Source organism: Lolium perenne, chromosome 4 (genome assembly GCF_019359855.2).
Source record: "Lolium perenne isolate Kyuss_39 chromosome 4, Kyuss_2.0, whole genome shotgun sequence".
NCBI lineage: Eukaryota > Viridiplantae > Streptophyta > Magnoliopsida > Poales > Poaceae > Lolium > Lolium perenne.
This window is the reverse complement of record NC_067247.2, coordinates 43,969,090-44,028,228: the sequence shown is the minus strand read 5'-3', so window position 1 is coordinate 44,028,228 and position 59,139 is coordinate 43,969,090. Positions and strand designations below refer to the sequence as shown.

Below are 59,139 nucleotides of genomic sequence, written 5' to 3'. Positions count from 1 at the left end.
TGCACGTTTCCAAACATACAGACGGAAATAAGATACTGAGACCTTCTCCCGATTGTGGAGCTATCTTACCCGTAAAATTTCCAGATAATAAACTGAGATAGCATACAAAATGTTAAAATGACCGCAGTGGTCACTTTATACAGTGTTGTAGCCATTCGCTGTTGTAGACTGAAGCCTAACCAAGACCACCCGTCCTTTCATGGGGCGTCCTTGCCTCTTGCACTCCTTCGCGTCTATTGATGCTCTGCCGCCATCCTTTATTCGGCTCGCCGCAGGCTCGGACGGGATCTTACCTGGGCGGGTACTACAAGCGCCAAGGCACCAGTCGGATCCGCACATCCCCGATTCCCAGCATATCAGTGCTTCCCGGATCCCTTCTCTGCCTCCTTTGAATTTACATCCCACGATCTCGATCTGCTCCACCGTCCTGGACCTCCCAGGTCCCTCAGCTCCAGCGCTGGGCTGTGCTCTCTCTTCCATCGCCATCGGTCCATCAGCTCATGCAATTGCTCGCTGATGATTGGAATTTCCGAGCGTATATAAACAGGATGAAGCTGCTATAAAAAATCGATGTGGGACTATTCAGCCGAAAACATCAATACACCACTTCTGTTACTACGTTCTTAGGCCGGGAACCACCCTCGTTATTTTTAAAGCCCAAGTTTAGCAGCCAAATTAAAGCCCAAGGGCGCTTCCTCGTTTGTGGTGGACTGGTGGGCAACCCAGGCTGCCTTTTCTTGTTCACGATGGACCGGAGCAGCCCGTCAAGGGCGCCAGCGACGGGAGCGCGAGGTGTTCTCCTCTCGATACGCTGCTATACAACAAACCGTTTCGTTGACTTACCGGTGGCAGTGCTTGTAATTTGCACTCAAACTTAAGGGCAATTTAAAAACGGACGAAAAAAGTGGGAGAAACCTTACTTCTTTTATTAGTAGGTAAAGATAAGGACATATATAATGGGGTGACGTCAGCATTTCCTTAGACTAGTCACAATGCATAGTATCATATAGAAGTATCATGCGTATGATACTACTACATGTTACTATCTCCACAATGCATGATATCATATACTAGTATCATAGTCTCTATATATTAATTGTTTTGTAGAATATCAATGCAAATATATGTACAAGATTTACTTGACATTAATTTTTTTAGTAGTATGTGCTATGATACAGTATCTACCTATGATACTAGTACTACCCTCTCTCTCATCCTTAATTGCACTACCACATCAGCATTTTGCATGCATGGAATGCATGATACTACCTATGATACTCCCATTGTGGGTAGTCTTACGAATGCTACACCAGATTTTTGCTTAGTTGGAGGAGAGATCGAAGAAAGAGAAGATTATCTTCTCTTACCTAAGGGATGATCCCTTATGAAATAAGATAAGACTAGTTTCTCCATTGTACCATTTGTCTTCTCTTAGCAACCCAATTTTCTTCTAAAATTTAATTGGTTTTCAATTACTGCTAGGGGTGACAATACGAGATAATACATTGTACTACTTATATTTAGTGTTTTTTCTAGATGGCGTGAACTGCTAAGAGAAGGCGTGTCTTCCCTATCATTGTACATGCCCTAAGACTAAAAAATAGCTCATTGTACATCATGTTTTATTGTCATGTCTAGATTACCTGGCGTGTTAAGATAAGATGGGCCTTATCAACCATTGCACATGCCCTAAGGCCATCTCCAACGCCCCTGCAAAATTTACCATTTCCATCGTCCTCCTCGAGTCCTTCCATAGGGCGTGGAGCGCGTTCTTAAAGGACACGAGGAGCCAATCAATATCACCATCGTCGAGCTCTTATTTACGTCGGTGGCCTTGAAGGAGCGCAGTTGCTAGTTCATGGCGAAAGAGTGGCATCCGCGGTACGAGATGGAGGAGAAGCGGACGGGGGACAAGGTCATCGAGCTGGCGGCCAACGAAGAGACCGCTCGATGGGAGGCTGCCCTCGCAGCTACGCTGGAGGCGGAAGAGGCCGCCCGCACGCAGGCAACCTGTGTCGTCGTGTAGACGGCGGCTGAGCGTCTCTAGCAGGACACTATGCACCGAGGCGATGCGTGCCGGCGACGAGGGCCAAGGCTGCTCTAGTGGTGATGCGGGGGGCGCGGAGGTCGGCGACCATCAAGGCAGGGAGGGCAAGCTAGCTACACGGACGGGTGGAGCGGGCCCAAAGTAATTTAGCTTAATTGACTTTTAATTATTGTTAAAATGCACTAAAGATGTTCCCTATCTAGTCTTTATGAGAAAACATAACATATTCCTCACTGAACTATGGCACATCGGCGACCGCGTGCCCAGCCGACGTGATGTAGGCGCTGCCGTAAACTTAGCCCAAATTTAGCCGAGTTTGCTTCAGAACGGACGGGCGTATGCGGCACACGGTCAGCGGTTGGGCCTCGTCTTCGGTCGCGATGCACACGACAGGATGGGGGGTTGGAGATTGCCTGAATCATCATGGTTTTTTTATAGATGTGGGCATACAATTTCAGGAGACCCCAAACAAAACAAAAATTACAATACAGTCCTTTTCTTTTACAATCAACACCCCATATAAAATCGCAGAAATGTGATAGAGTTCAGAGGCGTTGCCAATGACCGTTGACCTGCAAACGCGGCTTCCCCCGCCTTCGTTGGGGACAAAACAACTTGGGGAAGCAGTGGCGATAACCGCCACTCCACGGTCGGAGAAGATCCTCCATTCTGAGGAGGAAAAAGGGTCATCCTCGTGGCCAAAGATAGCAGCCACGAAAACACATCGTCGCTTGGGAGATACTGCCGAGGTCACAAACTCCACCGACCCCCCATTACTTCCTCCATACCGCCGCAGCAACACAACCACCACCACCATCTCCCTTGCCACCGAGGTCGGTCAAGAGCGTAAGCTGAGGTGTAAGGCAATCGTGGAGAAGGTGGCTGCACTTATTGAGGAGGGGTCTAGAGAACTCAGACTTCTTCCTTCATGGAAGCTTGACGAGGAGATCTGCTGGCAACCGTCCAACACCGTGCCGCTTCGCCGAACGAAAGAATACACCCGCCACCCTTTAGATTTGCTAGTGTCGCCGCTACTCCTCCCCTTCCCCTCGCCACCACAACCGGCCAGCAAGAGGAACAATAACAGAGCAACACCCTAGATTGAAGGGTGGAAACGCTTGACCTTATTAACGGAGATCGCTGCAATAGCGGTGCAATGGATGTGTGACCACACGAGGAAGGACCGAGTCCGAAATGATAATATACGATATAGAGTTGGAGTAGCACCGATTGCAGAGAAGCTTGTCCAACATCGTCTAAGATGATTTGGGCATATTCAGCGCAGGCCTCTAGAAGCTCCAGCATAGTGGACGGCTAAAGCGTGCTGATAATGCCAAGAGAGGACGGGGTAGACCACACTTGATATGAGAGGAGTATGTAAAGAGAGATCTGAATGACTGGAGTATCACCAAAAAACTAGCCATGAAAAGAGCCGCGTGGAAGCTTGCTATCTATGTGCCAGAACCATAAGTTGGTTACGAGATCTTATGGGTTTCACCTCTAGCCTACCCCAACTTGTTTGGGAATAAAGACTTTGTTGTTGCTGCTGCATTAGCGGTGCCCATCAGCGGCTCCGTCCATTGGAGGTCAACCGTCACCGACTTCGTCCATCAGAGCTCGATGACAAGAGCCACGCCAAACGACACCATCTCTTGTCAACAAAGATTGGTGACCTACTTCAAACTACTCCCTCCCTACATAAGATGTTTTAGACATCTCTAAGTGAACTAGATACACACCACTCTGAGTGAACCTACACACTAAAGGTAGACTAGATATGTACCAAAATAGTGGCTATACATTGTTAGGTAGAATGGAGACTCTCCCCGCGGATGGACGCTAGGATGATAACCCGATTAAAGTTCACCCCTTCCCGCGAAATTACCGCGAGATGGGGATTCGAACCCGGGTGGGCTGGCTGCACACTCGCCTTGCCTTGCCACTGAGCTGGAACGACCTATCAGGGGCGGCGCCAGGGGTATTCTTGCGTATGCAGCTGAATACCCAAGATTTTAACAAAACATTAGAATTTTCTCATAAATCAGGGAAAATTTTGGCAAATACATGAGGATTTTGGCAAAATGAATACACAGGTTGAAAATGAATACCCAGCACTTCATCTCTGGCGCCACCACTGCGACCTATTGCTGCAGTTTGTACCATACATGGATTCCTTTTTTTTTTGAAACGGAGGCAAAAGCTTTGCCCCGATCGATTAATTAAGAAGAAGAGTTTTGACAAGATAGTCGGAACAAGTACAACAACAACAAGGGACTACTCTCCCGGCATGATTTTGCCCAGGTTCTTAGCACCGGCGGTAACCCACAAGCGGGCTTCATTCTTAATTTTTTCTAAGATAACGGCGACGGTGGCGTGCTTGTTGTTGAAGACCCTAGCGTTGCGCTCATTCCATAGCTCCCAAGTGACAAGGAGAGCAAGCGAGGACAAGGCTTTGCGGTTGGGCATTTGAGAGTTCGTCATGTTGCGCCACCAAAGCTCAATGGAGAGACCCACCCAATCCCCCGGTTGAATGACGGAGTTATGCAACCATTCGGCCACCTTTTCCCAAAGCCGGGTGGAGAATCTACAATGAATGAAGAGGTGGTTGGCCGTCTCCATGGTTTGCTTGCAAAGGGGGCATAAGCCGCAATTTGGCCACCCTCGTTTTTGTAGACGGTCGGCGGTCCATATGCGGTTTTGGGTGAGAAGCCAAGCGAAGAATTTAGCTTTGGGAGGGGCCCAAGCCTTCCAAACCGATTTGTGAAGGAAGGAGGTGACGGACCCCAAAAATTGCACCTCATAGGCCGACTTGGCGGAGTAAATGCCACTTGCCGTGAGGTTCCAAGTAATGTCATCATCCACCACCGCAACAAGGTGCATATCTTGGCAAAGGACCCAAAGATCGATGAATTGCGCGAAGTGGTCCATGGAGAAGTCGTCACCCAATTTAATGTTGCTAACCCAAGCATTTGCATTTAAGGCTTGGTTGACGTTCCACTTTTTGCGCCTAGAGGTATCGAAGATGAGCGGTGCAATGTCCTTGGGCTTTCTACCCCCTAACCAAGGGGCCTCCCAAAAAGGGGTCTTCTTCCCATTACCAACGGTGATGGTGGTCGAGGCATAAAAAATGTCCATGTCGTAGTCGGTGCACGGGTTGCCATACCCCACCCAAATCTTTGAAGGGTCCTTCCACTCGTGCCAAGGCCACCTAAGACGGAGAGCCGTGGCGAACTTGTCCAAATCTTTCACCCCAAGACCACCAAGTTTAGTGGGTCGACAAGTTGTCTTCCAATTAACTTTGCATTTGGCCCCGGTGGTTGTTTCCTTAGCCGACCATAGGAAAGCTCTTTGTAGCTTGTTGATGAACTTGATTGTACCGGGAGGGATGGCAAGGGTAGTGAGGTAGTAGGTTGCTTGGGAGGTGATGACTGATGGCGTGTATTTCACACGTTCGTTGGGCAACCCCAAGAGGAAGATATGATGCGCACAGCAGCAAGTTTTCCCTCAGAAAGAAACCAAGGTTTATCGAACCAGGAGGAGCCAAGAAGCACGTTGAAGGTTGATGGCGGCGGGATGTAGTGCGGCGCAACACCAGGGATTCCGGCGCCAACGTGGAACCTGCACAACACAACCAAAGTACTTTGCCCCAACGAAACAGTGAGGTTGTCAATCTCACCGGCTTGCTGTAACAAAGGATTAACCGTATTGTGTGGAAGATGATTGTTTGCGAAACAAGAGAACAAGTATTGCAGTAGATTGTATTTCAGTAAAGAGAATTGGACCGGGGTCCACAGTTCACTAGAGGTGTCTCTCCCATAAGACGAACAGCATGTTGGGTGAACAAATTACAGTTGGGCAATTGACAAATAAAGAGAGCATGACCATGCACATACATATCATGATGAGTATAGTGAGATTTAATTGGGCATTACGACAAAGTACATAGACCGTCATCCAACTGCATCTATGCCTAAAAAGTCCACCTTCAGGTTATCATCCGAACCCCCTCCAGTATTAAGTTGCAAACAATGCACAATTGCATTAAGTATGGTGCGTAATGTAACTAGTGACTACATCCTTGAACATAGCACTAATGTTTTATCCCTAGTGGCAACAAAGACAACACAACCTTAGAACTTTCTCACATCGTCCTGTGTCAATGCGAGCATGAACCCACTATCGAGCATAAGTACTCCCTCTTGGAGTTACAAGCATCTACTTGGCCAGAGCATCTACTAGTAACGGAGAGCATGCAAGATCATAAACAACACATAAGCATAACTTTGATAATCGACATAACAAGTATTCTCTATTCATCGGATCCCAACAAACGCAACATATAGAATTACAGATAGATGATCTTGATCATGTTAGGCAGCTCACAAGATCCGACAATGATAGCACAATGGGGAGAAGACAACCATCTAGCTACTGCTATGGACCCATAGTCCAGGGGTAGACTACTCACACATCACACCGGAGGCGACCATGGCGGCGTAGAGTCCTCCGGGAGATGATTCCCCTCTCGGCAGGGTGCCGAGGCGATCTCCTGGATCCCCCGAGATGGGATCGGCGGCGGCGGCGTCTCTGGAAGGTTTTCCGTATCGTGGCTCTCGGTACTGGGGGTTTCGTCACGGAGATTTTTTATAGGCGGAAGGGCAGGTCAAGAGGCGGCACGAGGGCCCCCACACTACAGGCCGGCGCGGCCAAGGGGGGGGCGCGCCGCCCTATGGTGTGGCCCCTCCGTGGCCCCTCTTCGTCTCTCCTTCGGACTTCTGGAAGCTTCGTGAGAAAATAGGCCCCTGGGCTTTGATTTCGTCCAATTCCGAGAATATTTCCTTACTAGGATTTCTGAAACCAAAAACAGCTGAAAACAAAGAATCGGCACTTCGGCATCTTGTTAATAGGTTAGTTCCGTAAAATGCACGAATATGACATAAAGTGTGCATAAAACATGTAGATAACATCAATAATGTGGCATGGAACATAAGAAATTATCGATACGTCGGAGACGTATCAGCATCCCCAAGCTTAGTTCTGCTCGTCCCGAGCAGGTAAAACGATAACACGAGATAATTTACGGAGTGACATGCCATCATAATCTTGATCATACTATTTGTAAAGCATATGTAGTGAATGCAGCGATCAAAACAATGTATATGACATGAGTAAACAAGTGAATCATATAGCAAAGACTTTTCATGAATAGCACTTCAAGACAAGCATCAATAAGTCTTGCATAAGAGTTAACTCATAAAGCAATAATTCAAAGTAGAGATATTGAAGCAACACAAAAGAAGATTAAGTTTCAGCGGTTGCTTTCAACTTGTAACATGTATATCTCATGGATATTGTCAACATAGAGTAATATAATAAGTGCAATAAGCAAGTATGTAGGAATCAATGCACAGTTCACACAAGTGTTTGCTTCTTGAGGTGGAGAGAAATAGGTGAACTGACTCAACATTGAAAGTAAAAGAATGGTCCTCCATAGAGGAAAAGCATCGATTGCTATATTTGTGCTAGAGCTTTGATTTTGAAAACATGAAACAATTTTGTCAACGGTAGTAATAAAGCATATGCATCATGTAAATTATATCTTATAAGTTGCAAGCCTCATGCATAGTGTACTAATAGTGCCCGCACCTTGTCCTAATTAGTTTGGACTACCGGATCATCACAATGCATTGTTTTTACCAAGTGTCACAAAGGGGTACCTCTATGCCGCCTGTACAAAGGTCTAAGGAGAAAGCTCGCATTGGATTTCTCGCTATTGATTATTCTTCAACTTAGACATCCATACCGGGACAACATAGACAACAGATAATGGACTCCTCTTTTATGCATAAGCATATACCAACAATTAATAATTTTCTCATTTGAGATTTGAGGATTGTTGTCCAAAACTGAAACTTCCACCATGGAGCATGGCTTTAGTTAGCGGCCCGATGTTCTTCTCTAACATATGCATGCTTAACCATATGGTGGTAGATCTCTCTTGCTTCAGACAAGACGAACATGCATAGCAACTCACATGAAATTCAACAATGAAAAGTTGATGGCGTTCCCAGTGAACATGGTTATCGCACAACAAGCAACTTAATAAGAGATAAAGTGCATAATTACATATTCAATACCACAATAGTTTTTAAGCTATTTGTCCCATGAGCTATATATTACAAAGGTGAATGATGGAATTTTAAAGGTAGCACTCAAGCAATTTACTTTGGAATGGCGGAAAAATACCATGTAGTATAGGTAGGTATGGTGGACACAAATGGCATAGTGGTTGGCTCAAGTATTTTGGATGCATGAGAAGTATTCCCTCTCGATACAAGGTTTAGGCTAGCAAGGCTTATTTGAAACAAACACAAGGATGAACCGGTGCAGCAAAACTCACATAAAAGACATATTGAAAACATTATAAGACTCTACACCGTCTTCCTTGTTGTTCAAACTCAAAACTAGAAATTATCTAGACCTTAGAGAAACCAAATATGCAAACCAAATTTTAGCATGCTCTATGTATTTCTTCATTAATGGGTGCAAAGCATATGATGCAAGAGCTTAATCATGAGCACAACAATTGCCAAGTATCACATTACCCAAGACATTTATAGCAATTACTACATGTATCATTTTCCAATTCCAACCATATAACAATTTAACGAAGGAGAAACTTCGCCATGAATACTATGAGTAGAAACCAAGGACATACTTGTCCATATGCTACAGCGGAGCGTGTCTCTCTCCCATAAAGTGAATGCTAGGATCCATTTTATTCAAACAAAACAAAAAACAAAAACAAACCGACGCTCCAAGAAAAAGCACATAAGATGTGATGGAATAAAAATATAGTTTCAGGAGGAACCTGATAATGTTGTCGATGAAGAAGGGGATGCCTTGGGCATCCCCAAGCTTAGACGCTTGAGTCTTCTTGATATATGCAGGGGTGAACCACCGGGTGCATCCCCAAGCTTAGAGCTTTCACTCTCCTTGATCATGTTGCATCATACTCCTCTCTTGATCCTTGAAAACTTCCTCCACACCAAACTCGAAACAACTCATTAGAGGGTTAGTGCACAATATAAATTGACATATTCAGAGGTGACACAATCATTCTTAACACTTCTGGACATTGCATAATGCTACTGGACATTAGTGGATCAAAGAAATTCATCCAACATAGCGAAAGAGGCAATGCGAAATAAAAGGCAGAATCTGTCAAAACAGAACAGTTCGTATTGACGAATTTTAAAATGGCACCAGACTTGCTCAAATGAAAATGCTCAAATTGAATGAAAGTTGCGTACATATCTGAGGATCATGCACGTAAATTTGCTTAATTTTCTGAGCTACCTACAGGGAGGTGGACCCAGATTCGTGACAGCAAAGAAATCTGGAACTGTGCAGTAATCCAAATCTAGTACTTACTTTTCTATCAACGGCTTAACTTGGCACAACAAAACACAAAACTAAGATAAGGAGAGGTTGCTACAGTAGTAAACAACTTCCAAGACACAAAATAAAAACAAAGTACTGTAGGTAAAAACATGGGTTGTCTCCCATAAGCGCTTTTCTTTAACGCCTTTCAGCTAGGCGCAGAAAGTGTGTATCAAGTATTATCAAGAGATGGTGCATCGTTATCATGAGCTCCCCCATCCATAATGGTACTAAGGGCTTTGTCAATTTTAGGCCTATAATAATACTTCTTTGGTCTAGGCACTTTAGAGACATACATAAACTTTTGCTCCTTACCCACATAAGCTTTCTCCTTATATTTAAGAGAAGAAAATGTTGAACCCAAGGTTCCCATAGCTTTTTCAAGTTCGTCAATCCTATTGATTTGATCATCATGGACAGCATTAGTTCCTAGGACACTAATTCTTTCATCAATTCCTCCTAAGGATTTATCAAGTTCATCAGTTTTATCAAGTAATATTTCCAATTTAGCTTCAATACTTGGAAAAATTTTCTCTATGGTTTCCAATTTTTTCATAACATCTTCAAGAGAGATTTCAGTTTTAACTTTATCAACAGGGGGTATTCCAAATAAGCTCTCAATAATGCAACTAGCTTCTAATGCAGGAGTACTTAGGAAGTCACCTTTTGCGAGACTATCAAGAACATATCTATTCCAGCTAGAGATACCAACATAGAAATTCCTGAGTAAAATAATGGTGGAGTGCTTCTTAGTGCATCTATTATGAGCATCGCTAATTCTATACCAAGCATCTCTCAAACATTCTCCCCCTCGTTGCTTAAACGTGCGAACTTCAACTTCAGGATTACTCATTTTAGTAGTAGTAAATAAAGCAAACTAGATAAAGTAAATGCAAGTAAACTAATTTTTTTGTGTTTTCGATATAGCAAACAAGATAGCAAATAAAGTAAAACTAGCAACTAATTTTTTTGTATTTTGATTTAGTGCAGCAAACAAAGTAGTAAATAAAACTAAGCAAGACAAAAACAAAGTAAAGAGATTGAGAAGTGGAGACTCCCCTTGCAGCGTGTCTTGATCTCCCCGGCAACGGCGCCAGAAAATGTGCTGTTGCCGTGGGAGGCAATTCTCTGTGGTGTAGCTTTTCTTCAGTTCCCCGGCAACAGCGCCAGAAAATGTGCTTGATGGCGTGTATTTCACACGTTCGTTGGGCAACCCCAAGAGGAAGATATGATGCGCACAGCAGCAAGTTTTCCCTCAGAAAGAAACCAAGGTTTATCGAACCAGGAGGATCCAAGAAGCACGTTGAAGGTTGATGGCGGCGGGATGTAGTGCGGCGCAACACCAGGGATTCCGGCGCCAACGTGGAACCTGCACAACACAACCAAAGTACTTTGCCCCAACGAAACAGTGAGGTTGTCAATCTCACCGGCTTGCTGTAACAAAGGATTAACCGTATTGTGTGGAAGATGATTGTTTGCAGAAAACAGTAGAACAAGTATTGCAGTAGATTGTATTTCAGTAAAGAGAATTGGACCGGGGTCCACAGTTCACTAGAGGTGTCTCTCCCATAAGACGAACAGCATGTTGGGTGAACAAATTACAGTTGGGCAATTGACAAATAAAGAGAGCATGACCATGCACATACATATCATGATGAGTATAGTGAGATTTAATTGGGCATTACGACAAAGTACATAGACCGTCATCCAACTGCATCTATGCCTAAAAAGTCCACCTTCAGGTTATCATCCGAACCCCCTCCAGTATTAAGTTGCAAACAACAGACAATTGCATTAAGTATGGTGCGTAATGTAACTAGTGACTACATCCTTGAACATAGCACTAATGTTTTATCCCTAGTGGCAACAAAGACAACACAACCTTAGAACTTTCTCACATCGTCCTGTGTCAATGCAGGCATGAACCCACTATCGAGCATAAGTACTCCCTCTTGGAGTTACAAGCATCTACTTGGCCAGAGCATCTACTAGTAACGGAGAGCATGCAAGATCATAAACAACACATAAGCATAACTTTGATAATCGACATAACAAGTATTCTCTATTCATCGGATCCCAACAAACGCAACATATAGAATTACAGATAGATGATCTTGATCATGTTAGGCAGCTCACAAGATCCAACAATGATAGCACAATGGGGAGAAGACAACCATCTAGCTACTGCTATGGACCCATAGTCCAGGGGTAGACTACTCACACATCACACCGGAGGCGACCATGGCGGCGTAGAGTCCTCCGGGGAGATGATTCCCCTCTCGGCAGGTGCCGGAGGCGATCTCTGGATCCCCCGAGATGGGATCGGCGGCGGCGGCGTCTCTCGGAAGGTTTTCCGTATCGTGGCTCTCGGTGCGGGGGTTTCGTCACGGAGACTTTTTATAGGCGGAAGGGCAGGTCAAGAGGCGGCACGGGGCCCCACACTACAGGCCGGCGCGGCCAAGGGGGGCCGCGCCGCCCTATGGTGTGGCCCCTCCGTGGCCCCTCTTCGTCTCTCCTTCGGACTTGGAAGCTTCGTGAGAAAATAGGCCCCCGGGCTTTGATTTCGTCCAATTCCGAGAATATTTCCTTACTAGGATTTACGAAACCAAAAACAGCAGAAAACAGAATCGGCACTTCGGCATCTTGTTAATAGGTTAGTTCCAGAAAATGCACGAATATGACATAAAGTGTGCATAAAACATGTAGATAACATCAATAATGTGGCATGGAACATAAGAAATTATCGATACGTCGGAGACGTATCAATGACCGACTTCACAAGAGCCGTGCGCCCGGCCATGGTGATGAATTTTCCGCTCCAAGTGGGGATTTTGCCGGCGCATTTGTCTTCAAGGTGTTGGAAATCCACGCGCTTGAGTTGCCAAACCGATAGAGGTAGACCAAGGTATCTCATGGGGAAGGTGGTCCGAGCCGCCGGAATGCCCTCAAGGATGTCATCAAGATTAATGTCCCCGCAACGAATGGGAACCACGGAACTCTTAAGAAAGTTTGTGCAAAGGCCGGTGACTTCACCAAAGCTATGAAGGATGGACGCCAAATTTTGAATGTCCTCCTTGATGGGGGCAACAAAGATAGCGGCATCATCCGCATAAAGCGAGGTGCGGAGAATGCTTATGCGTCCCCTAATTTTGTGAAGGAGCCCATGGTTAGTGGCGGCATCTAGGATTTGGGCATGAGGATCAATGGCGAGCACAAAGAGGAGCGGCGAGAGGGGGTCCCCCTGCCTAAGACCTCTGCCATGCTTTATGGGCGAGCCCGCGACGCCATTGAGGAGCACCCGAGAGGAGGCGGTGGTTAAGAGAGCGGTGATCCAATTGCGGAAATGGCTAGGGAACCCGCGCCGTTGGAGAAGGTCGACGATGTACTCCCAACGGATGGAGTCAAAGGCTTTCCTAATGTCAAGCTTGAAGAGGAGCGCGGGCGTCTTGGACTTGTGTAAGCGTTTGGCGAGATTTTTGACATAGAGGAAGTTGTCGTGTATGCTTCGCTTTTTGATGAAGGCACTTTGGGCATTGGAGACGAGGTCGTCCATGAGTGGTCCCAAGCGAAGGGCAAGCACTTTCGCAATAATCTTGGCGATCCCATGAATGAGGCTAATAGGCCTAAAGTCTGAAATGTCCTCTGCCCCGTCCTTTTTAGGAAGAAGGGCAATGTTGGCGGTATTTAGCCAATGGAAATTGGCGGCATGGAAGTTCCCAAATTGGTGGATCACCCGCATCACATCGTATTTGATAATGGCCCAACATTTCTTGAAGAAAGCGCCCGTGAACCCATCCGGGCCGGGCGCCTTGTCGGTCGGCATGAGGTTGATGGCTTTGAGGACCTCCTCCTCCGTGATTGGGTCACCAAGAGCCCCCAAGTCCGGGTTGATGAACTGAAGCTCGTCCCACATGAAATCTTGCCTTCTAGGTTCTCCACGGCCAATGACATCACTAAAGTGGGCATGGGCAAGTTCCTCCTTTTCCGCATGGTCGGTGACCCAACCAAGGTTGCGCTTTAACCGGTAAATGTGGTTTTTCCTTCTTCTAGCATTGACTCGAAGGTGGAAGAATTTTGTATTTGCGTCGCCCTCCTTAATGTTTGTGATCCGGGCGCACTGCTTCCTTCTCGCCCTTTCCACAACCGCCAGAGCAATGACTTTCTTCTTCAGGCGCGCATGGAGGTCCCTCTCTCCCAAGGACAGATCCCTGATTTCCTGAGCCATATCGAAGTGCAGGATAACAAGCAGGGCGGCATGCAACATAACCTTGGTGTTGGAGAAGAGGCCTCTACCCCAACGCCGAAGCTTGTTGGCGGTGCAACGAAGCTTGTGAACAAGAACATGGCAAGGTTCATCGTGGTTAGTAGGCTCATCCCAAGCACCCTTGACAACATCGCTGAAACCCGGAATGCGGGTCCAGAAGTTCTCGAACTTGAAGCTACGAGGCCGTCGTGGCCCACAATCATCCGCCAAAAGGAGAGGGCAGTGGTCGGAAAGCGAGGATGAAAGGGCGTGGAGGACGTGTGTGTCGAAACGAAGATCCCAGTCCGCATTACAGAAGAAGGCGTCCAGCTTGCACAAAGTGGGACTTGCCCGCCCGTTGGTCCAGGTGAAACGCCTATTTTGAAGGTGAATCTCATTCAGCTCGCAAGTATGCAGCGCATTGCGGAAGCGGTTGATTCGACTCGTATTAACATTTCGCTTGTTTTTGTCGCTAGCGCGCCAGATTTGGTTGAAGTCACCAAGAGCCAGCTGATGGCGTGTAACTCACACGCTCGTTGGGAACCCCAAGAGGAAGGTATGATGCGCACAGCAGCAAGTTTTCCCTCAGAAAGAAACCAAGGTTTATCGAACCAGGAGGAGCCAAGAAGCACGTTGAAGGTTGATGGCGGCGGGATGTAGTGCGGCGCAACACCAGGGATTCCGGCGCCAACGTGGAACCTGCACAACACAACCAAAGTACTTTGCCCCAACGAAACAGTGAGGTTGTCAATCTCACCGGCTTGCTGTAACAAAGGATTAACCGTATTGTGTGGAAGATGATTGTTTGCAGAAAATAGTAGAACAAGTATTGCAGTAGATTGTATTTCAGTAAAGAGAATTGGACCGGGGTCCACAGTTCACTAGAGGTGTCTCTCCCATAAGACAAACAGCATGTTGGGTGAACAAATTACAGTTGGGCAATTGACAAATAAAGAGGGCATGACCATGCACATACATATCATGATGAGTATAGTGAGATTTAATTGGGCATTACGACAAAGTACATAGACCGCCATCCAACTGCATCTATGCCTAAAAAGTCCACCTTCAGGTTATCATCCGAACCCCCTCCAGTATTAAGTTGCAAAGCAACAGACAATTGCATTAAGTATGGTGCGTAATGTAATCAACAACTACATCCTTAGACATAGCATCAATGTTTTATCTCTAGTGGCAACAGCACAACACAACCTTAGAACTTTTTGTCACTGTCCCAGGTGTCAATGCAGGCATGAACCCACTATCGAGCATAAGTACTCCCTCTTGGAGTTACAAGCATCTACTTGGCCAGAGCATCTACTAGTAACGGAAAGCATGCAAGATCATAAACAACACGTAGATATAACTTTGATAATCAACATAACAAGTATTCTCTATTCATCGGATCCCAACAAACGCAACATATAGAATTACAGATAGATGATCTTGATCATGTTAGGCAGCTCACAAGATCCGACAATGATAGCACAATGGGGAGAAGACAACCATCTAGCTACAGCTATGGACCCATAGTCCAGGGGTAGACTACTCACACATCACTCCGGAGGCGACCATGGCGGTGTAGGAGTCCTCCCAGGAGATGAATCCCCTCTCCGGCAGGTGCGGAGGCGATCTCTGGATCCCCCGAGATGGGATCGGCGGTGGCGGCGTCTCAGTAAGGTTTTCCGTATCGTGGCTCTCGGTACTGGGGGTTTCGTCACGGAGGCTTTAAGTAGGCGGAAGGGCAAGTCAAGAGGCGGCACGGGGGGCCCAAACCACAGGCCGGCGCGGCCAGGGGTGGGGCCGCGCCGCCCTAGGGTTTGGCCACCCCGTGGCCCCTCTTCGTTTCGTCTTCGGACTTCTGGAAGCTTCGTGGAAAAATAGGCCCCTGGGCGTTGATTTCGTCCAATTCCGAGAATATTTCGTTACTAGGATTTCTGAAACCAAAAACAGCAGAAACAAAGAATCGGCACTTTGGCATCTTGTTAATAGGTTAGTTCCAGAAAATGCACGAATATGACATAAAGTGTGCATAAAACATGTAGATAACATCAATAATGTGGCATGGAACATAAGAAATTATCGATACGTTGGAGACGTATCAGCATCCCCAAGCTTAGTTCTGCTCGTCCCGAGCAGGTAAAACGATAACACAGATAATTTCTGGAGTGACATGCCATCATAATCTTGATCATACTATTTGTAAAGCATATGTAGTGAATGCAGCGATCAAAACAATGTATATGACATGAGTAAACAAGTGAATCATAAAGCAAAGACTTTTCATGAATAGCACTTCAAGACAAGCATCAATAAGTCTTGCATAAGAGTTAACTCATAAAGCAATATATCAAAGTAAAGGCATTGAAGCAACACAAAAGAAGATTAAGTTTCAGCGGTTGCTTTCAACTTGTAACATGTATATCTCATGGATATTGTCAACATAGAGTAATATAATAAGTGCAATAAGCAAATATGTAGGAATCAATGCACAGTTCACACAAGTGTTTGCTTCTTGAGGTGGAGAGAAATAGGTGAACTGACTCAACATTGAAAGTAAAAGAATGGTCCTCCATAGAGGAAAAGCATCGATTGCTATATTTGTGCTAGAGCTTTGATTTTGAAAACATGAAACAATTTTGTCAACGGTAGTAATAAAGCATATGCATCATGTAAATTATATCTTATAAGTTGCAAGCCTCATGCATAGTGTACTAATAGTGCCCGCACCTTGTCCTAATTAGCTTGGACTACCGGATCATCACAATGCACTGTTTTAACCAAGTGTCACAAAGGGGTACCTCTATGCCGCCTGTACAAAGGTCTAAGGAGAAAGCTCACATTGGATTTCTCGCTATTGATTATTCTTCAACTTAGACATCCATACCGGGACAACATAGACAACAGATAATGGACTCCTCTTTTATGCATAAGCATGTAACAACAATTAATAATTTTCTCATTTGAGATTTGAGGATATATGTCCAAAACTGAAACTTCCACCATGGATCATGGCTTTAGTTAGCGGCCCAATGTTCTTCTCTAACAATATGCATGCTTAACCATAAGGTGGTAGATCTCTCTTACTTCAGACAAGACGGACATGCATAGCAACTCACATGAAATTCAACAATGAATAGTTGATGGCGTCCCCAGTAAACATGGTTATCGCACAACAAGCAACTTAATAAGAGATAAAGTGCATAATTACATATTTAATACCACAATAGTTTTTAAGCTATTTGTCCAATGAGCTATATATTGCAAAGGTGAATGATGGAATTTTAAAGGTAGCACTCAAGCAATTTACTTTGGAATGGCGGAAAATACCATGTAGTAGGTAGGTATGGTGGACACAAATGGCATAGTGGTTGGCTCAAGTATTTTGGATGCATGAGAAGTATTCCCTCTCGATACAAGGTTTAGCCTAGCAAGGCTTATTTGAAACAAACACAAGGATGAACCGGTGCAGCAAAACTCACATAAAAGACATATTGAAAACATTATAAGACTCTACACCGTCTTCCTTGTTGTTCAAACTCAATACTAGAAATTATCTAGACCTTCGAGAAACCAAATATGCAAACCAAATTTTAGCATGCTCTATGTATTTCTTCATTAATGAGTGCAAAGCATATGATGCAAGAGCTTAAATATGAGCACAACAATTGCCAAGTATCACATTACCCAAGACATTTATAGCAATTACTACATGTATCATTTTTCAATTCCAACCATATAACAATTTAACGAAGGAGAAACTTCGCCATGAATACTATGAGTAGAAACCAAGGACATACTTGTCCATATGCTACACCGGAGCGTGTCTCTCTCCCATAAAGTGAATGCTAGGATCCATTTTATTCAAACAAAACAAAAAACAAAAACAAACCGACGCTCCAAGAAAAAGCACATAAGATGTGATGGAATAAAAATATAGTTTCAGGGGAGGAACCTGATAATGTTGTCGATGAAGAAGGGGATGCCTTGGGCATCCCCAAGCTTAGACGCTTGAGTCTTCTTAATATATGCAGGGGTGAACCACCGGGGCATCCCCAAGCTTAGAGCTTTCACTCTCCTTGATCATGTTGCATCATACTCCTCTCTTGATCCTTGAAAACTTCCTCCACACCAAACTCGAAACAACTCATTAGAGGGTTAGTGCACAATATAAATTGACATATTCAGAGGTGACACAATCATTCTTAACACTTCTGGACATTGCATAATGCTACTGGACATTAGTGGATCAAAGAAATTCATCTAACATAGCAAAAGAGGCAATGCGAAATAAAAGGCAGAATCTGTCAAAACAGAACAGTTCGTATTGACGAATTTTAAAATGGCACCAGACTTGCTCAAATAAAAACACTCAAATTTAATGAAAGTTGCGTACATATCTGAGGATCATGCACGTAAATTGGCTTAATTTTCTGAGCTACCTACAGGGAGGTAGACCCAGATTCGTGACAGCAAAGAAATCTGGAACTGCGCAGTAATCCAAATCTAGTACTTACTTTTCTATCAACGGCTTAACTTGGCACAACAAAACACAAAACTAAGATAATGAGAGGTTGCTACAGTAGTAAACAACTTCCAAGACACAAAATAAAAACAAAGTACTGTAGGTAAAAACATGGGTTGTCTCCCATAAGCGCTTTTCTTTAACGCCTTTATTAGGCGCAGAAAGTGTGTATCAAGTATTATCTAGAGACGAAGTGTCAACATCATAATTTGTTCTCATAATAGAATCAAAAGGTAACTTCATTCTCTTTCTAGGGAAGTGTTCCATACCTTTCTTGAGAGGAAATTGATATTTTATATTACCTTCCTTCATATCAATAATAGCACCAACAGTTCGAAGAAAAGGTCTTCCCAATATAATGGGACAAGATGCATTGCATTCAATATCCAAAACAACAAAATCAACGGGAACAAGGTTATTGTTAACGGTAATACGAACATTATCAACTTTACCCAAAGGTTTCTTTGTAGAATGATCAGCAAGATTAACATCCAAATAACAATTTTTCAGCGGTGGCAAGTCAAGCATATTATAAATTTTCTTAGGCATAACAGAAATACTTGCACCAAGATCACATAAAGTATTACAATCAAAATCTTTAACCTTCATCTTAATGATGGGCTCCCAACCATCCTCTAGCTTTTTAGGAATAGAGGCTTCGCGCTCTAGTTTCTCTTCTCTAGCTTTTATGAGAGCATTTGTAATATGATGCGTGAAAGCCAAATTTATAGCACTAGCATTAGGGCTTTTAGCAAGTTTTTGCAAGAACTTAATAACTTCAGAGATGTGGCAATCATCAAAATTCAAACCATTATAATCTAAAGCAATGGGATCATCATCCCCAATATTGGAAAAAATTTCAGCAGCTTTATCACAGGCAGTTTCAATGATTTTAGCGATTTCGAGTTTCTCGCTTTGCATTAGAAGTGGAAACATTGCTAACACCAATTCTTTTATTAGTATTAGTAGGAGGTGCAGCAACATGTGTAGCATTAACATTACTAGTGGTGGTAATAGTCCAAACTTTAGCTACATTCTTCTCTTTAGCTAGTTTTTCATTTTCTTCTCTATCCCACCTAGCACGCAGTTCAGCCATTAATCTTATATTCTCATTAATTCTAACTTGAATGGCATTTGCTGTAGTAGTAATTTTATCATCTAAATCCTCAGGTTTAGCAGCCATTTTATTAATTAAAGAAGATTGTGATGCAGACATGTATGAGATTCGGGTTTCAGCATTAGCAAGTTTAGTTTGCAACCCCGAGATCTCCCTATTCAGATTTTCAAGTTGATTCCCTATATTCTTCAACAAGGTAGATTGCTCATTCATAGTTTTAGTAAACAATTTATTTTGCTCATATTGTGATTGCATAAAGCTCTTGGTGGATCTTTCAATTTCTAGCATCTTTTCTTCATTAGGTGAAGCATATCTACCATAAGAATTACCATTAGCAGGGTATGGCCTAGAATCATTGTGATTGTTATTTTTAATGAAATTCACATCAACATATTCTTTTTGAGCAACTAATAACGCTAACGGAACATTATTAGAATTAATATTAGGCCTACCATTCACAAGCATAGACATAATAGCATCAATCTTATCACTCAAGGAAGAGGTTTCTTCGACAGAATTTACCTTCTTACCTTGTGGAGCTCTTTCCGTGTGCCATTCAGAGTAGTTGATCATCATATTATCAAGAAGCTTTGTTGCTTCACCAAGAGTGATGGACATAAAGGTACCTCCAGCAGCTGAATCCAATAAATTCCGTGAAGAAAAATTTAGTCCTGCATAGAAGGTTTGGATGATCATCCAAGTAGTCAGTCCATGGGTTGGGCAATTTTTAACCAGAGATTTCATTCTTTCCCAAGCTTGAGCAACATGTTCAGTATCTAATTGTTTAAAATTCATTATACTACTCCTCAAAGATATAATTTTAGCAGGGGGATAATATCTACCAATAAAAGCATCCTTGCATTTAGTCCATGAATCAATACTATTCTTAGGCAGAGATAGCAACCAATCTTTAGCTCTTCCTCTTAATGAGAAAGGGAACAATTTTAGTTTAATAATATCACCATCTACATCTTTATATTTTTGCATTTCACATAGTTCAACAAAATTATTAAGATGGGCAGCAGCATCATCGAACTAACACCCAGGAAAATTGCTCTCGCATAACAAGATTCAGTAAAGCAGGTTTAATTTCAAAGAATTCTGCTGTAGTAGCAGGTGGAGCAATAGGTGTGCATAAGAAATCATTATTATTTGTGGTTGTGAAGTCACACAACTTAGTATTTTCAGCGTTGGCCATTTTAGCAACAGTAAATAAAGAAAACTAGATAAAGTAAATGCAAGTAAACTAATTTTTTTGTGTTTTTGATATAGCAAACAAGATAGCAAATAAAGTAAAACTAGCAACTAATTTTTTTGTATTTTGATTTAGTGCAGCAAACAAAGTAGTAAATAAAACTAAGCAAGACAAAAACAAAGTAAAGAGATTGAGAAGTGGAGACTCCCCTTGCAGCGTGTCTTGATCTCCCCGGCAACGGCGCCAGAAAATATGCTTGATGGCGTGTAACTCACACGCTCGTTGGGAACCCCAAGAGGAAGGTATGATGCGCACAGCAGCAAGTTTTCCCTCAGAAAGAAACCAAGGTTTATCGAACCAGGAGGAGCCAAGAAGCACGTTGAAGGTTGATGGCGGCGGGATGTAGTGCGGCGCAACACCAGGGATTCCGGCGCCAACGTGGAACCTGCACAACACAACCAAAGTACTTTGCCCCAACGAGACAGTGAGGTTGTCAATCTCACCGGCTTGCTGTAACAAAGGATTAACCGTATTGTGTGGAAGATGATTGTTTGCAGAAAACAGTAGAACAAGTATTGCAGTAGATTATATTTCAGTAAAGAGAATTGGACCGGGGTCCACAGTTCACTAGAGGTGTCTCTCCCATAAGACAAACAGCATGTTGGGTGAACAAATTACAGTTGGGCAATTGACAAATAAAGAGGGCATGACCATGCACATACATATCATGATGAGTATAGTGAGATTTAATTGGGCATTACGACAAAGTACATAGACCGCCATCCAACTGCATCTATGCCTAAAAAGTCCACCTTCAGGTTATCATCCGAACCCCCTCCGGTATTAAGTTGCAAAGCAACAGACAATTGCATTAAGTATGGTGCGTAATGTAATCAACAACTACATCCTTAGACATAGCATCAATGTTTTATCCCTAGTGGCAACAGCACAACACAACCTTAGAACTTTACATCCTTTGTCCCGGTGTCAATGCAGGCATGAACCCACTATCGAGCATAAGTACTCCCTCTTGGAGTTACAAGCATCTACTTGGCCAGAGCATCTACTAGTAACGGAAAGCATGCAAGATCATAAACAACACGTAGATATAACTTTGATAATCAACATAACAAGTATTCTCTATTCATCGGATCCCAACAAATGCAACATATAGAATTACAGATAGATGATCTTGATCATGTTAGGCAGCTCACAAGATCCGACAATGATAGCACAATGGGGAGAAGACAACCATCTAGCTACAGTTATGGACCCATAGTCCAGGGGTAGACTACTCACACATCACTCCGGAGGCGACCATGGCGGTGTAGAGTCCTCCGGGAGATGAATCCCCTCTCCGGCAGGGTGCCGGAGGCGATCTCCTGGATCCCCCGAGATGGGATCGGCGGTGGCGGCGTCTCAGTAAGGTTTTCCGTATCGTGGCTCTCGGTACTGGGGGTTTCGTCACAGAGGCTTTAAGTAGGCGGAAGGGCAAGTCAAGAGGTGGCACGGGGGGCCCAAACCACAGGCCGGCGCGGCCAGGGGTGGGGCCGCGCCGCCCTAGGGTTTGGCCACCCCGTTGAAAGGATACGGATGTCGCCTAGAGGGGGGGGGGGGTGAATAGGCGATTTAAAACTTTTACGAGATGGGCTTAACAAATGCGGAATAAAACTAGCGTTTACTTTGTCAAGCCCAAAGCCTATATACTATTGTTCACCTATGTGCACCAACAACTTATGCTAAGCAATAGAAGCAAGCATGTGATAGCAAGATATATATAACTTCAAGCACGATGGCTATCACAAGGTAAAGTGCATAAGTAAAGAGCTCGGGTATAGAGATAACCGAGGCACGCGGGAGACGATGATTTATCCCGGAGTTCACACTCTTGCGAGTGCTAATCTCCGGTGGAGAGGTGCGGTTGCTTAGTGCTCCCGAACGCCACAAGAGGCTCACCTTGAGGTGTGGTTGCTCGATGCACACCAACGCCACAAAGGCCTCACCCCAAGATGCGGTACTCACACCACACACCGAACGCCACGAAGGCGCCTCACCTAAATCTCCGGTGACCCTCGCCACAAAGGCCTAGGTCACGGTTCCACTAAGGGATTTCCTTCGAGGCGGAAACCGGGCCTTACACAAAGATTGGGGCACACATCCACAACTTAATTGGAGGCTCCCAACAAACCGCCACAAAGGCCTAGAGTCCGTCTAGGGTTCCAAGAACCCAAGAGTAACAACTTCCTTGCTTTCACCTCCACGAATCACCGTGAAGAACTCAAACCGATGCACCAAATGCAATGGCAAGAACACCACAAAGATGCTCAAGTCCTTCTCTCTCAAATTCCAACAAAGCTACAAAAGCTATTGGGGGAATAAGAGAGGAAGAACAAAGGAATTCACAAAGAACACCAAGATCAAGATCTAGAGGATTCCACTCACAAAGAGATGGATTTGATTGGTAGAAAAGTAGATCTAGATCTCCTCTCTCTTTTCCCTCAAATGGGGGCAAGAATCATGGAGGGATTGAGAGATAGTGCAAGCTTCTCTAGTTCAACAATGGAGGAGAGAGAGAGTGAGAGAAGCACACCCCAAGGAGGAAGAAGGGGGGTATTTATACCCCCCAAGAAAATCGAGCCGTTTGGGCAAAAACAGGGCCGGATATTCCGGCCCAAGTTGGGGCCGGATTATCCGGGGGCCGGATAATCCGGCCTCAGGGACAAAACCTGGACAAAATCCGGCCAAAAATCCGGCCCCTATCCAGAGCTGCTTTTCTTCCGGTCCTTAGACGATTTCGGGGGGGCCGGATATTTCCGAAATATCCGGCCCGGATAATCCGGCCCGGATATTTCTGAAAAATCCGGCCTGGCAAAACTGCAGAAACACCAAAACTAAAACGGGCATAACTTTAGCATCCGGACTCCGATTTTGATGATCTTGGGCTTGTTTTGAAGCTAGGAACAAGCTCTACAAGATCATGCAGGAAACCATCATAGTCCAACAAGGTAGGATAGAAACAAATGATGAAAGGTTTGACCTATCTAAAAAAGACATACCGGTAAAACCTCCAATCTCGAAAATGCAACAAGTTGCCCATGGAAAAACCATTCTCAATGAACTAGAGCTTGTCATGAGAATAAGCACAAGCTCTAAAACATCACATGGATAAGATTCAAATAACAACCAAGAAAGATGATGAACCAAACTTGAAAACGCAACAAGTGATCTATGCGAAATCCGTTTTCGATGAACTAGAGCTTGTCATGAGAATAACCACAAGCTCTAAAACATCACATGGATAAGGTCCAAATAACAACCAAGAAAGATGATGCAAGGATGCAAAGGTTTGAGCTCTCTCCGAACGATACGATCGAGTTACTCACTCGAGAGCCCTCTTGATAGTACGGCAACTAAACTACAAACCGGTCTCCAACAACACTATGAGACCGGTGAGAAAGAAACCCTATCAAGAGCAAACCTTAAACTTGCGCATTCCACTTGAGCTCGATGACGACGATCTTGACCTCAACAAGATGGAACTCCTTTCTTGCTTGTGCTTGCTTGACGAAGTCTTGTGGATTGCTCCCCCATAATCCACCATGGGAGAGCTTCTTCTTCGGCGCATCTTCACATAACCATGACCACCATGTGGATGGCAAGACTCAAGCAAAGGATCTCTTCGAGATGGCTCATCTTGAACTTGCACTTCATTTCTTCATTCTTCATCATGTTGATGTCTTGAAGTAGCTTGAGGGCTCACTTCATCTTCATCTTCAAGACATACTTGACACTTGATATCCTTCATCAATTTATTCTTATTGCAACCTTGAAGCCAACATATGGTTCAAGAATTGCCTATGGACAACTCCTACAAATATAACTCAAAGCAAACATTAGTCCATAGGGATTGTCATTAATTACCAAAACCACACATGGGGGCTCCATGCACTTTCAATCTCCCCCATTTTGGTAATTGATGACAATCTCTTTGAGAGGGTTTATATAAGGAATTTAAGTAACAAATAAGTTGAATATATAGAGCAAACTCCCCCATAATATATGCATGTGTGAATGATCTTGACTTTCATTGCATATATTGGCATTCAAAGCCTAGTGGAGTTTCCTCTAAATATTCAACTATGCAAAGCAACAAGATGCAATGCAATAAAGGCACATGCTTAAGCACCAAGCAAAGACATAACCAAATTCCCTTAAACCCTCCAAACTTCTCCCCCATTGACACCAATTTCCGAAATGGGTGAAAAATTTAGAAGGCCAATATAGTGAGATTTCCTCCATAGCGTGTGCATTTCTCATAATTTGAGTGGAATCAAATGCACATATCCAATGACGAATATTCGAAAGGAATCACACTATAGATAGGATCAAAGATTGCAAAAAGATAACAAAGTCAAGAAGCTTCAACAAATGAAGCAAGCAACCAAATGAACCACAAGGAAGATACCAAAAGAAAGATAGATATTATGATAAGATCAAGAAGATTGCTCTAAATAATATGAGGAAGCTCCCCAAGGTTTGTACACAAAACTAGACAATTTGCATTGGAGTATAAAGTGCACAAACATGGAATCATCACTCCCTTAATTAAAACACAAACATTTGTGATAGATCATAGATAGAAAAGTAAGCTAAACACTTGCAACAAACAAATAGTTGAGCAACAAGTAAGAGGCACCATAATAAAAAGGCTCAACCAAGAGGATATGTGAAAGGCATGATAAAGCATATTATAAGACTATTACAAGGATGAGCAAAAAGCATCATCATAGTCTTCAATGAATTATATTGCTTAGCATGACCAATCAACACGCAATAAATAAATAAGATATCAAAAGGAGATGTATAATCTCTTATGTGTATAAGTTTCTCTAAGTGGGCAATATCACAGAGATATTTATCCACAAAGAAACATGCACACACAAAATAGATACGCAAGAAAAATAGTATGATATCCAAGACGAAGTCATGCAATATACCAATAAGAATTTTTGCTTAATAGCATGGCCAAAGGCTCAATTTTATCTCATTGTACATTCATGAACTTCAACCACAAACAACTAAAATACATCACAAATATCAACAAGGGATAGAAGATAGTTGGGATGCATTTGAGAAAGGTAACAAGTATCACAAACGGGGATACCAAAAGAAGTAACTAACTTTGCACTTTCATCTATATTGCACATGTGAGAGCCTTGAGGAATTGATATGCAACAAAATTGCTAGATAGGCATAGTTGGGATGGATGAATCATGAGCATGATTTAAAATACTTCCCAACAAATGCACTCATCTCAAATTACTCACATTCACAATAAAGAGGTTTCATTAAGACTTTTGCAAGAAGCACAACATTTGCAAATCAAGAGATGTTAAGCATTCTAACAAATATAGGAGAGCTCCCCCAAGATTAGTGCATTATCTAGGATTTTGCATATGAATACTAAATGCACACAACTAGGATCATCACGCTACCTAAAACTACTAAAATGCTAAGAAAGTTTGAATAGACAAATTAGATCCATAAGATGCAAGGAAGACACATGGGAGTCAAAGCACAACACATTCATGGCAATAAATAAGACAATTTAAACACAAGAGCCAATGTAGATATGATCAATAAATATCTACCTCATAATTGATTACCAATTGTCCTAGGACAAGAGGTATTAGGAAATATTTCCCGGTGGTAGTTTGTAAGTATACATAAGATCATATTTACAACGAACAAAGCATATGGTAAAAGATAAGAGTTAACCATCATGCAAAGATAGTTTCTTGATAGCTTCATTTAGTCATACCAACATGCAAGGCAATTAATAGTATTCATACCAACATGCGAAGCAATTAATAGTATTCATACCAACATGCAAAGCAATTAATAGTATGACTTGAAGCACATGGTTTTCCAAAAATGTATTGATGGACACGTTGTGAAAAACCATGCCAAGAAAAACTTTCACAAATAAGATCCACAAAGATATTAGCAATGAAGCCATTTAAGCAAATTGGAGCTTGTTTGAGCAAACATGCCACATAGGAGAGAGATAAATTACGGTATCAATTCTATGTGACACAACCTCAAATGTTCACATTTTCTAGGCTTGTAATATGCACAAAGCTTATTACTCCCCCATAATGTGATAAGGAATTTATTTTCACAAGAGGCAAATAAGATCCAAGTAGAGATATTAATGGACATTAGAATTTGAATTTCTCATGAAGATGACATACCACATAGAGACTAGATAATCTTGCAATATCAATTCTAAGTGGTATTCCTCATGTACACACATTGTTAGGATCATGAAATTCCCAAAGGAATGTCACTCCCCCAAAATGGGATTGTCCATTAATCGCTCATAAGAGCCATATAAGATACAACAAGATGCAAAGAGGCTCCAACACAAGCACAAATACATGGTGTGCAACCTAACATACATAGCCTTGATTTCTCAAGAAAAACAAGTAGGATGCACAACATATACAAACACATGTTAGGAACAAAACTAACACATGCAAAGGGGCGAGTAACTTTCAATATAAATGAGTTGAGCACATGTTACCGCAAGGAGGAACATTGGGTGTATGATAGAAGTAAGATAACCAAAAGACTTGGCTTGAGATAGTATAAATGATGAAGATCCCTTAATTCTTCATGATGTAGCCAAGTCTCCAATGCCCTCCAACAAGCACCTATTGATCAAGTTTTGGATTGTTGGTCCCCAACTAAGTTGGGTCCTAAGAGGTTAGTCACAATAGGCTTGGCAACCCAAATGGTTCTTTTCTTGACACCACTTTGAGCACCAACATATTTGGCAAACACATTGCCACCCTCATCCTTACGAAGAGAATACACATCATCAATGGAGATAGAGTTGGATGAGGTACCAATAGTGCAAAAAGAGGAGATGTGGCCCTTCTCACGGCATATGTAGCAAGTTCTTTTCCTCTCCTTCTTCTCACTAGATTTCTCCACAATGGGAGCATTGGCTTGATTCTTCTTGGGAAGTGGCATTTCTTCAACTTGAGGTTGAATATGACGTTGAGCTTGAGGCCGCTTCCCTTTTTGCTTCTTCTTCAAAGGGCAAGATCTAACATGATGCCCTTCAATTTTGCACTTGAAGCAAACAATCTTGGCCGGGTCTTTGACTTGTACTTGGCCCTTCTTCTTCTTGTTGTTCTTGGACTTGTTCTTGTTGTTGGAGTTGAATCCAAGTCCACTCTTGTCATTGGGGGATTGTTGCACACTCAACATCTTGTCAAGTTTGCATTTCCCTTCATGACCCTTTACCAAGTCGTTCTTCAAAGAAGAGACTTGGGCCTTGAGCTCTTTGATTTCCTCTACATGGTTAGTAACAACACAAGTACTAGAGGAAGTAGAACCTTCATTGTTAGAGCAACAAGGCAAGGAAGATAATTCATCACAAGATTTAGCAATATTATGAGTGGATGAATTACAAGGACTAGCACATGGCAATGTAACATTTTGAGTAGTAGTGCTAGTACCCACATGAGGCTCACAAGGTGTTGCCTTAGATATGATAGCCTCATGAGCTAACTTTAGCCTATCATGAGAGGCTAGAAGATCCTCATGGGAGCTAGCAAGCTTTCCATGATTTTCTTCCAATTTCCCATAATTGCTAGTTAGCAAATCAAGTTGAGCCCTTAGCTCAACATTCTCCTTCAAGATAGATGCTTCACAAGTAGTAGAGTTAGTAGCACAAGCATCATCACAAGGCATATCAAGAAGAGAGGGTAACATAGCATGCTCTTTTAAATATGAAGCTTGTAGTTGCTCATATGACTTGGTGAGGATAGAGTGTTCACTCTCCAAGGCCTTGTGGGCCTTGTCTAGATCATCTAGATCCTTAACAAGTTTATCATGACCAACACCAACTTTGGACTTTTCATTTTTAAGCAATTTTAATTTAGCTTTAGCATGGTCTCTTTCTTTAGTGAGTTTAGCAAATATTTCATTTTGAGACACCTCAAGGGTTTCAAGTTGCTCCTCTAGAGAGGCTACGGTATCTTGTTCTTCTTCAAGATCATTCTTTAAGGATGCTACATCATTGGCATACTCTCGTTCAAGAGCACCCTTTTTATCAATGGTATTCTCATGCATCCAAATAAGTTTTTGGCTCTCAATAGCGGTAGTCAAGATTTCAAAGAAGTGAGTGCTAGCAATTTTATCTTTGCAAATAACCTTGAATACGCTCTCACCCTTATCGCGTAGAGAGACAACCCAATCCTCTTCTTCATATTCATCCTCATCCTTATCACCACGAGACATATTAGGTTCCATGGTAGGAGGTACCGTGGAACCCTTGGCCATAAGGCATATATGAGGACCGTGAGATAAAGATGAGGAGTTACTTGAGGCTCCTTTCAAGATCTTGTCTTGACCAATAGAATCTTTTGTTTCCTCTACATTGTTAGACACACAACAACTAGAGGAAATAGAATCATTTTTATCATGGCCACAAGACAATGCAAGCATATCATCATTAGATTTTTTCAAGCAACTTACACATGATATGCAAGGACTATCAACACAAGCATGTAAATCATTTCTAGTGCTAGATGTGTTTAAGTCCAAAGATGAACCATTGCAATGAGATATAGATGAAGGATCATCAATAGTAAGCTCAATACCAACATTGCAATTTCCATCACCACTCACCATATCATTACCTTGTGTCTTGAAACACTTTGGTGAAGTGGATGAAGATGAGAACTCATCACGGCCGGAAGTGGAAGCAATACAATCATCCTCAATGATATTGGACACATCATATTTATCTCGAAGCTTTGTCCATAATTCATGAGCGCTCCCAAAAGGCATGATTGAAGAAGTAACTACATTGCTCACAACAATGGAAAACACATGAGAAGCAAGAGCATCGAGACAAGAGTTTTTCTTCTCCTCATAAGATAAATTTTGGGGATCCTTAGGAGAAGAAAAACCCATGTCAAGAAATCGCTCCATGTTCGGGGAAATACCCCGCAAAATATTAAGCACATAAATTTTCCATAGATCATAATTTGTGCCATCAAATATAAACGAGTTATTGTGATCTAATCCCCTAACCGACATCTTTACTCTCAAGGCGGTGAAGCCTAAGAATGAGAGACCTTGCTCTGATACCAATTGAAAGGATACGGATGTCGCCTAGAGGGGGTGAATAGGCGATTTAAAACTTTTACGAGATGGGCTTAACAAATGCGGAATAAAACTAGCGTTTACTTTGTCAAGCCCAAAGCCTATATACTATTGTTCACCTATGTGCACCAACAACTTATGCTAAGCAATAGAAGCAAGCATGTGATAGCAAGATATATATAACTTCAAGCACGATGGCTATCACAAGGTAAAGTGCATAAGTAAAGAGCTCGGGTATAGAGATAACCGAGGCACGCGGGAGACGATGATTTATCCCGGAGTTCACACTCTTGCGAGTGCTAATCTCCGGTGGAGAGGTGCGGTTGCTTAGTGCTCCCGAACGCCACAAGAGGCTCACCTTGAGGTGTGGTTGCTCGATGCACACCAACGCCACAAAGGCCTCACCCCAAGATGCGGTACTCACACCACACACCGAACGCCACGAAGGCGCCTCACCTAAATCTCCGGTGACCCTCGCCACAAAGGCCTAGGTCACGGTTCCACTAAGGGATTTCCTTCGAGGCGGAAACCGGGCCTTACACAAAGATTGGGGCACACATCCACAACTTAATTGGAGGCTCCCAACAAACCGCCACAAAGGCCTAGAGTCCGTCTAGGGTTCCAAGAACCCAAGAGTAACAACTTCCTTGCTTTCACCTCCACGAATCACCGTGAAGAACTCAAACCGATGCACCAAATGCAATGGCAAGAACACCACAAAGATGCTCAAGTCCTTCTCTCTCAAATTCCAACAAAGCTACAAAAGCTATTGGGGGAATAAGAGAGGAAGAACAAAGGAATTCACAAAGAACACCAAGATCAAGATCTAGAGGATTCCACTCACAAAGAGATGGATTTGATTGGTAGAAAAGTAGATCTAGATCTCCTCTCTCTTTTCCCTCAAATGGGGGCAAGAATCATGGAGGGATTGAGAGATAGTGCAAGCTTCTCTAGTTCAACAATGGAGGAGAGAGAGAGTGAGAGAAGCACACCCCAAGGAGGAAGAAGGGGGGTATTTATACCCCCCAAGAAAATCGAGCCGTTTGGGCAAAAACTGGGCGGGATATTCCGGCCCAAGTTGGGCCGGATTATCCGGGGGCCGGATAATCCGGCCTCAGGGACAAAACCTGGACAAAATCCGGCCAAAAATCCGGCCCCTATCCAGAGCTGCTTTTCTTCCGGTCCTTAGACGATTTCGGGGGGGCCGGATATTTCCGAAATATCCGGCCCGGATAATCCGGCCCGGATATTTCTGAAAAATCCGGCCTGGCAAAACTGCAGAAACACCAAAACTAAAACGGGCATAACTTTAGCATCCGGACTCCGATTTTGATGATCTTGGGCTTGTTTTGAAGCTAGGAACAAGCTCTACAAGATCATGCAGGAAACCATCATAGTCCAACAAGGTAGGATAGAAACAAATGATGAAAGGTTTGACCTATCTAAAAAAGACATACCGGTAAAACCTCCAATCTCGAAAATGCAACAAGTTGCCCATGGAAAAACCATTCTCAATGAACTAGAGCTTGTCATGAGAATAAGCACAAGCTCTAAAACATCACATGGATAAGATTCAAATAACAACCAAGAAAGATGATGAACCAAACTTGAAAACGCAACAAGTGATCTATGCGAAATCCGTTTTCGATGAACTAGAGCTTGTCATGAGAATAACCACAAGCTCTAAAACATCACATGGATAAGGTCCAAATAACAACCAAGAAAGATGATGCAAGGATGCAAAGGTTTGAGCTCTCTCCGAACGATACGATCGAGTTACTCACTCGAGAGCCCTCTTGATAGTACGGCAACTAAACTACAAACCGGTCTCCAACAACACTATGAGACCGGTGAGAAAGAAACCCTATCAAGAGCAAACCTTAAACTTGCGCATTCCACTTGAGCTCGATGACGACGATCTTGACCTCAACAAGATGGAACTCCTTTCTTGCTTGTGCTTGCTTGACGAAGTCTTGTGGATTGCTCCCCCATAATCCACCATGGGAGAGCTTCTTCTTCGGCGCATCTTCACATAACCATGACCACCATGTGGATGGCAAGACTCAAGCAAAGGATCTCTTCGAGATGGCTCATCTTGAACTTGCACTTCATTTCTTCATTCTTCATCATGTTGATGTCTTGAAGTAGCTTGAGGGCTCACTTCATCTTCATCTTCAAGACATACTTGACACTTGATATCCTTCATCAATTTATTCTTATTGCAACCTTGAAGCCAACATATGGTTCAAGAATTGCCTATGGACAACTCCTACAAATATAACTCAAAGCAAACATTAGTCCATAGGGATTGTCATTAATTACCAAAACCACACATGGGGGCTCCATGCACTTTCACCCGTGGCCCCTCTTCGTTTCGTCTTCGGACTTCTGGAAGCTTCGTGGAAAAATAGGCCCCTGGGCGTTGATTTCGTCCAATTCCGAGAATATTTCGTTACTAGGATTTCTGAAACCAAAAACAGCAGAAAACAGCAACTGGCACTTCGGCATCTTGTTAATAGGTTAGTTCCAGAAAATGCACGAATATGACATAAAGTGTGCATAAAACATGTAGATAACATCAATAATGTGGCATGGAACATAAGAAATTATCGATACGTTGGAGACGTATCACCAGCCAACGCACCCCAGGAGCAGGCTTAAGGGCCACTAACTCCGCAAAGAAATCATCCTTGCGATTGGCGGCCGTGGGACCATACACCGCCGTGATCTTGAAATCGCCTTCTTCACTTGAATGCAAGAGGTGAACGTCCGCCGAAAGAGAGAACTCCGTGAGGTGCACATTGGTGACCTGGACCGAAGAGTCGTCCCAAAGAAGCAGGATACCACCCCTAGTGCCATTTGCGGGACGCTCCGCAAAATTTTTGAGTCTGTAACCACCAATGTAAGCCGCCTCTAAAGAAGTAACAGCCGCCAACTTGGTTTCCTGAAGGCAAACAAGCTGGCAAGAGGAGGAGGCTATCGTTTCATGCACTGTGTCGCGTCTATCCAGGTCGTTAAGTCCCCGAACATTCCATCCCAGGATATTAAGAGGTTGTGCTAACATCATAACATAGATTACTCTGGAGCAGCAAATGAGAAGCAGCAGCACGGCTACTGACAAGGTTAACACTTCCCAAACTCTGGAACATACTCCAGGAGCAGGGACAAACAGAGACGGAGAAATGGAGAACGGCACGCCTCCACCCAAAGCAAAAGCAGGAAGGTTGTTCTAACATGTTGAACAGGGATACACTAAGGCAGCAGAGAGCCAGGAAATCAGACGGCCGCTGTGCTGCCGCCGTCGATGAGCGAGAGATCCTGATCAAGTCCAGCGGCTCCTCCTCCCAGCAGCAGTGCATCGTCGAGCTGCTCCTCCTCCGGAGTGCCGACCTTGAAGAGGGCACGCATGGCCGCGAGGACGTCCTCGGAGACTTGACCTTTGAAGCGCCGAGCGAACTCCACCATCGCCGCCTCCGTGACTTCCTGGCCGTCCTTGATGATGCCAAGGCCCTTGCAGACAGCTGTTTCCGCGGCCGCAGCGATCGGAGCCGCCTTGCGCCGAGCCTTGAGCCTGTCGCTGTTGCGCCTAATCGAAAAACCCATGGTGCGGGCGACACCCACGCCAGCTAAGGTCTTGCGTCTTGCCACCGGCCTGATGGGCGGAGAAGACATGGGCGGCGAGAGCAGCGCCGGCTCCGCCAACCTGAAGAGAGGTCCAAGCACCTCAGTGGTGCGTGAAACCTGTAGACGAGGCGGGGTGCGGACCAGCGGTCCCTCCAGCAGCAGAGGGGGCGTTGGAGAGGCCTCAAAGCCTGGTGGCCTCGAACCAGTAGACGACGAAGGCGCGATGAGCTGCAGAGCGCGCATGGCGCTCTTACTGGTCGAAGAAGCGGAGAAGGGCGTCAGGCAGATGCGCACGGCCGAGCCACCTTGCTCGTGGGCCATGATCGAGAAGGGAGGGCAGCTGCCCTTGGAGCTTGGCGATGAAGGGCACACCGCAGTTGGGGAAGAAGGAGGATCAGGCGTGGCCGGCGGCGTCCTGGCCGCCCTGGAGCGCCTCCTGGTAGCGCGCGGTGAGGTGGACCGCACCCGAGCACGGCCACGGGCCAGGCCAACCTCATGTCGAGGCAGGGGAGCGGCGAGCAGCTCCCAGGCCCGGGTGACCCGCGCGGCATCAGCAGTCGCATCCAGCGAGGGCGCCAAGACGGGGTGCGGGAGAGCCATGCCAAGGGAGCGTGGCATGCCCAGCTCCGGAGGTGTGGCCGGCGTTGCGTCGACGGCGGGAGCCAGCAGCAGCTCAAGCAGGGGTTCCACCACAGCGTGAGCAACAACGGTAGGCGAGGTTGTACAGGCCAAGGCGCCAGGCAAGGACAAAAGGGGCGCCAGGAGCAGGCAGGGCAGGAGAGCAGCCTGCCGAAGTGGCTGGGAGCGGCTGTTCCGCAGCCCGCCGCAGCAAGACCGGCGTCGCGCTGGATGCCCTGCGTCTACCACCAGAGCGATCACCATCGCGGTTGCCCGAGCGATCCCTCTGCCGGCCTTGATCGCGAGGAGTGTGCCCATCGTCTCTTCCCCTAGCACCGCGCGAGAGGCTGCGGCGGATCGTCTCACGCCAGCCCCTCCGGCCGTGCCGGTCCCTGTCATCGTCTTCGTCACGGCGATCCCTTCTCCTGCTGTTGCTGTCGTCCACAAGGCGCTCAGCTTGATCGCGCATCAGCCGCTCGCCATCAACATGGCCCCAGCGCCAGGAGAATTTGCCCGGCATGGGCCTATCCTCAATGGATTCCTTTTTCGTTATTATTTTTTAATGCATGAAAGAGCTTTGCCTCGTTGTACTCTTGGACAAATCTAAAACTAATAGATTGCTACTGTGTGCACCATAGCACAATGTACACGTGGTACAAACAGCGTTTCCCATTCTACTAAAGGAGAAAAGAACTACAATAGAAAAAATATAAAAATATTATTGCTACAGTCTGCAGCAAAATGCTACAGTGTTTTACTTTGCATGTTTTCGTTTAGATTATATTTATTTTCTTGGATGCACACAGAGATCAGCTCATTTACTGAAAGAGATATTTATTTCTAAAATGTATCATGGAACCTACAATGACGATTTGGAGAGTAATATTTAGTGAGTTATTTTGAAGCATGTTTCTATCTCAAGGTTCGATGTTGTCATGGTGTTTCGAGACAACTTTTTTATTTTTTTCCATGTAAGTTAATTATATACCTTTTTTAATGAATTACACTTTGATTTAACAAAGCATAATCTTACTGTTCTTGAGATATTATATGAATATTTATTTATATGCTGGCATATTATGTTTACATGCGGGATAAGTAAAATATTGGTATAATTTTGTGTGCTCTTATGGCACATAATTATTCTCCTTCGATGCAACGCACGGGCATGTCTAGCTTGGAGTGCAATCCCAATCATACGCGCCTAGAAGAGCTTCAAAACACGAGGAATTAAAAGCAAATGCGCAGAAGCATTTATCGGTACCTAGCTTGGAGTGCGGCTCTTTATGCAAATGCGCAGAAGCATATTACTCAGCTTGGAGTGCGGCTCTTTATAAGCTTGAGACAGAATAGTCATTGTTCAAACTTCTAGGGAAACCAAACTCATCGGAGGGGAGCATTGAGAACCAACGTGCTGAGTAGATAGTTTAGGTCAATCTTCTAATGGTCTTTGGCAGCAAAGGTCGAAGGTCTGGGATTGAGGGGAATCGGGAAATATTACCATGCCACCAAACTGTCATGTGATCGTTGTACCGCCACTCATCGCTCTGCCAAGACCTTGATTCATTTTAACTTTGACTGGCGCGGCCGCTATCCGTGATGCTCCTGCTCTACAAGATCTGCCCATGCCACGACCATGTTCAAACAACGATGTCCTATGCGAATTGGTTAGCGTCTGTCTCGCATTACTTGGACGGGCTGTGGTGCTTGCACACCCAGCTTCTTCTCCGCAATGTTGTGCTGCTATGCAGTCAACCACGTGTTGAGGAACAACTATTTTGTTGGCTCTTATCTATCTATATCTATATCTACTAATAATAAAGTACAAAGTGTTTCCGTGGTTTGGTCAGTTTTCGTCTAAGAGCATCTTCAGCTGTCTCCCCGACAAGGCTCCCAGGACGCGTTGTTTTCATCCGGATGGACGAAAACGGTCCAGTCGCGCCCCGGCTCCTCGATTTCGTCCGGATTAGGCCTTTCATCCGTCCGGAGAGCCCAGGCCATCCCCGGCCCCCCGGGGAGCGCTCGGGGACTCCGGACGAGAGAAAAACGGGGACGGGCCGCTCTGTCGGCGAGAGAACACATGAACCTCACCACTTTGTCGACGCAAATCCCTCCTCCCCTCCCGTTGCTCTCTCGTCGCCGGCGCCACCCCTCGCCAATCCGCCGGCTGGTTGTCTCAACTCCGCCGTTCCTCCACCCAACAACCTATATTCCTCCGCCCGTCGTGCCCTCTGCCTATTTTCCGCCGGCGGGCAGCTCCCTCGCGTCGCTCCTCGTCGACACGCCTGGCAGGTGTTCGTCCAACTACCTAGCCGGACATGGACTCCGATGAGGAGGAGGAGCAGATGTTCGCCGAGCTTCTTGAAGAAGAAACGGCAGCCGCCTACCAAGACGAGGAGCACCTGCTGATCCTCGCTTGCCTGTCCGGCTTGTACGCCGAGTCTGTCATTGGCCGCCGTGGTGGGTAGGCACCAGGTCGCCGGAAGTGCAAGCCGAGGCAGCGAATGGAGGGGTACTGCATGCTCTACGCCGACTACTTCGCCGACGATCCATTGCACGGTGAGGCTGTTTTCAGGCGTCGTTTCAGGATGAGCCGGAAGCTCTTCCTGAAAATTGTGTATGCCCTTCGAGAGTACGACTCCTATTTCAGATGCAAGTTGGATTGCACCGGCATGGTAGGGTTTTCCGCCCTCCAAAAGTGCACGGTGGCTATGCGGATGCTGGCATATGGAGCTCCTGGTGATTCTACAGATGACTATCTTCGGATGGCAGAGTCCACCGCCCTTGATTGTTTCTACCGGTTCTGCAGGGCGGTGATAGCAGTGTTCTGGGACTTCCACTTGGGATCATTGACTGTCGAAGACACTGCTAAGATCCTCGCTGTCAATGAAGCTCGAGGATTTCCAGGGATGCTTGGAAGCATTGACTGCATGCATTGAAAATAAAAGAACTGTCCGTTTGCCTGGCAGGGAATGTATAAGGGTCACAAAAAAAGGCTAAACTGTGATACTTGAGGTAGTGGCTACCCATGATCTCTGGATTTGGCACTCCTTCTTTGGTATGCCGGGATCCAACAACGACATCAACGTCTTGCAGTGCTCACCGGTCTTCTCCAAGCTTGTTGAGGGTCATGTTCCCCCGGTTAACTTTGTGATCAATGGCCGGCAGTACAACAAGGGATACTATCTTGCAGACGGTATCTATCCAAAGTGGGCAACATTTGTGAAGACTATCTCAAGCCCCGCCCTCCCGAAGGAGCAGCAGTTTGCCAAGGAACAAGAAGCTTGCCGGAAGGACGTCGAGCGTGCATTTGGTGTCCTCCAGCAGAGATTTGCTGTAGTCCGGTTCCCCGCTTTGACTTGGTCCAAAGATCAGACGTGGGAGGTGATGAACTGTTGTGTGTGCTTACACAACATGATTATCGAGGAGGAGTTGCACCATATGACAGAGAGGATCCTCTTGCACAGCCTAACCACCAGGTGCCGGCATCGTGGGCTGCGTTCATCGCTATGCGTCAGGAGATTCGAGACTCCACAATGCATCAACAACTGCAAGATGATCTAGTGGAACACATATGAACGTTTTAAGGCAACACCAACTAGTTTCCATTTGATTTGTTTAAAAACTTGTTTTGTTTTGTTGAACTGTAACGTTTATTTGTAAAAATAAGGCAAATGTTAGCAAAACTGGTCAAATTCGTCGAATTATGCATGAAATTTGGCATCCAGGGATGTTTTCCTCTAAAAAAACACCGAACCCCCGGGTGTCTACTGGGGAGACGATTGAAACTTCGGCGCTTCCTGAGACAAACTTTCGTCCAATCCAACACTAGATAGCGTCGGATTTCGGCCCAGAAACCCCGACGGAGATGCTCTAACTCTTTGGTTTCTTCGTACGTCAAGGTTACTTCGATTTTGTGCCGCAGGACGACACAAGTGGCTTGGAGAGTCCAATCCGGATCGATCTCTACGGCCTGGCCCATCCAAGATAGAAGCATAAGGAGACCATGTGCACACCGCCCCGTCAATTTTACGCGCGTCTGTCGATTGGTTTCGTTGTTCCGTACGTTTTCCGCTTTGTGTACAGGCACACGTCTCTGGCAAATCCTATACACCGACCAGGTCAGCGCCGTACCGCGCGCCGCACACCCCGCCGCGGTACGGGCCGGCCCAGTTAGGTGTGGGCTGCCTCCTTTTTCGATTTTTCTTTTCTTTTTTAGTTCTTATTTTCTGTTTTCTTTTTTCTGTTTTCTGTTTTTCGTTTTTTCTGTTTCCTTTTTTTCACTTTTATTTTTCAGATTCGAAAAATAGAAATATTTTAAAAAATTAAATTAAAAAATGTTCAAATATAAAAAAACCGTTCAAACATGAAAAAATTTCAAACATGAAAAATATTCAAATTTAAAAACCTTTCAAATTTAAAAATCGTTTAAACTTGAAAATTGTTTAAACATGAAAAATGTTCAAATTTAAAAACCGTTCAAACATGAAAAATGTTCAAATTTTGAAAAATATAATTTTTTGAAAAATATTCAAAATATAAAATCATTCAAATTTTAAAACTGTTGAATTTAAAAATGTTCATATTTTGAAAAAAAATCTTGAAAAATAATTTCATAAAAGATACTCCGTATTAGATTTTGAAAAAGAAAATATTAATAACAGAAAAAAACAGAAGAAAGAGAAGGAGAAGAAAAAAACGTACCTGAGCTAATGGGCCGCGGCCCAAACTACCCGACCTAGTCGCTGGGGGTGTGCGGCACCCCGCACGCGCCGACCAGGTCGGCGTATAGCAGTTCCCCACGTCTCTGGAGTCTGGATTGGTTCTGGTCTTGTTCGTCATTGTTATATATGATATCGATTCTAATCCCTAAATCCTCGCGCGCGCCTTTGGTTGTGGTCTGGCGTACAACCTAGAGCTCCACCATCTTCGAAGATGCGGGAAGATAGCCGAGAGAAGGTGAAAAAATTACTACCTAGTTGATTAGGAGATCCCGCGCTGGCGACAGCCATGGCCATGACCTATGATGCTCCCGATGGGGAGGTGCACAGCTCGCTTAGAGCATCTCCACTTGCGTCCCCAAAGCGTCTCTCAAACCGATTTGGGGCACGTCGGACAAAAAAACGGTTCCAGCCGCATTTCCTAAAACCGATTTTTGCCCGGCACGCCCCGATACGGTATCCGGTGCCCCGAGCCCGTCCCCGTCCCACAGGGGACGCACCGGCACGCCGGACACAACGAAAAGCGAGGCGAAACGACGCGGGCCCTACGCGTCAGCGGCTCGGAAGGCTAAAACCCCGTCGTACCTTTGGTCAAGCGACGTTAATGGCGTCCCTGTTTTCCCAGGCAACGCAGGGACGCGTCTCGTCGTGCATGGCCGCGTGGCCGTCCGCGCCGGCGTTATTGCGTGCAACCACCCGCTGCCGCCGCTGTACATTAAGACGCCATGCGGTTCATCTCTCACCGCTCCCAAACCTTGTTGTCGCCGCCGCCCCTCCCAGATCTTCTCCTAGCCGCTCCAAACAATGTCGACCTCGTCCTCCCGCAAGATCGCCGCTGCGAACAGCTTCGGCCGCGGTAGCCTAACCGTGCCGGAGGTGTGGGCGCTGTACCCCGCCGGATATCCTGTCCCGCCGGACATGCGCCTGCCAAGCATTGGCGTCCCGCCGCCGCCGAACCCTGTAGGATAACGTTGCATAGAAAACAAAAAATTTCCTACCGCGAACACGCAATCCAAGCCAAGATGCAATCTAGAAGACGGTAGCAACGAGGGGGTATCGAGTCTCACCCTTGAAGAGATTCCAAAGCCTACAAGATGAGGCTCTTGTTGCTACGGTAGACGTTCACTTGCTGCTTGCAAAAGCGCGTAGAAGATCTTGATCACGATCGCTTCCGGCGCCACGAACGGGCAGCACCTCCGTACTCGGTCACACGTTCGGTTGTTGATGAAGACGACGTCTACCTCCCCGTTCCAGCGGGCAGCGGAAGTAGTAGCTCCTCTTGAATCCGACAGCACGACGGCGTGGTGTCGGTGGTGGTGGAGAAATCCGGCGGAGCTTCGTTTAAGCGTGCGGAATGTGGTGGAGGAGAGAGACCGCTAGGGTTTGGGGAGAGGGGGAGGCTAGGGCGCCGGCCAAGGGCAGCCCTAGGTGGTGCGGCCAAGAGTGAGGCTTGAAGTGGTCAGCCCCCTCTCCTATGCCCCTCATTATATAGGTGGAAGCCCCAAGAGTTCTAGTCCAAGTCTTCGAATAAGACCCCAACACTAAAACCTCTCATATGTGGGAAACCTACTCAAGGAGGGAGTCCTACCCTAGGTGGGACTCCCACCTTTCCTTGAGGTGGGGGTGGCCGGCCACCTTTAGGTGGAGCCCACCTGGGACTCTTCCCTTTAGGGCTGGCCGGCCATGCTAGTGGAGTCTCTTCGGGACTCCACTTTCCAAAATGCCATTCTTCCGGACTTTTCTAGAACCTTCTAGAACCTGCCATAAATGCACCGGATCATTTCCAAACTTGGAATATGACTTCCTATATATGAATCTTATTCTCCGGACCATTCCGGAACTCCTCGTGATGTTCGGGATCTCATCCGGGACTCCGAACAAATATTCGAACTCCATTCCATATTCAAGTTCTACCATTTCAACATCCAACTTTAAGTGTGTCACCCTATGGTTCGTGAACTATGCGGACATGGTTGAGTTAATCACTCCGACCAATAACCAATAGCGGGATCTGGAGATCCATAATGGCTCCCACATATTCAACGATGACTTTAGTGATCGAATGAACCATTCACATACAATACCAATTCCCTTTGTCACGCGATATTTTACTTGTCCGAGGTTTGATCTTCGGTATCACTCTATACCTTGTTCAACCTCGTTTCCTGACAAGTACTCTTTACTCGTACCGTGGTATGTGGTCTCTTATGAACTCATTCATATGCTTGCAAGACATTAGACGACATTCCACCGAGAGGGCCCAGAGTATATCTATCCGTCATCGGGATGGACAAATCCCACCGTTGATTCATATGCCTCAACTCATACTTTCCGGATACTTAATCCCACCTTTATAACCACCCATTTACGCAGTGGCGTTTGGTGTAATCAAAGTACCTTTCCGGTATAAGTGATTTATATGATCTCATGGTCATAAGGACTAGGTAACTATGTATCGAAAGCTTATAGCAAATAACTTAATGACGAGATCTTATGCTATGCTTAATTGGGTGTGTCCATTACATCATTCATACAATGATATAACCTTGTTATTAATAACATCCAATGTTCATGATTATGAAACTAATCATCCATTAATCAACAAGCTAGTTTAAGAGGCACACTAGGGACTTCTTTGTTGTCTACATATCACACATGTACTAATGTTTCGGTTAATACAATTATAGCATGATATATAAACATTTATCATAAACATAAAGATATAAATAATAACCACTTTATTATTGCCTCTAGGGCATATCTCCTTCAGTCTCCCACTTGCACTAGAGTCAATAATCTAGTTTACATTTGTAAAGATATAACACCTTGGCCTTCTGGTGCTTTATCATGTTTTGCTCACAGGAGAGGTTTTAGTCAACGGATGATACATGCTCAGAACCATATGTATTTTGTAATTCATTTGCGTCTCAACGCATCACTCATTTCCAAATGAGTCGGCATTAAATATGTTTGATCTTCTGGTGGAACCTTAATTCCGCGGTCTGAAATATGTCACTAATATTGTCACACACAATATAGCTTCAAAGTTCTGACTCTGTCGGAAATACACCAAGTTTTCAAAGAACCTCTTGACTTAACATCCTTTGTCATTGTCAAAACAATGACATACTCTGCCTTCTTTTGTAGAATCCGTCACAATATTTAGAACTCTTCTAAATCTAGCATAGATAACTTCTAGCTCATTGTGCTACCTTTTAAACAACACTTAGTCTAATTTGAGATTGAAATTATATTTTATATGTGACAAAACCAATATCGGTGTAACACCTTACATCGATTTGTTTGTCATTTCTTCATACAAAAATATATATATATATATCTTTAGTTCTTCTAAAGTACTCAAGGATATTCTTACTGTCGTCCAATGATCATCATATGAATCATTCTGGTATATGCTCATAACACTTTACAGCACATGATATCTGATTGTGTACATATTATTCGTGATCTATAATCACTCATGTGTTTTTACTCATTGAGTGTCAGATACACTCAAGTCTTGTTAAAACTTTAACATAACAAGAATATTTTCTTAATATTTCTATATTGAACTATTTCAATATCTATTCTATGTACTTTGACTTAAACTTATTTATGTGTTTCAATCTATCTTCATAGATCTTGACACTAAATTTGTTTCAGTCCATATCCTTTCATTGAAATTAATTCTCAATGAAACCTTTTTAATCAAGTATATAATTACATCATTTATAACCAACTATATGTCATCTACATAAAGTATTATAAATATGTCTCAGCGCTCCCACTTAATTTCTTGCAAATGCAAGCCTCTTCATCGTTTCTGATGAAATCAAAAACTCTTTGACTATTTCATCTGGTGAAGATTCCAACTCCGCGATACTCACTTCATCCAATTGAAGTTCGTATACCTATCTAGTATTCTACGGACTAGCAAAACAATTGGTTGTATCTTGTATACACCTTTAATACATACTTCTGTTAAGTAGTGTATTTTGCCATCCTATTAGCATATCTCATATGTAGTGATTACTAGAATAATCCACATCGACTATAAGCATTGCTACGAGAGATCTAATCTTATCGTAGTCAACTCTTTGAACTTTGTCGTAAACAACTTTTCAACAAGTTGAACTTCTTCAAGGATATTTCATCCAAGTCCATCAATTTTATAGATCCTTTTACTTTCAAAAAGTATTCATCTATCTTGGATTTCATGGCGTATAGCCATTTTAACGGAGTCAGGGCCCATCATAACTTCTTTGTTTGTAGTTGGTTTATCATTGTTCAAAATCAATCCTTTGTTCACAAATCATTTATTTGATCACAAAGTAAACCATACCTACAAGGTTTAATATGTACTTTGATCTCCATGGCTAAAACACTTTGTAGTCATGGGAGCCATGATCGTCGTGGCCGCTTCCGAAACTAATTCCGATGCTGCGCTACTCTGATCATTATGCTCAGGTTCATAAACCTTATCAAATTATATTGTCCTCCCACTCAAATACTTCACTAGAAACAATTTCTTGGAAATAAGAAACATTGACAAACACTTTTGTCTTTGTCTCGTGGAAAGAATTCCCAATTAAATCTCTGGGATAACCAACAAAGAGATTCATCCGATTTTGGTTGTAAACTCTTAGACCAAAATTTAAAGAAGGGACTATTAGGGTTTATACCCATGCCATAACTCTTATGGTGTCATTTCAACGGATCATGATGATGCTCTATTCAGTGTAAAAGCGGTAGTCACTAAAGCATAATCCACAAAAATATAATGGCATCAATATTTTATCTCATCATTGATCCAACAAAGTTTGGATATATCTCTTGGATACTTCATCATCACTATGATACTCCAAGAAACGTAAGTTGTAGAACAATTTCATAACTCTCTTAGATGTTCGCTAAAACTCGTAATTCAAATATTTTCACCATGATCCAATCATAGATATTTGACTTTTCTATTACGATGATTTCTACTTCATGCTGAAATTTATTTGAATCCATTCAAATGTTTCGAACTTCTTCCTTATCGAATATATCCACATATATACTCAATTCATTGTTGAAAGTTTTCATGAAGTAGAAGAATCTCCCGCACACAACTATGCCTAGTGAACCACATATATCATTATGTATGTTTTCACTAAGTTAGTTGCCCGTTCAACTCTTCGGCCTATGAACGGTATTTCAGTCATTACATTTTAGAAAAGATTTTGCAAGTGCCAAACGATTCAACAAATCGAATGACTCCAAAAATCCATTTGCATGGAGTTCCTTCATGCGATCCTTTCTAACATGACCTAAATGGCGGTTCCACAAATAAGTGAAATTCAAATCATTTGCCTTATGGCATTTTAGCGTCAGTGTTATGTATGTGTGTTTCACCATTAAGATTTATAATAACTTATCCATCGTACATGGAGTAATGTCATAATTTGAACAACTCATTGTTTTCATTTGACCAGAGCAAAATAACAATTATTAAGTTCTTTATTATAAATTCTAAGGGCTAGATAGAATGCTAACGACGAACATAATAACACTTTATTTTGTTCCAGACGTGCATTTTTATCATATTCCTTGTCAATCACTTAGGCCATTGTATTCTTGTATTGCGTTGTTTTGTATGGCACTTCATACCAACCAATATAGTACTAATACCCAAGAATTTCATAGTGTAACTTAACTAGGAATACAACCATAATATGTATATCATTTATATACACCTGAACTAGACTTTCTAGTCTTTTCTTTCTTTCTGCCAAAATATCTTTTGCAGTTTCTCTTTTAGCTTTCCTCATTATTCAGAAAAACACTTCAACATTAATAACTTCTAGGTTTTGTTGGTCTAATACCAATAACCTTGAGGTTCTTACTTTGAAGTTGATCATCATATGACAAGTGTTCTAGATTTCACTATTAGTAACTTTGTAATACGATGAACAATTTCACTCATAATTTTATCCATCAATTCATGACAACTTTCTGAGACCATGTCAGTACATGCTAGGCTCATAAAGTTTAACCTTAGTATTCGCATGTGCAAATCTTGCTTGCACCCGTTGTATGTACACGTAGAATCTATAACACCCGATCATCACGTGATGCTTCGAAACGACGAGTCATAGCAACGGTGCATACTAAGGACAATCACTTCATGGATATGCGAATATCGTTAGTGCCCCAATAGTTGGAGGATTGGGACGCCTTGCGTCTTCAACCTTCGTCCATTCCCATAAAACTTATGAGTTTATGTAGTCTCACCAAATTATATTCTATCATCTTGCAATAAGGTCTTAGATATCACATATATCTCATACCTTTGATTATTTCTGAAAACTAAAATTTTCAGCTCCTTACTTTTCAAACAGATTTGAACTTCAAGTTTCACGGAGACAAGATGACTTTAGGTACTAACTGAAACCATAGCTCTTTGAATCAACAATGTGAGGTTTACTAAAAGTTTGCAATAGGACTTAATCATTTCTTGATTCTTTAACAATACGGTACCAGTCCGTAAAGTTTCTTGTCAGACTTAACAGTATTTCTATCTCAATTACAAGACTAGCGCATGGTAGAAAAACGGATGCCAATACTACAAAATTAATTCAAAATACTACTCAGACTATGTTTATGATAATTAGTTCATGTTTTAATCTAATTACTAATGAACTCCCACTTAATACAACATCCCTCATAGTTGTTAAGTGGTACACGATCCAAATCCACTACATCAAAACCGATCATCACGTGAGATGATGTAGCTTCAATGGTGAACATCAACATGTTGATCATATCATCCATATGACTCGTGTTCAACCTTTCGGTTTCCGTTGTCCCGAGGCCATGTCTGTACATGCTAGGCTCGTCAAGCAAACCCAAGTATTCCGCGTGTGCAACATGGCTTACACCCGTTGTATGTGAACGTTGAGTCTATCACATCCGATCATCACGAGATGCTTCGAAACGATGAACTGTGCAATGGTGCATACGAGGGGAGAACACTTTATTATCTTGATATTAATGTGAGGGATCATCTTATAATGCTACCGTCGCGTTCTAAGCAAAATAAGATGCATAAAGGATTAACATCACATGCAATTCATATGTGATATGATATGCCCCTTTAGTCTTTGTGCCTTCGATCTCCATCTCCAAAGCACGAACATGATCTCCATCATCAACGGGCATGATCTCCATCATCGTCGGCGTAGCGTCAAGGTCCATGGCGCCGTCTTCATGGTTGTTCACCTCATGTAGCAACTATTACAACTACTTTGAAATACTACTCAACATGAAAATTAAAGACAACCATAAGGCTCCTGCCGGTTGCCACAATACAATAATGATCATCTCATACATATTCATCATCATATCATGGCCATATCACATCACCAAACCCTGCAAAAACAAGTTAGACGTCTCTAATTTGGTTTGCATATTTTACGTGGTTTAGGGTTTTCGAGAGAGATCTAATCTACCTACGAACATGAACCACAACGTTGATACTAATGTTTTCAATAGAAGAGTAAATTGAATCTTCACTATAGTAGGAGAGACAGACACCCGCAAAGCCTCTTATGCAATACAAGTTGCATGTCGAACGAGGAACAAGCCTCATGAACGCGGTCATGTAAAGTTAGTCCGAGCCGCTTCATCCCACTATGCCACAAAGATGCAAAGTACTCAAACTAAAGATAACAAGAGCATCAACGCCCACAAACCATTATGTTCTACTCGTGCAACCATCTATGCATAGAAACGGCTCTGATACCACTGTAGGATAACGTTGCATAGAAAACAAAAAAATTCCTACCGCGAACACGCAATCCAAGCCAAGATGCAATCTAGAAGACGGTAGCAACGAGGGGGTATCGAGTCTCACCCTTGAAGAGATTCCAAAGCCTACAAGATGAGGCTCTTGTTGCTGCGGTAGACGTTCACTTGCCGCTTGCAAAAGCGCGTAGAAGATCTTGATCACGATCGCTTCCGGCGCCACGAGCAGAGCAGCACCTCCGTACTCGGTCACACGTTCGGTTGTTGATGAAGACGACGTCCACCTCCCCGTTCCAGCGGGCAGCGGAAGTAGTAGCTCCTCTTGAATCCGACAGCACGACGGCGTGGTGTCGGTGGTGGTGGAGAAATCCGGCGGAGCTTCGTTTAAGCGTGCGGGATGTGGTGGAGAAGAGAGACCGCTAGGGTTTGGGGAGAGGGGGAGGCTAGGGCGCCGGCCAAGGGCAGCCCTAGGTGGTGCGGCCAAGAGTGAGGCTTGAAGTGGTCAGCCCCCTCTCCTATGCCCCTCATTATATAGGTGGAAGCCCCAAGAGTTCTAGTCCAAGTCTTCGAATAAGACCCCAACACTAAAACCTCCCATATGTGGGAAACCTACTCAAGGAGGGAGTCCTACCCAAGGTGGGACTCCCACCTTTCCTTGAGGTGGGGTGGCCGGCCACCTTTAGGTGGAGCCCACCTGGGACTCTTCCCTTTAGGGCTGGCCAGCCATGCTAGTGGAGTCTCTTCGGGACTCCACTTTCCAAAATGCCATTCTTCCGGACTTTTCTAGAACCTTCTAGAACCTGCCATAAATGCACCGGATCATTTCCAAACTTGGAATATGACTTCCTATATATGAATCTTATTCTCCGGACCATTCCGGAACTCCTCGTGATGTCCGGGATCTCATCCGGGACTCCGAACAAATATTCGAACTCCATTCCATATTCAAGTTCTACCATTTCAACATCCAACTTTAAGTGTGTCACCCTACGGTTCGTGAACTATGCGGACATGGTTGAGTTAATCACTCCGACCAATAACCAATAGCGGGATCTGGAGATCCATAATGGCTCCCACATATTCAACGATGACTTTAGTGATCGAATGAACCATTCACATACAATACCAATTCCCTTTGTCACGCGATATTTTACTTGTCCGAGGTTTGATCTTCGGTATCACTCTATACCTTGTTCAACCTCGTTTCCTGACAAGTATGTGGTCTCTTATGAACTCATTCATATGCTTGCAAGGCATTAGACGACATTCCACCGAGAGGGCCCAGAGTATATCTATCCGTCATCGGGATGGACAAATCCCACTGTTGATCCATATGCCTCAACTCATACTTTTCGGATACTTAATCCCACTTTTATAACCACCCATTTACGCAGTGGCGTTTGGTGTAATCAAAGTACCTTTCCGGTATAAGTGATTTATATGATCTCATGGTCATAAGGACTAGGTAACTATGTATCGAAAGCTTATAGCAAATAACTTAATGACGAGATCTTATGCTATGCTTAATTGGGTGTGTCCATTACATCATTCATACAATGATATAACCTTGTTATTAATAACATCCAATGTTCATGATTATGAAACTAATCATCCATTAATCAACAAGCTAGTTTAAGAGGCACACTAGGGACTTCTTTGTTGTCTACATATCACACATGTACTAATGTTTCGGTTAATACAATTATAGCATGATATATAAACATTTATCATAAACATAAAGATATAAATAATAACCACTTTATTATTGCCTCTAGGGCATATCTCCTTCAAAGTCGGGCACAGAGCAATGGAGGGACGGCATCAAGGCCCGGCGGGCTCAACTCACCGCCGAGGAGCGGGCGGATCCGACATGGGCGGCCAAGGACAACGACGAGTGGTGGTCCACGTACTTCAAGGCCAAGTACGACGTCGAGATGCGCAGCACCATCGGCCTCATCGGCGGGCCGAACAGCAAGGACGAGCGTGCCCTGTTCTGGGGCGTTCCGGGGCACACCCTCGTCAGCGTCATCTGCGGCATCCGTAACGGCGCTCCAAGGTTGGAGATGCCGCCCTCACCGCCAGCGTCTCCTCGAGGAGGACCACCGCAAAGGCAGCCGAGGAGGATCACGTACTCGTCCTCCTCGAACTCTTCTTCCTCAGGACCGGCCCGATCGACGCCGTCCTCGTCGTACCGCTCGGCGCCCTACACCGTCTCCAAACGGGAGGTGGAGGAGGAGCCGGCGACGCCCGTCAACACGAGGCGTGGCGGCAGCGGCAGCGGCAGCCGGCGGCAGCAAGAGAGGCGTGGCGGCCCTCCTCATCCCGAAGCCGGAGGTGAAGGAGGAGCCGGAGGAAGCGTCGCAGGCGGCGCTGCTGGCGGAGTACGAGCGGCAGCAGCGGCTCATCGCCAGCAGCGACGACCCCGAGGACTGCCCAGGGTTGCGGGCGGCGTGCTTGGCGTCGATGAACGACAAGGACGCCTGGAGGGGCGACCTCGACATGGCGATCGCCATGTCCATCCACGACTCCGGCAAGCCGCTCGTGGACCTCACCGACGACGGCGCATGACCAAGAGGCTTGGTGAAGGACGAGCCCGTCGACGAGCCCGACGAGCGCGTCAAGCAGGAGGTCGTCACCGACGACATGTACAACTTCCGCCAGTACTACGACGCCTCCGGCTGCCGCAAGTACTTCTAGATTAGGTTTAGTTTAAATTTAGTCAAATTTCGTTCGAATCTATGTAATATATGCCAAGTTTGGATGAATCTAATCGAATCACGCTTAAGTTTAAAATTTTTGAAATTTTGTTTGAGGGACGCGACTAGGGAGCGACGTCTCCCAAACGCGACACGAACGAAACACGTCCCGCAAACGCTCAATCCGACGCGGTTTAGGAGACGCTTTGGGGACCCGAGTGTAGATGCTCTTAGAGGACCTTTCACCAACATGGACGCGGTGCAAGCTCTGCAGCTGGCTAATCGATTCCTCCAAACCGATCAATCGTTCTGGCATCGGTGCTGGCATTGGTTACATCTTCAATGAGAGCGGGCCGCCTCAAAATATACACTTCGTCTGTCCATGTCGGCGTCCAGCGATTGCTCCTGGGATGTGGATGGAGTCCGTTTCGTCCACTGTGCCCGTTCATCCCAATTGATTTTTTTCATAGTTGTACGTGCGGCAGTGGTGGTGCTCAACCCGTTGCTGAAGGAGCTCTAATTCTATGGTCATGACGCATATCAGGCTTGCGTTCTCTTGCTGGACCTGAGCGGTAGTCCAATCTTGATGAAGTCTCCCGTTTAGATTTGGCCTAATTGGATCTACCATGCTGCCGGTATTACTCCTGTAGTCTGAAAAAAGGTTCATGTCAATGAACGAAAGGATTCAGATGCAGTGACCATGAAGGAAGCTCTACTACCAAGCACAGTGGAGGAGCCTGGCACCGTCCTTTCCTCCGTTCGCTGTGCAAACGCAGATGTTGTGTTCTCTTTGCCTCTGTGTGTAGGCCCACCGCACCATGGGTCCTACATGTCATCGTCTTTCTGGGTGAAATACATGTGAGCTATGTCTCTGTCTCCGGTGGGTCGTTTGTCCGTAGCGATTTTTGGTTTTGTGTTCTCCTTCTTGACCTTCTCTCTCTGCCAGTGGATCCGATTAGTCCCGGGGCCTACCTGTCTGTGCCATTTTGGCTTGGCAAAAAGGTCCAGTGGACAACTGCGCGTGTACAGAGCCTTATCAATACTATTTCTCTGTCGTTGTTTTGTCCCAGATTAGCCGCTCGTTCTCGCTCTGCTTTCGCCTTCCTCGAGCTCCCCAGCTATACGCCACCGCAGCCGCAGCCGCCCTAGCCCCGAGCCCCGCCTACTCCCCTTCTCTCGCGCTCTTCTCTTGCCGAGCCGACCTCGTACCACCGGTGCGTGTCCCTCGGTGTCCAGCACGGGGAGCGCGGCCGCCGCATGCGCCCCTGATACTGCAGCCGCGTACCCGAATCATCTCCTGTCCGCCGCTGTTTCGTGCTCCATGGAATGATTGGGTTGAGGTGTGCTGGTTTCTGTTGGGGGATTTCTTCTCCTATTCTTTTTTTTTTCACCGTGTTCATCTCATGTTCTTGTGTCCTGATTCTGTGTCTCCTTGACAGGTACCTGTTCATCGTACCGATCTGGATCGCCGCTCCCTTCTTCATTCGCCCGTAGCTCGTGAGGTATGCTTCTTACCTTTCTTTTGCCAGCGCCTCTTGTAAATGGTACCGATGGCTAATCCTTCCCGATTTCGCCCCTTCAGATTGGTTCCATTCGTGTAAATGTGTAATAGTTCGTCCACCGCGTGTAGCTTCAACGATGTCTCTATTTCTGCCGAGGTATGCCAACTCTTCCTCTAGATGTTGATTGGCCTGGTTGTCCGTGTGATCTGATTCGAGGGTGCTTGTTGCAGTTCATATGTTTGTTGAAATGTCTGTGAGGTGACGTTCCTGTTGTAGATGCTTAGGCTGTGTTTGTGTTCGTTTGTTGCCCACTTAATTCCAGGCTGCCATATGATTCCGTCCTGTTCATGTATTCTCACCGTCCCATGCTTGGTCCAAAATCTTGTTAGTTTGTTGTTTTCTTGTAAATACTTATATTGGATACTAACATTTTACAGAGTGATATGAGAGATAATGGATAAACTTGTCATAATTGGTCTGTAGAAGCAGATTTTGAAAGCTTAGCCTGTGATAAACACAAATACACAAGGAACACTATTTTCTGGTAAGTGGTCTCTTTGTTTTTTGATGGATGTTCTACCTTTTTCTGCAGTTTATTTCAATAGGTAGAATTGATAAAATGGTGTGAAATTTGCATTGAAGAAGGTATTAACTCGTCTGGTATTAATCCAACCAGATGCTAACATGTCTCTAAATGCAGGTAAAACTCTGGGATATAGCAAATAACCAGCCTCAGTGCGTCGCTTCACTGAATCATAATCTTGTATGTACTCAAGTGATTTGCTTGTTTATCTTACAGAAGGATTTACGTCAATTGTGTTGCTCACCCACTTTCTTGCTGCTTCAGGGAGCTGTATTTACAGTATCCTTTCCGAATGACAGCCCATTTTTTGCTAACATGTGAAGGATCAAAAGGCAAAATAGGAGGAGCTCTTTGTTGCCATCATTGGGAGGGGTGCAGATCAGTCGTTTACATGGCTGCTCTGCCGAAAGCAGCGCACCATCACCTACTCCAGGATAAGCAGCAGACAGTCATCCTCGCATCAACAAGGTTGTGTGTGTCTCGGTTACTTGATTCTCTCTCTCTCCCTCTCTCTCTCTCTCTCTCTCTCTCTCTCTCTTATACATGCGCACACACATAGTCTGATCCCCTTTTCTGTGGCTTAGTACACCAGAGAAATTAAGTAAACGATGCAGGGGAGCTTGGTGAAGTAACATTGATATGTCATAGATCTGGTGAAAGTCATGGCCTAGAAAAGGTGCGCTGTTAACTTTTTTGTGTGTGCTGGTTGTCAAATAAATAATTTCAACATGCTTATGTAATTGTTCAGTCTGTGTAGTTCCTTTTTAGAAACGTGTATAGGCCAGTTGCATTTGGGTCGAATTTTTGATGGTTTCTTCAGGAATATAATAATGCTGATGATGTGGCTCAGATCAAGAGGTTTCTTTAGGCATTTTGGTGTTCATCCTTTGAAGCAGGAGATTACTCTGCATACGCCCAGGTGCCGACAAAGTTGATTTCGACTGATAGATGTAGATTATATTGTTATAAATTTAGTATTTGTCTAAAAAAGTTGGTTCCAAATGTTTACTTCGGTTTTCATGCCTCAGAATTCAGTCCATAGAAGGAATTTGACACGGCCAAGGCACAAATCTTATCGCGCGGCACTTGTTTCCCCTATTCTGCTGCAAGTTTGGTTCATCCTTCAAGTACATATGTATCTCTGAACAAAGGATTCAGATTCTGTTAGATATACGTGCTCCTAATGCTCATTTAATTACTCAGCTCTACCTTTTAGTACCTGCTTGAATTACCTACTCCTAGATAAGGGCATTTAAATTTGTTGCCATCCACTGAAATAAGAATCCACAAGCTCCTCAAATGAAGACTTCCCTACTTGTTTAATTGTAAACAGGTTCAGGTTTGCACAAGCACAAGCATATCTGTGAAATGAAGTAGTTTGCTTGATTGTTCTTACGGAAACAAGATACAAAATACTTTCACATTTGTGGTTTTTTTTTTTCTCTTGGAGAGTTCTGGCTTTCCTTAAATATTGGTTGTTGATATCATGGCATTGCTGATACGTCATACGTAAGCATAGTCTTCAACCACCAGCAATTGAATCTTTGCTGGTTTACTATCAGTAGTCAATGTGTAAATGAAAGTTTTTGACTTATTTATAAAGATTTTGATTACCAATTGGAATTAGGAACTGAATGTCTACTACTCCCTTCAATTTGAATATGTCACTCTGTCTCTATTTGTGCCAGTTGAGACATCAAGCCAACGAAGAATTTCGCATTTAGGTAGATAAGTAAGGTTATAAACTTTCAGAATCTTTAACTGAATACATGTATCGCCTCTTCTGCAGTTTACGTATTGGTTATACTCCAGCGTTTTGAACTTAGTCCTCGCTGATGCGAACCCTCGGTGAGGCTTTTTACCATCTCTGATTTCAATATGGTCATGTTTATGTTCATAGGTAGGCTCACATATCCCTTTTTACTGATTTCTACTTTACCATGGGGATTGTCTGTAAGGATTGAGAAGAACTATTGCTTGGACTAGGGAGGCCGTGGCAAGGAGGCGTCCATGGTGGGAGGAGGGTCCTGAGCTTGGGTGCGGCTAGAGCGCTACGACGAGTATGCCTGAGGCCAGGCCTTCTAGCTATGTGAGTGTGGCTGGCAACAAGAGGACGCAAGTCGGCGCGCCCCTCTCCGCCGTCCTGCTGCTCGCCTCCTCCCCACTCCTTTGTGTCAGCACTCATGGGGCTCATATTGAATCGTGATAGAAAAATAAGCTAGCACCGCAGCACGTGATATGTAGACCTTTTTGGCTACGTAAGGCACCAAATACTTGTTACATTTCTATTGATGCAAGACTGGTTTGTATCACTTGGTACAATATCTTATTTTTATGAACTATCCTATTAATAACCATAGAACCGGTCTATTTTGCTAACAAGTGTTTGTGATTGGTAGTCTATCTGATAGAAGCCCGCTGAAAAACACCTCAATGCTGAACACGATGGCGTCAGATTCTTATTTCACATGATTTAGTGTGTCAAACAAAGACCCAAGCAACGCAAATGTTGATGTTCCCATCTGGTTAAAGCTGGGACGTGTTCTGTACGCAGCGGACCGGCGAGGAGGCGCCCCATGGGGCGCCCCAACCACTAGTTCTAGTTACATGCGTTTCTGTAGGGCTAGCTAGCATTACATTGCTACATCTATGTGTGACATAGGACTGCTATCTGATAACCGGTTAATCACATAATGTGCGAAAAAAAAAAAACAGCTGATCATTGACTCCGAGTACTTGGTCTGATGTTTTCTATTCTTCTAGCTCTGTCTCTCTCTCTCTCGCACTTATTGAACGGCATGTACTTAAAATCATTGTTTTGCAGTACACAAGTCGTCTCACGGCAATTCGCTCCCCTCGGTCGCCTCCTCCAGGCGACAGGGGAGCCCAACCCTAGCCCCCGCCGCCGCCACCTTAGCCCCCCGCCCCGCTCCCTCGTCGTCTCCCGAGGCCGCCGGCGGCTAAGCCGTCCGCCGCCGATGAAGGGGACGGCAAGGCCCTATGCCTCTCGGGTTCTCGCGCGCTCGTCTCGGAGGGAAGATGTCGTGCCGGGCCCCGGGGGCCGTCGCCGTCGCCCGCCCCTCGTGTGCCCCTCGCTGGCCTCGCTGCAGCCTCCTGCTCGCTGGCCGACTTCGCCCGGCCATGACGCAGTCTGGATGGGGAGGGACCTGAGGCCCGGGGTCTACCGCGGTCGGGCCCGATCTGGGCTTCGGCGGGCCTGTTCCAAGGCGACGTCGGTTGGTGGCCTGGGCTCCCGGCGGCTCAGCGGTCGGCGGCCGGATCTGCTGGCTAGGATGCGCTTCTCAGGCGATTGTTGTGTGTTTGGTGGACGGCGTCGAGGTCCCATGCTCGGCTGGCTACACGTACTGCTAGGGCCTGCGTTGCGCATGCCGATAGCATCGACTCTCCAGGCGAAAGCCTCGCACCAATTGGTGTCGATGTCGGTGGTGCCCCTGGGTACCATATTTCCCTGTTGAGGGCTTCATCGGGGAGCTTGGTCTCCCGCTGTCGCGAGTTCTTGCGTTCTCCGGGTGAAAACCTCTGCTCCTTGGAGCGGGCGGCGGCGACACACTGTGCCGTTACCTTCTTGAAGGCGTCGCTTTTGGAGTCCGTGTTCCTCGTGGTGTGGTAGATGCGTGGTAGTTGTGCTCGGTTGCCTTGTTGTCGAGGGTGGTGGAAGCCGGGGCGGCGGCCCCGGACGGTTGACGTGCGCCGAGGCGGCGGCCTCGGATGGTCTTGCAGCGATGACTCCATGGGGTGTGGTCATGGTCTTGCAAGGCTTGGGTGGCGTGTTCGTGCTACGTGGGTAGCGAGCTCGTCGGCCCGGCCTACGCGACGGGGTGGTCGGTGTGGCTGGCAAGTCGGGGCGGCGGCCCCGGATCTTTTGGCGCGGCGTTCGTGGTCTGCGGGTGGTCGCCTTGGTAGTTTGGGCTACAAGACGTCCATGTCGTGCGGCGTTGCGGCTCGCCTCCGAGCTGGGGACGTCGGAGCAGCGGCTCCGGGTTTGGTGGTGTGTGTTTGGTCGTCGGCGGTTTGGTTTCGTGTGGACGATGAGGCTCCGACTTTTGTGAGGTTTTTCCGGCCGGTTTCCCTCATAAACTCGGCCACTCTGTATGGTTTTTGGGCCCGGTTTCCCTGATTAACTGAGCCAACCCTTCTTCTATTAATATATCGAGCAGCTCACCTACCGAATTCTCAAAAAAAAAAAAAAATCATTGTTTTCTTAGTTAAATTGAATGGTACGAAATGGTTAGTGAAATTTGATTGTAACTGTGTTTTTTCCTATTTAGTGAAGTGTTGGGATGTTAGTGAGGTGTACTGAAATAACAATGGTCAAGTTACACTAATTATGCATAGGTGACATTTTGGCGGAATTAGTTTAGGTGTTGCATTTTGTGTTTTTCTCCCGATGCAGCGCACGGGTATGTTTCCTAGTCTACTAAAAGATAAAACGTCTTAAAAGCTAAAACGTCTTATACTATTAATGAATGGAGGGAGTATGTCATCAAGCAAAAACCTGATCCTATTCACACTAGGGTGGCCAGAGCCTCGCCTCAGCCTCTCCCAGGCAGCATTGATGCTAGAGATGGCCTCGGTCAGGCCCGGATCTGAGGAGAGCTCTACAAACAACGCGACGATCCAAAAAAAAAAAGCTTGAGAACATAGTTTAAGCTTTGACAAGAGACCTGAATAAATTTGCTTCCGCTCATCTTACGAACGACAGTCAGCTACATAGATCCAGTGGAATACATGAAGTCACGAACATAAAGTAGGAGTACATGTGAAACAGTCCTGGACCCAAAATTAAAATGAGGAACGCTATGCTCCAGCGATCTCTTCCCTAAATACATGCACTCTACCGGCAATTACAGCTCCAAAACACTATGAATAAAACCGCATTTGGAACAAGAGGGTTGCGCAAAAAATGTGATCTAGAAAAGTAGGGGTCGATTGGTCGTGGATTCATGGTAGGCTTCGTCGGGCGCCACCCTGAAGTTCTGCTCTGGTCATGTTACTCTTTCGTAGGTGCCACCAATCTGCATGTGAAGCCATTCCGATGCCGGCGAGCCCTGGGCGTATTCCCTTGGTGTTTGCGGGTCGAACGTCAACCCAGGTGCTGTGTTGTATGTCGGAGCGCCATACTGCAAGCAAAAAACACAATAAAGGTAAAATTTTCCGCTAAGATATATTTTGTTGTACACAAACATAGCAATCTAGCATCATAGAAGGCTTGATTGCAGATTAAGGAACGAGACACAAAGTAAGGTAGTCACAATGCAGTATGAGCAATCAAGCATTGTATGTAGCAGTAGTTGTGCAACTTGGCCATTGGATGTACACCTAGACTTACATCTTTAGGTGGAAATGTTTCAGCTCCATTGCTCACATGGGCAGTAACCGCCTCAAGCTTCATGGAGAGGAACTGCAGGTGACAGCAATGTGGAGCTATTAACTGACCTACATAGGATAACACAATTCCATAGAAGCCGCAATGGTGAAACAACGTACCTCAATTTGACGTTCCAGGGATTGGACATAATTGATTATCTCATCAAGGACTGATGCTTTCCCAATAACCTGACCAAGGAGGCAAAAGCTTTCCAAAGAGAATCATTAACAGAAACAGAACTAGGGAAGCCTCAGAGCTTGAAGATCCAGCACAAAAAATATGTGGCAGATTAATGGGACTAAATGGGTGCTTGAGATTAAAATGCACCTTGTTGCATCCAGGGACGAGATCTTGGAGAATTTTCATCCGCTCGGTTATCTTCTCACGCCGTGCCTGCCAAAATAAGAAGAAATTTCAGTGATCAGATCGTCTTATTTAATTGCAGTTGCTGTACAGCACCAACATATTTCTGGGCACTTCAACTTGTGACCAGAGTTGTAGCTCCTTCAGTGGGTTGTGCCAGTGTGAATCTATGGGGGTGCCTAAGAATAGTCGAAACTGAAAAGAATACATTTAGGTATAAACTGTAGACAATGTGCATTCAACTGACCCTTTCTGCAAGACTATGGCTGTCAGTTGCTTGACCCCTTCTTGCCCTCACATGAATGAAATCTTGCTTTGGTGGCTCCGGCGGTGGAGGATTTTGATCAACAGCCTTACTAGCATTTCTTGAATCTTCAGCATCTTTCCTGAAACTGCCATTATCATCACTGACACTGGATTTATTTGCCTTGAAACGCTTCACTTCGGAATCAGCCTACGCAAAAGATTCCAGTCAATTAAAAGATCAGGACAAACAAGAGAAAGAACAATTAATCTCTTGCTCTCTGCATAACCTATGGATACCAAAATATGGGAGTTTTTTTCTTTTAAATGTAACAAAATATTACCACCTTTTGGCATCAAAACCACCACAACTATTCAAACTGTCAATCAGCATATAACCAGTGAATACAAGGGGGTACTAACATACATCTCATCTAAACAAAGGCTACCGATTTCCTACCAGCATACGTTGTTGGCTGCTGGTTTTTGGCTACTAGAGTATTACAATGTGGTGTATGAGTGTATTAAATGGCCCACATGTAACATGAAATAAAAATATTTAATAATTACAGATATTATTCGGGTTGCCCAGGGTAACCCATGGGTATAGACTCATACCCATACCCGACCCACGACTAATCGGGCCGCCCATGGATCGTACCCAAGGCCAAGGGTGAATATGCAGACCCATACCCTGCCCATTCGGGGCGGGTTCCCATGGGTCAGATTGCCGTCCTTAGGGGGGGTCATATAAGACCAGTAAAATCAAATATCACATATGATCATAATGATGGCTTGCAGACTACCACCAATATGACAGCTGCTAAAAAATCACGGTGGGTAACTAAATGCAAGCAGAAAATGCAGAACACAACATGGACCAATAGGTTGTTGGCTCACAGTAGGTAGTGCTGGAGGTAGCTGATTGGATTTAATTGTTTGTCTAGCAACCACCTTTAGCCAGCAAGTACAGACCAAAAAGTATTGCATTCAAATCGGAGGTACAAGAGACACAGCAATCAACACAAATAGTCAAACCAGCTGTCACCGAACAAGTTGGTAATGGTATATATATTCAACATACCTACTGTTTATCTACAAAAACACAATTGACGATTCTATTTTCTAAGCTATTAATAGAGCAAGAAGATAATTGGGAGGAAGAGATGATTGTATTACAGTGGCAGCAAAATTCCAGCTGTAGCATAGTGCTGACTGCAGGCAGTGGCTACTTAAGGGCCATAGAGAAGTCCTGTGGCATATTCACATCTACTGCTGGTTCAGAAACTTGTTCCCTTACAAACAGAGATTATAAAGGTTGAACAGAGTTTTTGCAAAGATAAATCAGTCTTTTTAACTCGAAAACTAGCAAAGCAATCATATGCTGTGAACATTCCAGTGAGCCAGCCTGACAGCCATTAGCACCATTATGAACCAATCTAGAACGGTACACACATCACCGCTCAGTACAAAGTACCTACTTATGACATACATCCTTTCCATTGACAAAAGTTGAAAGTGAATCACAGCCTGTACAAGCCACACCAAGATGTCTTTGTCAAAAGCAGCATCCAGCACAACGATGTGGATATGACAAACTGTGGCATGCAAAAAAGAAGAGAATGAAACATGCCACTGCAATCCACAGTTGTGTTATTATGACAATATTGAAATGTAGCTACAGAGCAATGGTACCTTTCGTACATGTGAAAGTGGGTGCTACCAATACTCAAACTAAAACATGGGTTACAGCTGAATGAGGAGAAAGTCTATAGCATGACCATGACCGCAAGATGATGGAATGAATTTCCACACGCTTATCAGACCCTTGGCTTCTGGCTGTAGTTTGTGAAATTAGGACC

At 44.6% G+C, this 59,139-nt stretch overlaps 2 protein-coding genes and 1 long non-coding RNA gene across 8 annotated transcripts in view; 1 reads left to right on the top strand and 2 right to left on the bottom strand.

The window, feature by feature from the left end:
- Nucleotides 1-4,321: 4,321 nt before the first annotated feature.
- On the bottom strand, nt 4,322-32,817 carry LOC127346731 (uncharacterized). Its single transcript, XM_051373004.1, has 3 exons — nt 32,426-32,817; nt 12,265-14,109; nt 4,322-5,255 (listed from the first exon to the last, which is right to left on the bottom strand). The coding sequence occupies exons 1-3, from the start codon at nt 32,815-32,817 to the stop codon at nt 4,322-4,324; spliced, it is 3,171 nt and encodes a 1,056-aa protein (XP_051228964.1).
- Nucleotides 32,818-50,253: 17,436 nt separating this feature from the next.
- LOC127292329 (uncharacterized) lies at nt 50,254-53,664 on the top strand. Of its 6 annotated transcripts, none has more exons than XR_007845098.2 (10): nt 50,255-50,537; nt 50,637-50,699; nt 50,780-50,855; nt 51,137-51,243; nt 51,400-51,462; nt 51,547-51,750; nt 51,875-51,958; nt 52,133-52,201; nt 52,311-53,130; nt 53,241-53,664. It is a non-coding gene; the product is annotated as an uncharacterized lncRNA (long non-coding RNA). The 6 variants fall into 6 exon arrangements; XR_007845095.2 differs by having other exon boundaries at nt 51,867-51,958; XR_007845097.2 differs by having other exon boundaries at nt 50,254-50,537; nt 50,930-51,243; nt 51,547-51,958.
- Nucleotides 53,665-55,968: 2,304 nt separating this feature from the next.
- LOC127292328 (transcription factor BHLH089) overlaps nt 55,969-59,139 on the bottom strand; it is a 3,801-nt gene continuing 630 nt past the window's right edge. Inside the window, exons 2-6 of the mRNA XM_051321698.1 lie at nt 57,282-57,488; nt 56,999-57,064; nt 56,791-56,859; nt 56,633-56,704; nt 55,969-56,423 (exon numbers count right to left, since the gene is read on the bottom strand). Of these exons, the coding sequence (XP_051177658.1) occupies nt 56,289-56,423; nt 56,633-56,704; nt 56,791-56,859; nt 56,999-57,064; nt 57,282-57,488 (549 nt within the window). The 3' untranslated portion in view covers nt 55,969-56,288. The remainder of the gene's footprint in view (nt 56,424-56,632; nt 56,705-56,790; nt 56,860-56,998; nt 57,065-57,281; nt 57,489-59,139) is intronic.

Excerpts from the sequence above, each read along its gene's own strand:
- LOC127346731 (XM_051373004.1), bottom strand. The coding sequence starts at position 32,817 with ATGTTAGCACAACCTCTTAATATCCTGGGATGGAATGTTCGGGGACTT. Across the intron at positions 14,110-32,425 it reads AAGGATGATTTCTTTGCGGA|GCGTTTCACCTGGACCAACG; the intron begins GTTAGTGGCCCT and ends CCTTCAAAATAG. Across the intron at positions 5,256-12,264 it reads GGGCGCACGGCTCTTGTGAA|GTGGCCTTGGCACGAGTGGA; the intron begins GTCGGTCATTGA and ends TCTCCGTCTTAG.